The following is a 72,089-nucleotide window of genomic DNA, read 5'->3' as shown; positions in this document are numbered from 1 at the left end:
GGACTTAGTCAGTGGCCTCCTCAGCGTTATAAGAAACATGAAAGCATCTTACATACTGACTGCTAAGCTGATACAAGAGTATCTAGGAATTTATTTTCCTAGGGATGGCGGCATTGGTACGTTACATAACAACTCCATAACGTTCAAAGAAAATGAAAAAAGAAGAGAAACAGGATGTTCATTACAACACTCATCAGAAAGGAGAACGCTCTCACTTTGAGCTTGCTATAGTGGCTGCAGAGGGAATTCATCCAGCTGCCTCTACTTCTGCTGACATTTGAGGAAAGCCAGAACACAGTGTTGCGGGTAAAATGCTTTGCCTTTCTTAGGAAACATTCAAGCAGCACCGATCTGAAACGCTCTGACAAAACAGCCTGCTTCGCAGGGCGCGGCAGTTCACACTCAGCATAACTGAGTGTTCTGTATTCCATGTATATATACAGACAGATCCATTATTGTACGCTTACACAATTGCAGAACAGTCACTGAAAGAAGTTATCTCCATAAAATATATAGGAGTATGTGTACGGAATGATTTAAAGTAGAGCTAGGACATAAAAAGAATAGCAGGAAAGGCAGATTCCACACTGAGACTCATGGGAAGAATCCTCAGGAAATGTAGTCTGACAACAAAGTAAATAGATTACAAAAAGGTTACGCGATCGTTTTTTCGGAAACAGCCCAGTAACATACATAAAATCATAAGTCGATCAAGTTAATTCATCGACACAGTGAAAATTTTCAGGTAGCTGCTGCCGACGTGTGCTTTGTATTGCTTCTTCAGCCGTAATTGAAAATTCCGCCAAGTCTGAAATCTGATCTGTGATTCGTTTTCTAAATGAAGGGAAAGTTTTACGGACAAAATGCTTTGAGTGATTCAATGGTTAGAAGGATGGGTCAGACTGCGCAACGAGGGATGTGATCAAGTACACGATGCAGAACGAATGGACGTCCGTCTGTGGTTGCTGACGAACTGGTTCACACAATTGAAGAGAAGATGAAGCACAATAGTAAGTTTCCACTTAGTGCTCTTGGTATGAAACTTCCACAAATATCACGATCACTACTTCACGTAATTATTACTGAAAAACTGAAATTTCGAAAACTTTTCTCACGTTAGGTACCTAAAATTCTTACTGAACAACACAAAAAACGACGGATGGGCACTGCACTTCAACTTTTGACACGCTGCAATGAAGAAGGCAATGGTTTTCTTTCTCGGATAGTTCAAAAATGGCTCCGAGCACTATGGTACTTAACTTCTTAGGTCATCAGTCCCCTAGAACTTAAAACTACTTAAACCTAACTAACCTAAGGACATCACACACATCCATACCCGAGGCAGGATTCGAACCTGCGACCGTAGCGGTCACGCGGTTCCAGAGTGAAGCGCCTAGAACCGCTCGGCCACACCGGCCGGCTTTCAGTGCTAAACTATAGGGTGTGCGTAAATAGTTAATCGCCTAAAGAATAGCCCAGCAAAGGGAAAAAAGAGTTTTCTAAGGGACATTTTCACCAATAGGTACTCGGAAGATACGTAGCCCAGACAATGCGAACTCAGTAAGGAGAGAAAACGCGCAAATGCGAATTTTCCTTGAAGCGAACAATTGGTACAGTGTTACTTCTTAGTAGAGATCTTCATTGCTTCATCTTGGTATTGGGGAGCCGGGCTACGACACCACCAGAGCAGATTTATTGAGGGCCTTAAGTGAGGTACAGGACAGATTTCAGGCCGACACGCATTTAGCCCTACTGAACAGTTGTTGGTGTGACGTCAGTGTCTGATTCTCCAGCCACTTCAGCTTCACCTATAATTTATTATGCCGAGATTCAGCCACAAGACAGTGCGTTGGGACATTAAAGCCATTTTATAGAATTTCATAACTTTAAACTTCATTCTGATGACGTGCATTCAGATTCAGTGAGCAACTTGCTTTCAACACCGACCACAAGTTAGATGCATTCTCTTCTGCTAATGTCATGATGATTACGGTACCACTTTGCGATTGAAATTATTTCATTGAGATGATTATTAGAATCTCGCACCGAAATGTGTCAATGTTTTACTAGAATAATAGTATCATTGCATGACAAAGGTTTTCTTTAAATGATTAAACTGAATCAACTGTGAGTCTTGTTTCATTTAATAGTCATTTCACTCGTAATAATTATTTTGACTGGTGAACAATTAATGTATATCAGGTACAGGGCCCAGATTCCACACCTTCAACTTGAATCATCTGACTGTAGCCCAGCAGAAACTATTGGCTCAAATGGTTCAAATGGCTCTGAGCACTATGCGACTTAACTTCGGAGGTCATCAGTGGGCTAGAACATAGAACTAACTAAAACTAAGTAACCTAAGGACATCACACACATCCATGCCCGAGGCAGGATTCGAACGTGCGACCGTAGCGGTCGCTTGCCTCCAGACTGTAGCGCCCAGAGCCGCACGGCCACTCCGGCCGGCAGAAACTATTGTTCCACCAATACTTGTATTTCATCAGCATGTGATCCACATCAGGCAAGATTCATAAACGAATGGAGACGATCCAAAGAAGAGCAGTAAATTTCGTTAAGGTATGTTTAGTGAACACTTGCCACGTCACGGAGATGAGCAACCAACTGCAGTCACAGACACTGCTACTGACGCGTTCTGCATCGCGGTACGGTTTACTTTTAAAGTTCCAAGAGCGTACATTCGTAGAAAAGTTAACGAATATATTGCTCCCCCTACGAGTATTCCACGAAAAGACCATGGAGATAACACTAGAAAGACGCAGACTTAGCGGGAACCCTTATCCTGCAAACTATTCACCACTGGGACATCAAATGGGGAGAGTGACAAGGTAACTTACGCCACACCCTGCGAGGTGGCTCGCAGATGTTAATGTAGATGTTGTGCAAGTCATCACTGTCTTAGATTTCATTCCATAATTTTATTAGAAATGACATGGATACTAGCCTTAACTTTATTGCTATATAGCCATAACTTTATTCTTACTAATCGTTTCCTAAAGACCTCATTTTATTTGTCTATTACTAATTTTTCCGATTTCACATTAGATTCAGAATTTTGGATAAACGTTGAAACATAATATCCAGTGTTTTGTGGGCCATGTATATGTAATGAGTTCATCGCAACTATGTCTCCTCTTACTTGCTTCACCGGAATTCAGTTTTCACGAGAGGAATAGCAATGACAGTCTAAATCACAACAATAGCCGTACATGAAACAAATACCAAAAGCAACTGCAGCTAGCGACAATCTGCCACTACCGATTAGAAGTACTGACCAGGTGCACTTTGGTAACGGCATCAGAGTAGACTACGGTAGCCATTATTGGTTCGTGTACTGAGCTATAAACAATCTCACCTATTTCCATTTCATGATGCTCAAAATGAAGTATAAATGAAGTATCTGTCTGTGGATTATTGTTTACTCTTGTAGCTCAAGTGTTCAAATGGCTCTAAGCACTATGGGACTTAACATCTGAGGTCATCAGTCCCCTAGACTTAGAACTACGTAAACCTAACTAACCTAAGGACATCACACACATCCATGCCCGACGAAGGATTCGAAACTGCGAGCATAGCAGCAGCGCGGTTCCGGACTGAAGCGCCTAGAACCGCTCGACCACAGTGGCCGGCACTCTTGTAGCAAAAGTACATTAGCTTCATTAACTGCGTAAGCTGTCACGTGACTGAAATCTGTGTCCTCAGGGACACAAATATAAAGCTTCAGTTGTAACAAAAAGACAAATTTTAGAGATATATTTGGCTATCAACAACTTGGTACTTCTGCCTTCATATCTTGAAAAGAACAGATACACACAGACACACAATTCCGTAGATGATTCTTTCATACTTTAAGACAAAAGGTTCTCTGTCAAAAAAGTACTACAGCTTTCATAACAAACAGACATATTTTTGTAAATGATTGTTTCATGTTTTCCGACAAACACTTTTATGTCGAATACTGTACTTCATATTTTGGCCTTTCTCTGAATTTCGTGACACACTTCCAAGCGCGCATGCGCATGCGGGCTCTCGCACACACACACACACACACACACACACACACACACACACACACACACACACACACAGACACAGACACAGACACACAGAGAGAGAGAGAGAGAGAGAGAGAGAGAGAGAGAGAGAGAGAGAGATTTAAGAGGAGGCGATATGGCAAAAAATGAAATGAATATTTCCCAAAATCTATATGACTCACACACCAATTGAAAATCGAATTTTCTGTTTTCTTTACAAGGTTCTTCGAACTTTATAATGCAGAATATTCATACAGGAGAAGTGAGAGGTACAGCGGAAAAAATATGGCACTTCCACATTTACTTACTGAAAATCACATTAAAATATTCGAAAAAAATCATATGTCATTTACGTATTTACCTACATTAAAGCGCCGGCCGCTGTGGCCGAGCGCTTCTAGGCGCTTCAGTCCGGCACCGCGCGACTGCTACGGTCGCAGGTTCGAATCCTGCGTCGGGCATGGATGTGTGTGATGTCCTTAGGTTAGTTAGGTTTAAGTAGTTGTAAGTGTAGGGGACTGGACCTCAGATGCTAAGTCCCATAGTGCTTAGAGCAATTTGAACCACTTGAGCTACAAGAGTAAACAATAATCCATAAACTGATACTTCATTTATACTTCATTTAGAGCATCATGAAATGGAAATAGGTTCTAGGGGACTGATGACCTCAGATGCTAAGTCCCATAGTGCTCAGACCCATTAGAACCATTTTTACATTAAAGCATTCTGTTTTGTCATCTGTTTTCTAACTGCATGCCACTTAGTTTGCCTGTTGCAGTGTCATTGACATTCTTGATCAGATTATTTATTATTACCTTGTGCGATTAAAAACAGATATTTTTCAGAGAGGTTCTTCAAAATATTATGGGCTTTGCAATTATCTCTTAAGTAATCCTCACTACTCTCCAGCTTCAGACTACACATTTTGTGTAAAAAAGAAGAGGATGTAAATCCAGTATACCTTTCAATATGAACCAAGCAAGATCAGTCACGATAAAAGCATTCCAAGTGAGACCTGGCAACTTCGCATTGTCGTACTCTCCAGTGAAATCATTTGGGATAGATAATACAACTTCCTTATCACAAGGCACCCAAAGTGAAAATCTCAAATTTTTATAAGAAAAGGTTTATTCTTAACAGCATAACAAGTTATGCACAGTATCACAGGCAGAAAATATTTTCGTTTCTTTGATCTTAATACTTCAAAATTTTCCCTTAACACCACAGAATGTTTCTTAGCACTAACACATTTGTCATTTGTACCGGAATGAGGAAGCAGAGTGCTATGGGGTATTTTTTTGTTGAACGAATTAAGCACCTCCATACAATTTATATACACTCCTGGAAATGGAAAAAAGAACACATTGACACCGGTGTGTCAGACCCACCATACTTGCTCCGGACACTGCGAGAGGGCTGTACAAGCAATGATCACACGCACGGCACAGCGGACACACCAGGAACCGCGGTGTTGGCCGTCGAATGGCGCTAGCTGCGCAGCATTTGTGCACCGCCGCCGTCAGTGTCAGCCAGTTTGCCGTGGCATACGGAGCTCCATCGCAGTCTTTAACACTGGTAGCATGCCGCGACAGCGTGGACGTGAACCGTATGTGCAGTTGACGGACTTTGAGCGAGGGCGTATAGTGGGCATGCGGGAGGCCGGGTGGACGTACCGCCGAATTGCTCAACACGTGGGGCGTGAGGTCTCCACAGTACATCGATGTTGTCGCCAGTGGTCGGCGGAAGGTGCACGTGCCCGTCGACCTGGGACCGGACCGCAGCGACGCACGGATGCACGCCAAGACCGTAGGATCCTACGCAGTGCTGTAGTGGACCGCACCGCCACTTCCCAGCAAATTAGGGACACTGTTGCTCCTGGGGTATCGGCGAGGACCATTCGCAACCGTCTCCATGAAGCTGGGCTACGGTCCCGCACACCATTAGGCTGTCTTCCGCTCACGCCCCAACATCGTGCAGCCTGGCTCCAGTGGTGTCGCGACAGGCGTGAATGGAGGGACGAATGGAGACGTGTCGTCTTCAGCGATGAGAGTCGCTTCTGCCTTGGTGCCAATGATGGTCGTATGCGTGTTTGGCGCCGTGCAGGTGAGCGCCACAATCAGGACTGCATACGACCGAGGCACACAGGGCCAACACCCGGCATCATGGTGTGGGGAGCGATCTCCTACACTGGCCGTACACCACTGGTGATCGTCGAGGGGCACTGAATAGTGCACTGTACATCCAAACCGTCATCGAACCCATCGTTCTACCATTCCTAGACCGGCAAGGGAACTTGCTGTTCCAACAGGACAATGCACGTCCGCATGTATCCCGTGCCACCCAACGTGCTCTAGAAGGTGTAAGTCAACTACCCTGGCCAGCAAGATCTCCGGATCTGTCCCCCATTGAGCATGTTTGGGACTGGATGAAGCGTCGTCTCACGCGGTCTGCACGTCCAGCACGAACGCTGGTCCAACTGAGGCGCCAGGTGGAAATGGCATGGCAAGCCGTTCCACAGGACTACATCCAGCATCTCTACGATCGTCTCCATGGGAGAATAGCAGCCTGCATTGCTGCGAAAGGTGGATATACACTGTACTAGTGCCGACATTGTGCATGCTCTGTTGCCTGTGTCTATGTGCCTGTGGTTCTGTCAGTGTGATCATGTGATGTATCTGACCCCAGGAATGTGTCAATAAAGTTTCCCCTTCCTGGGACAATGAATTCACGGTGTTCTTATTTCAATTTCCAGGAGTGTAGATTTCTTTTCACTCTTGAGTATTTGGACGTACATACGAGTCCTTTGCCCTTCGCTCGGCTTGCTAAATCAACTTTCCACGGCGTGCTTGTTTAGCCGAGCGGTCTTAGGCGCTGCAGTCATGGACTGTGCGGCTGGTTCCGGCGGAGGTTCGAGTCCGCCCTCGGGCATTGGTGTGTGTGTTTGTCCTTAGGATAATTTAGATTAAGTAGTGTGTAAGCTTAGGGACTGATGACCTTAGCAGCTAAGTCCCATAAGATTTCACACACATCTGAACATTTTGAACAATTTTCCACTTCATCATTTTTAAACTTATGCGACAATATGCAACCTGTTTTGTAGTGTCCATACGGAATCAAGTTTGAAAAATACATCAAGGGCTTTGATAAGTGACAGAATAGTCTGAGGGGTTTACGAATGGGGACTAGGGACACTCAGATTTCAGTTTTCCAACCATAATGACTGAGACATGGTATTTACCGGTATTAAGGAAAACGTGGAAGGGAGGACCCACCAATGTAACTTTCCTTTCACACAATCTGTTTACTTACCAATATAATCATCAATTTGTTTTCTTTACAAATTAACAAATTTGTGAAATGAATAAGCTTTTACAAGAGAAATCAAAACAAGAACAACATGACAATAATTACAAGGGCCAGGACTTTCATCCCGACCGTTATCGGGTGAGGCAGTCGTGTATACTGCCGTGCTGGACACAGTTTCTCTTATTAAATGCCCTTCTGCAACACATGAAAGCATATAAGTAATATTGATGACAACTACAGATACAACTACCACAAGATATTTGGATTTTGAAAAGACACTGGATAGCATGAAAACTGGAGCATTCTCATACACATCACTATTGGCAGCGTTATGGGCACCATATGTTTTGTCTCCTTTGAAGATAAAACTACGCTCAATGTTAATCCATCCAGAAGCACAGTTACAGATGACGTAATTTTTTTTAATTTTAAAACTGTGTGTCGAAAGGTTCGGGATGAAAATGTGGTCCTATGCTTAAAGGTTAAACAAATTAGGAAACAGTTAGGACAATGATAAGACTTGCGTCAAAGCGAGCAACCTTTTCATTTCGATCAGCAACCATAGTGCGACTGGATCCCAAGACATCCCTTTTCACAATCTTATTCTGACTGCAGCGCTGGTGACAGTTAGCTCTTATTATGTCAAAAGTTAAACTGCTTGTCAGTTATGAAGGCCGCTCTGAAGGAACATTTTAAAACATTATGTGTGAGCACTTATTACGAGAGAACATACTCGGTAGAACCACAAGACCCAATTAAAAATACAACAATAATGAACAGGACTTTCAAAGGCAGGAACACACATATTAGTGCAACAGGTAGTTTAGATTATGTCAAATGCAATTACAATCAAGGAATTGAACCGGTTAACATCTAAATCTAACCACAAGACCCCTGCTTATTCAACGGCAACCTGTGCCGTGGTAGAATTGTTCCAACTGTATTTCCGACCAGGAGCTGATTCATTAAAACATCAATGATTGGCTTAAACTAGAAAGGAAGGACAATATAATATCAGAACAAATTTTCAGACGACAACTAGTGTCTTAGTAAAATACTACGGCCCACATTTACGAACAAAGAGCCGACCGAGTGAAGTTCTGAGGATCGAATACGAACTAGAAAATAATTCGGTCGGGTAGACAGTAACACCAATCACCATGAGGGTTACAGAATGTTACTCCCCTTTATCAGCAAGCAGCTCCGTGGATCCACGGTGCGTCGCGGCGGTTACTGAGTGGTGCCGATGACAGCCAGGTAGAAGGGTGCAGCCAGGCAACGAGCGAACGTCCGACATGAATGTTGACAACCAACCGACGGGTTGTCAGCCTGCTGCTTGTAGTCTTCCTCATAGATATTGGAAACGGGGCCGCAAGAGGGATAGTCGATACCACCCTTGAGCTAGTGGCGCCAGACAGAGCAGTCTACAAACTCAATCGCGCCACGACTTAATGACTTTATCTTAAACTCGTGTAATTGTAAGGAACTATTTACCAAAACAGATTATCTGTCCACATGCTTAAATCTTTCGCCTTCGTATGCACCTTACAATTACAGAATGCCACTAGTTACAAATGATTTATATGAATGATGCTGTAAGCTCTCGCCCTGAAAGGTGTGCGCTTCCAGAAGCTAACACCTTTAAAGCAGCAATCATTAGAAACCTTGAGCGCTAGATTATTTTGATTCTGGATATTGGAAAGAAACAGAGCCTCGATTGACAGAAAACGATTGTATTTTACTGATGAGCTTACCGTGGAGCAGTTAAACTGCTAACAGATACAACTACCGCAAGATATTTGGATTTTGAAAAGACACTGGATAGCATGAAAACTGGAGCATTCTCATACACATCACTATTGGCAGCGTTATGGGTACCATATGTTTTGTCTCCTTTGAAGATCAAACTACGCTCAATGTTAATCCATCCAGAAGAACAGTTACTAGCATTTCATGATCTTAAAAAATTTACTTTTTGATCTTGAGGTACTCTATACGACCATATGCATTTAAAACATTTTAATCAAACTTCACTGTCAGGTTTCTAGCATTGCATGAATGTGGGAATTAACGACAGTCACTATTATCCACAGCATATACGTTGTTCATGATCTACCTAAAGTGGAGTTTCCAATAACAATATATCCCCAATTTACATATGACTGATGTCATTTTTTATTGAAGAGTGGTTTTGTTCCATGATCGGTTGCAGCTGTGAACATCTGACATATCCACTATGTGTTGAATCACAAAATTATTGTTTAAGGTGCCTTCGTTAGCCACTATTTACTTAACGTATTAAATTAGACTATTTTAGGCCTGCTTGCCTTGTGCTGACATAGATCCGAGGGGCACTTAGTGGTGGACAATTCTGCACTTTTTTGAAGAAAGAGACGCACTCAGATCGGTAATGACAGTTACTGTTCCAGTAATGTTGGACATTTCATCACTACCATCAATATCACAAAGCACCATTTTTATTCACTCTCAATACATCATCACTGTTTACTGTTTATACCAATACCGCTCGAAGGTTATATGTCTATATCTCCCAACCTTTCTGCTCTTCTCACTGCCTATAACGTTCTGAGATTTACCACTCCTTTTTCAAGATTTTCACTTTCTGCATCACAAAACCTTCTGCATAAGGGTACAGCTCTAGTCACGTATTGTTACAAATTTGGTTTCAGTTTTGGATAACTCCTTACAAATGTCTGTCTGTGAGTGAACTACACAAACTGTTCCGATTCTAGTATGCGCTTGTCATAAAAATGCTTTATGCGCACCCCCCAGGCTATGAGAATTTTTCTCAGCCACTTTTTCATTTGTTTTTCATCGTTGCGATTTGTAATTACTTTAAATCTCACCCACTACAACACCTCGGCTTTTTTAATGTGTGTAAACGAAAGTTCAGTATATTTATCACAATGTAAATCTACAGAAAAAAATGGTTCAAATGGCTCTGAGCACTATGGAACTTAACATCTGTGGTCATCAGTCCCCTAGAACTTAGAACTACTTAAACCTAACTAACCTAAGGACATCACACACAACCACACCCGAGGCAGGATTCGAACCTGCGACCGTAGCGATCACGCGGTTCCAGACTGAAGCGCCTAGAACCGCGCGGCCACACCGGCCGGCTAAATCTACAGAGTTACTTTATCTATTTGTGTATATTAATACAATAACATGTGACATAACCTTGCAGCATAGTTTTAGAGAGCCATTGAAATACTCACTGATATTCATCTTTAAGCAGTTGCAATAATTCATTATACAGGATGTTTGTAAAATGAATATAAAAAAATGAAAGGGCTGGGAAAGTGGATCACAACAAGTAACTTTCAGATAGCAGCTATTGCTCGCATCCCTGGGCGTTCGGCGCTGGGCGTCAGTTAATAGTTTCTCGCGCCACTGGCAATGTTGGCATACAACGCACCACGGGAGTTGACATAGTGAGAGGTCTGCGTGGGGCCACTTTGATTTATTTGTGCCATCAAGGCAAAGTGTGGTAGGATTGACAATTCATATTCTTGATTTGCAAACCGTTACAAATCTTCTCGAAATTACACACTCCTGATTGAATCCAAGTAGTGCAGCTGCCACTGAGCTATTGCCGCACCCATTCAAACACTCCTGCCGGTCCACCCCGTCATACACAGTTCTTATCAAATGTCTCATCCAAAAGACTTCGCGTCACATGAGCGAAGTGTGCAGGTGCACCATCATGTTGGTACTACACTCCGGTCACACCCTGAGGAATACGAGTTTCAACTACTCTGGCATTGTTTCCCGTAAGAAGATTAAGTATCTGTTAAGTCGACGGGGGTCATGTATGGATCAATCAGTTTACTGTCTACCAAACCAGCCCAAACGTTGACGACGAAGCGCTCTAACTGACCACTAACAAAGGCAGAGTGCGGATTGTGGTTGATGAACATACCTTCCCTTGTATAGGATGCCTCACCCGTAGAACGTACAAAGTATGGGATGCATACTTTGCGGTGAATGGCACACTTCTGCAAAAACCACAGGCAGAATTCAATGAGAGGCGAAAAATCCTCTGGGTTAAGATTCCGAACTTTCTGAAGGTCATAAGGGCGTAAATAGTCTCCATTCCACAAACGCCTGACCTTGGAATGGCTTACTTCAATTTCTCGAGCAACACTCCACGAACTTGTTGAGGGGGCGTTTTGCAGCAGCGTTAACGTTTCCCCATCAAACCCGCATAGTGTACTGACAGCTGCGTCCGTCCAGCCGTCACACCCTTATCACAAAATGAATGAATCGGGTTTCGATGTAGTCCTTAAACGCACATGGGCCCTTGAATACCTTGTCATTGGAAAACTCACCCCAAGTGTACCTGTCTCTCTTAGGACCTTTGGATGGTTGCGAACTTTTGTGAATCTGGCACCTGACGATTCGAAGACCGCTGAACATTCGACCTCTGAGCAAGGAGATTATTTCCATCCATCTCCCCTAAGAACAGTGCATGTCTGCCCTTTCCTCCCAAGAAAAGCCTTCCATTTCGCTTCCTCTCAAAACATTACAAACAGAGGAGGGTCCTCATTCGCTTTAGCGCTGACGCAGGATGGACCAGACGGTGCAGCGTGGACAAGTGAAGCCGTCCCTGCGACATTGAATCCAAGAAGCATCTCCATTGGCAAACGCAACGCGTTCATATTCCAGCAAATGGCGGAAGATAATCTGTGGTACTGTCCCACCCTATGTGCCTGCTGCAAGTTCATGATCTTCACTTTGGTAGCTGAAGGTAACAAAAATAAATAAAGCGTCAATCAGTGCGAAAGTTTTGAATCAAGTACACAAATGAACTAGTCGAATCTCGCGCAACAGACCAGTGAACAGATCTATTCACTGCCATCTATTTTGCTTACGTCACAATAATATGGGTCCCATTACAAAGGCCAGTGTATTCAGATGGCAGTGTGAGTATCCCTAGTGAAAACACAGCTGGTAGCCTTGACTGAGTGAGTTCCACGCGGGTATCGTGGGGAAAGAAGAACAAGAAGCGAGTACTCTATCGAAACGCTGGTGCAGGCAGTGTCGGGAATCCTTGCAATGGGACAGAGATTCAGAGACTAGACGAACACGTATCGGACAAGCGCCTTACCCCCAGTTGAGCTGCCTTTTAAAGATCGACAGACCCAGGTCTGCTATATGCCCCCGTCCGTTTACAGGAGAGAGGAAGAAGACTCAGCCTTAACCTTTATTCTGCTGTAGACAACGTAGTCTGACAATAAAAGTGAAGCAGTCTTGAGGTGAGGAGGAAACGAAATGCAACTTGACGGGTTGTGAGAGTATGTTTTGTTATTTCAATGATTATAATGTAGTACAACATTTACAAATAACTTCGCAGTAAGAACCCGCTTGTCATCCCCTTTCGCCAGGCTTCAAGCACGGGTTCGGCTGGGAAGGGTGTAATAAAGTTCTCGTATCCTCTCCTGGGACAATCTGGCTCACAACTGCCCTCAGCGATCCTTCATACACTGTGTGATCAAAAGTATCCGGACACCCCAAAAACATACGTTTCTCATATCAGGTGCATTGTGCTGATACTTACTGACCGGTACTCCATATCAGCGACGTCAATAGTCATTAGACACCGTGAGAGAGCAGAATGGGGCGCTCTGCAGAACTCAAGGACTTCGAACGTGGTCAGGTGATTGGGTGTCACTTGTGTCATACGTCTGTACGCGAGATTTCCACACTCCTAAACATCCCTACGTCCACTGTTTCCGATGTGATAGTGAATTGGAAACGTGAAGGGACACGTACAGCACAAAAGCGTACAAGCCGACCTCGTCTGTGGACTAACAGAGACCACCGACAGTTGAAGAGCGTCGTAATGTGTAAGAGGCACACATCTATCCAGACCATCACACAGGAAATCCAAACTGCATCACACTGCGTCACGATCCACTGAAAGTACTATTACAGTTAAGCGGGAGGTGAGAAGACATGGATTTCATGGTCGAGCGGCTTTTCATCAGCCACACATCTCGCCGGCAAATGCCAAACGACGCCTCGCTTGGTGTGAGGAGCGTAAACAATGGACAATTGAACATGTGAAAAATGTTGTGTGTGATGACGAATCAGGGTACACAATGTGGCGATCCGATGGCAGGGTATAGGTAAGGCGAATGTCCGGTGAACGTAATCTGCTAGTGTGTGTAGTGACAACAGTAAAATTCGGAGGCGATGGTGTTCTGGTGTGGTCATTATTTTTCATGGAGGCGGCTTGCACCCCTTGTTGTTTTGCGAGGCGTTATCACAGCACAGGCCTACATTGATGTTTTAATCACCTTCCTGCTTTCCACTGTTGAATAGCAATTTGGGGATGGCGATTGCATCTTTCAACACGATCGAGCACCAGATTGTAATGCACGGCATGTGGCGGAGCGGTAATACGACAATAACCACCCTGTAATGGACTAGCCTGCACATAGTCCTGACCTGTATTCTATAGCACACCCCTGAGATTTTTGGAACGCCGACTTCGTGCCAGGCTTCACCGACCGACGTCGATACCTCTCCTCACTGCAGCACTCCGTGAATAATAGGCTGTCATTCCTCAATAAACTTTCCAGTACCTGACTGAACGTATGCCTGCGAGAGTGGAAGCTGTCATCAAGGCTAAGGGTGGGCCAACACCATACTGATTTCCAGCATTACCCATGGAGGGCACCACTATCTTGTAAGTGATTTTCAGCCAGGTGTCCGAATAATTTTGATCACATAGTGTATCTCTGATGCTGGCACTGGCATATAGTTGATGTCCGAGTCAGTAACATACATCAGGAACATATGTAGGGACCTTGCTGGCTGCAGGAGTTCCAATGATTTTGAGAGGACAGCAGTTTACTGCTGTGGTCACGGTGTGGCGAGTCATCGGACATGACCTCAGGTCATGGATCGTAGTGAACAAGGGAATTCCGAACGCACGAACGAACGACATGGACATCCTGAAGCGTAGGCTCTCCTGAGACATTATCATGGTGCCATTTTCCAACAGGACAATGCTCGTATACACATACAGTCATGTGCAATGTGTGTACAAGAATTCTCCTTGTGGAAAATGGCACCATGATAATGTCACAGGAGAGCCTACATGTGAGGATCTCCATGGCGTTCCTTCGTGCGGTCAGAGTTCCCTAATTGACTGTCATTCGCTTCCCGAGGTCATTCCCGATGACTCGCCACACCATGACCCGCGGAGTAAACAGCTGAGCCTCTCAAAAACAATGGCAGAATGAGACGTTGTCCTGGCCACCGTCATGGTAGCTGATATTGGTCATCCAAGGCAGTGCAGAAACTCGATCAATTGCTAACATAAAGCGCCTCCACTCGTCATCTGTCCACGCTTTAGGGCACGACAGCGGCGGGAGCGCTGGTATGTATGTTGCTGCCGACGTGTGACAAGGTAGTTCCACACTCCGGCTGCTTCTAGTCTCCGACCAAAATGAGGGATGTCACAGAATGTTGCAGGGAGTCCATTACTTACAGTCAGGTGGCAGGTGCAAATGTGAAGGGGTTACAGTGTGTTTGGTGCAAAGTGGTCGACATTAGTGTGCAGTCTAAAATCTGGCAACTGTCACATCCGCGTATCTCACAAATCTTGATATTGCATGATTCGACCAGACGGCCAAATTGAGACGCACAGCGAGAGCCCTTTCAGACTGTCAAGTGCTGTCTCACACGAGTATGCAGCATCTCCGCGTTCTTCACACAGGTTGCACAATACATGACGCTGACTAATGCTATTTGGTGGTTGTCCTATGTGTTACAGAGAACTGCAGCTCTAATCATTTTCACACACGTCGACTTTGTGTATGTGTATTAAGTTACAGTGACGTGCGACCATTATACCGAGCAATGCACCTTTTTTGTGAAGCTGTGTACGAGAGTCATCCAGAAAGCAGTGCACCACCTTTTTCTCTTTTTTTGATTCTAGATTGCTGCGTATGTGAAGCGATAGATATGTCTTCTTTGATGTTTCCTCCGACAGGTAGCGTAGCTGAGGAGGGTTTTTCAAAATGGCGTCTATAATTGATGTACGTCACAAGTAGCGTCATCATTATTGAATTTGTCACTAGACGAAATATTCACAAATGTTTGTGAAACATGGAACTTAGGGAAGGCAGGATTTGGTGTGGACAGGGCCATACTCAGCTACTGTTGGTTGCTCAGTTTACTTTTAAAAAAAATCACGTACACTTTATTTCAAACCAATTACAAATGAGGTTGACAGTAAGAAACAATTCTTAAATTTGACTATTAAGACACAATGTCTAATAAAGAATTCTTAAACGAGTTTCACTCATGGCTGATGCCTTATTGACCAGAATTTCAAATTATTTGGCGGCTGAAGGCCTGGATAACAATTCTTAAGAACAGTTAAACTTCTCCAAGACACACTAAAATATTAAAAAAAAGACACAGTCGTCACAGTGTGATCAAACCAAGAGAGAAGTGGGCCTCAGACAGTGCTTCAAGGATCGGCCTGGGAAAAGTCGCGCAACTTCATAACGAACGAGACAGGCAGCCAAGAGTTGTATTCACTTAACCTGATGGCACCTGAAACTAGTGACAGTTTAAACGCAGACCAACACTCTTGCAAAATCTACCTAACGCAGGCAGGGTGGAACTGGCGGACAGCACTGTGTCTTCAGAATCCAGTGTTTAGAACATCCAGAAGCAGAAGGAACGACCAAGGGGGTCCAAAAGAACAAAGTATCCGAACCATAATCAAGGAGGCTGTCGAACTACACTCCTTACTGGACAGCAGCGGCAAGGCGAGGAAAAGTTAACTGCCGCGAAAATACGCTAACCTCCATGGCAGGTAACTCGAGCGTTAGCGGGAACTAGGCAGAAAAATACCGTTGGTTGAAGTTTATGAATAAACACAAGGAATTCAATGATTAATAATAAGAAGTGGATGACAGCTAATTAATTTCGCCAACTCCAAACACTCCACTCGTTGCTCTTCGCCTCAGCGACCCTGCGAGCAGCAACGCATGAACAAACATTGTGATCTCAAAATAGTGGAGGTTTCACTACTGGTTAATGTTCACTCAACTCAAACGTCCTGGGTCCGCTGGACAGCAAGGTTGTGGCCCTCGCAACTACAGCCCTTCGATCTGGTAATGTCTGCATGCCGCCAGCGGTCCCGGCATATCCACGTGCTGTCGGACCTCCCTACAGCTCCGTCCCAACCAAACTACCTACACACCTGACCTGCAAAAAACTTTACGTCCATCCAAAAATAGTACCACGGTACTAGATATCAGTCAATAACTGAAATTACTGTGTCAGTCACTCATCCTAAAATGTTCCATGCGGTCTACACTTACTTCCAAAGTTTCAGTGGAGGTACTTGCAATCGTTAATACTTCATTGCCTGATATAACATATTTTCACAAAAAATTCTGTAAAGTATTCCCAAACCAACAAATTAATTGAACCATTTAGCATAAACTAACTCATACGAATAAAGTGTCCCAAAAATGAAAACCACAATGTGCATATGAGACTCAACTTTTGGTGCCTAATGAGTGTAAAACTATATTTGACGCCAAAAGCCAGTAACTAGATACTTTAAGTTCTTTTCTTATATATGCTAGTGAATATTGTGCTGCTGGGGATTTTGTCCATTGCTATAACCATAGTCACATGTTTGTTTCTATCAGCGATATGCCCACCATGCACTTTTCAATGAGACTGAAGTTTTGTCTGCAGCTTAAATTATTGTTTCATTATTTTAAGATGTATCTTAGGACAGAGTCTCGCTGTGTCATTGGAACGGATTCAATTACTCTACAGCACTTTTATGAGTATCAGTATTCCGAAAAATTATCAGAGACTACCACACTCTCTGTGTTTCGCAATCTATGAATAAGGCTGAGAACAACTCGCTCCCATTGACTTGAGAGATATTCCATAAAGAATATCGATAAAGAAATTCTCTTCAGCATATTGTAAAAGCTTATCCTTAATGTCAGATGAGAACGGAAACTGTATGTAAATTTATTTGTGAGCGTATTAAAATTATGAAGTCGATTGGAAGTATAGTCCCTGCACCCTGGGAAAGAGTTAAATAAAGAACTGCCATCAACGCGTTTCTGGCGAACAATCAGAAATAGAAGATCAAAATTTCTGATGCGCTACCTAAAACAAAGCCAGAAGGGACGTAATGAGGAGAGCAAGAGCACAGGTGAGGGGCTCTTCGGATGAGCTAAGCACTGGCTGACCAATGTGGGTGAGCTCTTGGCTAACTTCATTTTCAAGGGCGCTACCGCTGGCTACCAATGGATAATGGGATCCCCGTACGTGAAACGAGAGTTCTAGCACTTTGGGAAGAGAACATTTAACCGTTCCTGTTACTTACCCTACATGTCTGAGGTCTCCTGGAGCGGCCTCTGGTGCTTGGCGAGTACGCAGCTACAATTTCTTTTCTGTGCTCTCCTTGGAACCTTCTTCATGCCATGCCAATACCCTTTGAGACTTTTCGCGTAGTGGTACACGGTGTCACCACCTACTTGTTTTGGACAAGTTATACAAGTTTATTGCACTGTACATTTAAATACTTTTTTGTGTGACTTCAGCAAATTCCGCTCATTTCTCATAGCCTTCCACGGAGATGTAGTACTTACAACGGGGTAGCATATGTGAAATAAAGCATATTAAACTAGTAATGTTGATTTTCCTCGTCAACTGAGGTCTGCAAAATTGATGTTATTTGAGCGTTTGTAATTCACGTCTACATACTTCATGAACCACTGTACTTTGGTTGGCGGAAATGAATTTTCACTATTGCTAATCACTCCTAAATGGACCTGGAGCGACTACTGTTCACATCAGTTAACTTCCTGTAATATTCATCCAACTAAATAATTCGAAAAAAATATTTGCTTGGGAAACGGATTGTTTCCAAAGAAGAGACTTTTTCAGTCGTAGATGGAGAGAGACATTCAAGAAGCACGCTATACGGAGAGATCGTGCGCACCAGAGAAACTTTGTCCAAACTCCAATGACCTAAAGCAATTGAACATCTAAAATTAAATTACAGGGAATGTATTTGAAGTTGTGAATATGAACCACATGAGAATGATTGATGGTTTCACGCCAGTGGCCTCCTTACTCGCTTCCACTATCTGTGCGTGAATCACCGCCAGACCCCAACATTCATATATCGTCGTCCTGAACTTTTACGTTACGAACATTCCCGCCCAGGGAGGACATACTTGTTGAAAGTCGAGGGCAAATAAATATGAATTAACAGTGGCTGTGTTATTAAGAAGTACGATGCGATGCATGCATGCATGTCCGAAGGAACATTGCAACGTACGTGTTAATAGCACAGGCACGGCTATTTCGTAAAATTAAGTTACTTTTTCACCTAATGAACACAGTATCACAGGTCGAAAAATTTTAATCTTGCTCTCGTAATACTGAATGACCGACTGGTGTGAAGGTACGTGGGAATGTAGCACTGCAGTGTTCGAGTACATGTGTTTGTGTCTATACAGAGGGTGAACGCCTCCCCTGGTGGTTGGCAGAGCGCCCAGGTGGTCTCTGGGGAAATCTGCCGCTGGGCACACACACACAAACACATACGCACAGCGCTAGGTGACGCGTGCATCACTACAGGTGCTGTGTACCTGACACGCTTCTGCGGCTTTGGGTCCCACAGACTGAAGCAAGCTCGTCACAATCTGCAGGATGGACGAGAAATTACCTCATCTGTCATGGCAATGAGACTATGTTTCCTTGGTCTCACATCCTCATTAATTTTGCTGCAGATGAGAGGTGTAGCACCGACCGCTTTCCCATACTCTATTTCGTGACGCAAATTTCAGGTAAATTATACTGCAATACACGATAATTGTTTATAGTCTATAGTGCTGTTTCGAGTCCTACCTCAGATAAGGTTTTATTCAGGGCAATGCTAGACTTCCTTATGAGAATCATGGACATACGCTACGTAAATGGAAACTCGACAACAGAAAGTTCATTTTTTTAACAATATTAACGTAGTAAGAAGATTTACACTCTATGGAAATATAAAGCACCTATAGAACGAAATGTTATGAGTAACTGGAAAATAAGGCATGCCATATACCATAGTTAAAGACCCTGCAACAGCAGACGAAAATAACAAACAGCCAAACAAATGCATGACTCCAATTAAAGCCTTGTAACTTTTGTTCCAAGAAGAAACAATATCTTTGCGAAGTCAAGAAATAAAAATATACAGTTCTCCACTTTTACAGTTGAAACTGTATACTGAGCAGGCAATGAAGGAAGTGGAAGAATGGTTCAGAAGTGGGATCAGAACTGAGGGTGGAAAGATGTCAGTGATAAGACTGGCTGATGAAAGTGAGAAAGCATAACAATCCCGTTGATACTAGCTGCTCATAATATGGACTGAGAGTAAAGCAAAGGCAGAAATATTGTGAAATAGGAGGAATGTGATAAGTGACAATCTCAGAAGAAAATTTTGGAACCACGTAATTGGCGGCATGATGGAGACTATTGGCACCTGGAAGTAAAATAATTCATAACGAAAGAAAGCAGGATCTAAGAGGAAGACTAGCCCAAGCAAAGAGATATTTTGTCACCAGGTGAGGTTTACTAACATCTAGCAAATACCGTAACGAGAAAGAAATTTCTGGGTAATAGTCTTGAGCACAGCGTTGCAGGGAGCTTATCACAAGGTTTGCCAGCTGATTAGTACTTCGAGAAAGTCTTACCAGCCCTCGAAAAAAAATCTTTCACAGCAATATTCCAAAATTTCAGTAATTTCACCAATAGGAATGCTATCCGTTCAGAGATTTGCTGAAAGAAACTCACCAATGAAGCCTGACACTATAGTGCTCTTCGGAATGTGCTCTCTCTCCATAATTAAGAAAGAAATCGTTAGGAAGATACTTGGGTATCATTAATTTATGACCTGCTGCAGAAAACAGTTATCTCTGCTATCAGAGAATAGTCCATTCCCAGAAAACTGCTGAAGTATGAAGAGGAATATTACTCGACCTAACAACTCAGAAGATTTGCCATTAAAGGAGGCTGACTTGTAAAAGATTGTCTAAGCTGGTTTACTTAGCATGCTTTCATCCCTTGGTGCCGCAAGGGTTACATTATGGCATAACAGAGAAGAAGAAATGAAAAATTTAGTTGACAGGTGTTCCACGCTTCTCACATTTGTGTTAATTTACGAAAATAGTTTACATGGCTAGTCAATAACCTGAAGTTTCTAACGCATATATATCACAGTACATACGCTCTCTCATGAGATTTATTGTTGATAATCCCTACTTATTTGAAAATTGAACCTGCAACTTTTCAGCGAACACAAGGCAGAGATGGGAAATGTTTGCGTGTTCCTTCCGAAAGAACTGTAGGCTGTTAATGGTATACCTCTTACTTTTTCGTCTATGTTGAATATTTTCACCCGGCAAACTCTTTCTCTTTAAGGAAAAACGTAAAGGCTATGTAAAGAAGACACACGTCCTCCTTAAAGCTGGGTGCACGGATCTGTTCCGGCTTGTTATTTCCATTATGGCCAGTGTTGCAAGCCCCACACAGTTATGCTACTATATCGGAAAAAAGGATAACAAGGATGTTACATGACTCTTGAAAATTTGCGTCTGCCACTAGAAATTGGTCTGAATGCAAAACTTACCGTGAGAGCAATAAATGTATGCAAATGAGGTGATCTGAACTGTGGTTGTTTCCTTCACTGGTTGAGTTTCCACGTCAACAATCGTTTCACCACTCAGCCCTGTCATTAAAAGGAACGAAATTTGGAGTAAGTACGTTTCTTATAATAATAATTCTACCTCAATTTCTTCAACCACCCTCATTTAGATTTTCTAGCTTTCTAAGCTACTCCAGGCAAGGGTGTATGTTCGTATTACGACGTACTTGTGGTGGTGGTGGTGGTGGTGGTGGTTAGTGTTTAACGTCCCGTCGACAACGAGGTCATTAGAGACGGAGCGCAAGCTCGGGTTAGGGAAGGATTGGGAAGGAAATCGGCCGTGCCCTTTCAAAGGAACCATCCCGGCATTTGCCTGAAACGATTTAGGGAAATCACGGAAACCTAAATCAGGATGGCCGGAGACGGGATTGAACCGTCGTCCTCCCGAATGCGAGTCCAGTGTGCTATTTAGTACTTGTGTGTTACCCCTATTACTAGTAGCAATAAATTACCATGTCATACACTAATATTTTTCTTTATTTTTATTATGTAAAATATTCGAGTACTACGCATTTAATATAATGATACGTTGGAGAGTCTGCTAATAATACGAGTTAGTGTAATCTTACGGAATTTAAAAAATGGTTCAAATGGCTCTGAGCACTATGGGACTCAACTGCTGAGGTCATTAGTCCCCTAGAACTTAGAACTAATTAAACCTAACTAACCTAAGGACATCACAAACATCCATGCCCGAGGCAGGATTCGAACCTGCGACCGTAGCGGTCTTGCGGTTCCAGACTGCAGCGCCTTTAACCGCACGGCCACTTCGGCCGGCACGGAATTTAAAGTAAAATATACTTTAACATGAACGTAAGCAGTCTCGACCACAGGAAACATTTACTTTTGTGGTTACCAGTTGCGACCAATTACTATCTTCAGACTATATACCACCTTCATAGGCGGTGGCGGTGAACGGATTAGGCGGTACGAACTCGACGAACGTCAACTTCTGTAGGAGTTGACGTTCGTGGAGTTCGTTTATGTTCATTTTAAAGCGCCAACAAAAATCGTTGTCCTCCATGATCAATGTTTTTAAAAATCACTTAAATATACTTGATGGTGTCACACTCCTTAGATGAGAATCAGGCAGTGGGTGGTTTAAAATTAAGCAAAGTAATAAAAAAGACATATCTCACTACATGGTACTGTTTCATGAAACCAAACTGGATCATATTATTGAAGAGACCTAATGATGTCGAAAGATAAAAAAAGTGAAAGTATTAAAAAACAGTGAAATACATTTGTCGCATTTCATGAATTTCATAAATTGCGAGAATTGTAGAAAATTCTGGTCCTACTTAATATTGCTAAGCGGGTCGAATGCTTCTGTTTAATTATTCGTAGATTAGTTTTCTGTGGCAATAGAAGACAGTGAAAGGGAAACTATAGTTATTAAATTTCGCTTTTAAAAAATTAATTCACGCACGACATTCGGACAGACATACCAAACTCCCCGATAGATCACGGAGAAATAGGCATCCCTGGCGTTGAAAGGTAGCTCAAAGACTAGAAAACAAATAACTGACCAAGTCGAGATGAAATTACAATTCGATTTTACATTACTCTTAGGCGTTAGTCGCAAACATAGGTTGCATTTATATCGAACCTCTCGTCGAGCGAAGAGTATGAAGCGAATCGAAAAAAGCGGAAGTAAATCTCGTATGCAAGAAGGTTAAAAGAACGGATCCCCACATTACAGACCAGTGTCATTAACATCAGTTTGCTGTAGCATTATTTATCACATTCTAAGACCAAATACAAAAATTTACAACAACTTTTTTCTCTATCCACGTATCAACACGTTTTGGAAGACAATACGCAGGCAAAACTTACGTTGTCGTTTGATCGCATGATAACTTGCGAACCATGGATGAAGGACAACTCGCAGATTTCATATTTCTAGATACACTGCAGATTGATAAGAAATATCCGAGCGCACGGAGAAGATTCCCTGTTATGTAAGTGGCTCGAAGACCTTTTGCGTAATAAAAACCCAATACTTGATCTCGAGGGCGAGGTGACGTCGGAGACAATAGTATTATAAGCAGTTCCCTATGAAAGTGTGATAGGACTGCTGTTGTTCTCTATACACATGAAGAGATTGACGTATTGGGTCACCGGTAATATGGATTTGTTGCATATGGCAAATTGTCACTCTTAAGCAATTGCATATAGACGCAGGATGACTTTAACAGAGTTCCTTTTTGGTATGGTGAACTACTGCTTTCCCGCCCTGATAGCAGTTGGTGCTAAAGCGCCGCTTCTGATAACAGGAGGTGCGTGGGCCCCAACCGTATCCACCCGGCCAGTTAACGACGAGGGTCGGTGTGCCGGCCAACTTCGATGAGGTTTCTACGGTGCTTCCCACATCCCACCAGATAAATACGGACCCGGTAGCCAAATATCGCCCCGGTTACACGATTTGCAACCATTAAGAGAAACTTTTGCTCAGCGGCCACCCCTTATATTAGCCGTGTCAAATCCATTAATACCTTGTCAACACTGCGCCACTGCCAGAGAAATTCATAGTAAAAAGCAAAAGGGATTAATGGCAGCTTGCTATGAATGCAGATAAACGTAAATTAACACAGCTGAATACAAGAAACAAGCTTATAATTTTTCAATATAGAGTTATTGTTCTCCTGTGTGATATTGGCACATCGATTAAATATCTACGTCTGACGATGGTGAGCGACATGAAAGGGCGATCACTTAAGGGCGGTTGTGCGGAAGGCCAATGATCAACTTCGATCTGCTGGGAGATATATGGAAAAGTATAGCTCCTCTATAATCGTATGTTACACTGCTTACGGAATACATTTGTGATCCATTCGTGAATACTGCTTGGTGTTTGATATCTTCGCCAGGGCAAATTAAAGGGAGTAATTCAGAGGCGTGCTCATACATTCGCTGTCGATACGTTCAATCAACTCTCAAGGCTACGTGAATTCGAAGATTTTGTCGCGAAAGTCTGAGAGGGCCGAAATAACTTCTCAATAATAAGGTTTAAATAATTCCTTTTATAACACAGGGATTTATAGAAACGGCTGAATGTCTTACTCAAGTAAAATTACAATATCTTCTCGGCTAAAGGCCCGAATAATATTTCAGATCAAGAAAGGGAATTCTTTAAAAGGCAAGCACTTACCAATTTCGGCTAAAAGCCATATTAAGGAAAATTTGAATTAAATCCTCGGCTGAAAGCCCAATAATATTTCAACATAGTAAAGGCAACCTTTAAAGTCAAGCATTTACGCAGTACAACAGAAAACTATCTTAAGAAAACTTGAAATATCTTAATGGCTGAAGGCCGAAACAATTATTCAAAATACTTAGAGACAAACCTTAAGATAAGTATTTACACAGTACGGCTGAAGGCCATTTTAAGAATTCAAGATAATTAAAGAGAAACCTTACAGAGACAAATTTGCACATTATGGCCGGAAGCCTGAAATTTTAAAAAAACGAGACTGAAGGCCTAAAAACAGAGCAAACAAGAATTTTAAATAAAACACGGGAGAAGGTCTAATCTTAAAACACTTCAAATAATGTTCGGCTGAAGGCCATATACTGAACATAGGACAGACAAAATTGATACACGGCTGAAGGCCTGGCACAGTACTTGCGACAAAATAAAATCATAATCACAAACAACAGAACAGTCGTGCTCAGAAGTGTTCCAAGGGTCGACCTGTGGGGCATCCCTAACAAAAGTTTAGGTGAGACAGGCAGCCAAGCGTAACACTAGATAATCGGGAGTCAGCACGACCTATGAACGGCTGAAGAACCAACCAACAACCTAATCAATTCCCGTCGCATCCAACCAACTGCACTCCAGTACGCGGCCAGCGTTCATCTGCTCAGTGGAAATCACAGAAGCTAGACACAGTTCCACGTAAACACTTGCAACAAGAACTCCGACAATCCGTCCCCGACTGCCTCGTCTTCCCGACTGAACTCCCGACAGACGACGACTCGGAAATACTAACGGTCGCTCCAGAGATAGTAAGACAGTGCACTTATCGACAAGCGCTGCTGCTGCCACTCACGGGGAAGCAAACCTGGAACCTAGTGACGCCAGGAAATCGAATTAAAAGAAAACGAGGCGACAGAACCATAAAAACAAGATGTCGAGCAACAAACGGCATGACCGCTAGCCGCGCGCGGCTCAGGTACATTTTAAATGTGTCTAACAAACCTGCGTGGATGGCACTTGTAGTGGGACGCGAAATTGAAGCGTCACCCATCCACCAGTGTCAGCCCAGTTTGCAGGTGAATATGAGTTTAATTTAGTATTTTGTTTATGTATTTTTGTAATATTTGCAATGGTTGTGAATTGTCTAAAGTTTTGTATTTATTTTTTATGTTTCATGTACGGAGATGGCGGTGCAACGAACGGAGACAGCATCTTCACTGCCGGGACCAGAGAGAAAATTGCTGGCCACTATACGTCGCGGGTCGACAGCCAAAGAGCAACAGAAACTGAAAAAATAAGAATTTGTAAGGTTTCTACAACAATGACGTCATAGAAAGTTTAATCATGTTGTAAATCTTCAGTTATATCTTGTCAAGGCTCAGGTTCACGTCTATATGTATGAAGATAATAAACTAGTGATTGCTACTAAAGTTTAAATGTGTGTTCCGAGAATTTATTTATGAAGAATTATGTTAATGAATTACTAATTTATTTGACAAGATTATTAATTTTGACAACGTTCATCGCGAGTTAGAGTCTTGAAAGTTTATTCAATGTGGTTCTAATATTTATTAAAGCAGATAACTTGCATTAATATAATTTCTGAGAAGAAACAAACGACATCTAAATTGAAAAAGTTTGCGCAAACCAATTGGACTGAGTGACGTAATTCTGCGCATACGACTCAAATGATGATGTTTTAATTACAGTTTCGTTCAAGAACCATTCAGAGACAATTTTAAAAAGAATTTAAATAATTCTGAAGTGTTTTGTAAGTGACGTAGGTGACGAAGTCTGCACATGGTCATATGTCAAAAGAAAGTCATTTATACAAAACTTACGTCGTTACCCTACACACTGTGGTTGCCAAACTGGGGGAGTTAGGCGGATCCTGCCGTTTTATTCAGGCATGTTGCAGTGTCACACCCTACTGCGATCACGTCACAGGAGGGCGCAAAACAGGAGCGTTGAAAAACCGTGAATCCTGATTGTGGCTTTCGCTCGCTTAAGGATTTATCGAATGGTTTTGAACAGTCCCTTGTGGGCACACACTGTGCACCACTGCACTCTGTAACATCATAAATTAAGGGTCGACTTGCGACAGCAATCGCACAACTTGCGTACGGGCCGCTAGACGCCGCCGCGAGCGTTAAGAGTGCATTGCGATCGCAGGCGCGCGTGTTGCGTACGGGCTGCGAGGCGCCGCCACGAGCGCAACCGTATGTAAGTGCGGACGGAGCTCGGCCATCTCTCATTTTGTTGGCATTTCATTTTTGCCTATTCTGTTATTTGCTTAGCTGCTTAGCTCTTATTCGTTTATGTCTCATGTTATTGTGCTCTCTTTCAGCCATTCTGATTGTTTTGATTTACTCCCAATTGAGAAGTGCTCATTTTGGCATTTCACTTTTGCATATTTCTCATTTTGATAATAATATGCTCCGTAGATTTTTACATTTGAATTGATTGACATAGTCTCTTGAACTGTTTGTTCATTTCAGCCTGTTCATATTTTGATGTTCTTTAAATACTGTAATAATTATCGGAAGCATTTCTTCCCTTAAACTTGTGTATTCTCCATGTAGAATTTGTTCTTACATCAGACGACAATTTTGTGATATGAGGGAGAAATTTGAGGGGAGAACCCACGGAAATAGTCTTAAGTGATCCCCTTTAAAAATAAAAGTGATTCCAGTGCTGGGAATTGATGTTCTGACCTCCATCACAGAGGTGTCAGAAGAAGGGGTGGAAACAGGTAAGATGGGTGCCACGAGCTTCTCATCAGTTGTTACTTTCGCCTCTGCTCAGGATTAGGATAGCATTTTTACCGCTGATTAATCTCAGTGCAGTTACTTTATTAAGCTGAAATGAGATAACTGCAGCGTCTCTTTGCATTGTGTCTTATTTAATTGTGTTGCTTCTTTTAATAAGGCTGCAATCAAATGGATGCTTTACATTATGCGCATCTTCAGTGGATTTAAACTGATGTAATAGTGCTGTTTTTTATATGTGGTGCTTCTGAATTAGGAAACAGTTCATATAACTGTTGTTACATGAATAGTCTATTACTTTCAGTTACTCGTTTTTCTGGATGATATCTCTGTCTCCTATCTGGCCATAGGTTAAAAGTCGCAACTGTCACTTCAGCTACAAAAGACTGAAACATTTTCACAACACATATTCATTTTCCTGTCATTTTGTTGCGTAGCTCTTACATTTAGTAATTTAAATGTTGTGTATCGCCACAACTGGTCTTTTTTGTATGCGTGCACACCTTTTTTTTGAGGTGTTCACAATCTTTAGACATTTTGGAGGCTGGGATTGTGGTTAGTCAGTGATGCACTTGTAAGCTGAATCTACTCGTTGATCTAATAGTTGTCAGTGTGTAAAACATTCAATGCTTCGTATGCGTTTGGATGTCTGGATTTTGTGTAAGGGTTGTTTTGAGCGGATCGGGAAAGACTGAAGAAAAGCGGTTGTGTAGTATTATACTGACGATCATCTTTTGTTTTACTTTACTGTTTTTCTTTTACAGTATGTAGTGAATAGTCTGTCATTTATGCTTGGTCATTCAAAACAGTTTTCCTTCTAGTTTTGATTTTGTGTATCGTAAACTTCTTGCAAGATTAGAAGGTGTCTTACATTGTCTATTCTGATTATTTTATGTCATTTTCTAAAAGATGTCTTGGAATTATGTTCTGTGGTACTGGGCTAAAGTGTAGTGATTTGTTCCATACTCTTAGTCTCTCACTTGTTGGCTCTACTGGACATTGAATGTTCCTCGTGTTTGCCCCCTGTACCTACCTTCATCAATATTACATTGCAGTGAGTTTATACCTGGTATAAGTCTATGTCCCTTGCCAAATTTGGAATGTAGTTTTGAGTACAATTATTTGTTGTGCATGCTATGTTTCTGCTTTGTCTTTTGAAATAGTTTGTGTTTTTGTGTGTGTTTGTATACCATTTTGTACCCACTTGTGTCTTCTGTTATCTCTTCCTGATTACTTTGTTATCATAGTTCGGCACATATGTGTTTGTGTAAGTTTTTGTTGTGTTATGTTGTTGTCCCCACCACCCCCCATGAACCATGGACCTTGCCGTTGGTAGGGAGGCTTGCGTGCCTCAGCGATACAGATAGCCGTACCGTAGGTGCAACCACAACGGAGGGGTATCTGTTGAGAGGCCAGACAAACGCGTGGTACCTGAAGAGGGGCAGCAGCCTTTTCAGTAGTTGCAGGGGCAACAGTCTGGATGATTGACTGATCTGGCCTTGTAACACTAACCAAAACAGCCTTGCTGTGCTGGTACTGCGAAGAGTTGAAAGCAAGGGGAAGCTACAGCCGTAATTTTTCCCGAGGGCATGCAGCTTTACTGTATGGTTAATGATGGCGTCCTCTTGGGTAAAATATTCCTAAGGTAAAATAGTCCCCAATTCGGATCTCCGGGCGAGAACTACTCAAGAGGACGTCATTATCAGGAGAAAGAAAACTGGCGTTCTACGGATCGGAGGGTGGAATGTCAGATCACTTAATCGGGCAGGTGGGTTAGAAAATTTAAAAAGGGAAATCGATAGGTTAAAGTTCGATATAGTAGGAATTAGTGAAGTTTGGTGGCAGGAGGAATGCAGGAGTAGGTTTGATAATGAATAAAAAATTGGAATGCGGGTAAGCTACTACAAATAGCATAGTGAACGCTTTATTGTGGTCAAGATAGACACGAAGCCCACGCCTTTTACAGTAGTACAAGTTTATATGACAACTAGCTCTGCAGATGACGAAGAAATTGAAGAAATGTATGACGAAATAAAAGAAATTATTCAGATAGTGAAGGGAGACGAAAATTTAATAGTCATGGGTGACTGGAGTTCGGTAATAGGAAAAGGGAGAGAAGGAAACATAGTAGGTGAATATGGATTGGGGCTAAGAAATGAAAGAGGAAGCCGCCTTGTACAATTTTGCACAGAGCATAACTTAATCATAGCTAATACTTGGTTCAAGAATCATAAAAGGAGGTTGTATACATGGAAGAATCCTGGAGGTACTAAAAGGTATCAGATAGATTATATAATGGTAAGACAGAGATTTAGGAACCAGGTTTTAAATTGTAGGACATTTCCAGGGGTAGATGTCGACTCTGACCACAATCTATTGGTTATGAACTGTAGATTAAAGCTGAAGAAACTGCAAAAAGGTGGGAATTTAAGGAGATGGAACCTGGATAAACTGACTAAACCAGAGGTTGTACAGAGTTTCAGGGAGAGCGTAAGGGAACAAATGGCAAGAATGGGAGAAAGAAATTCAGTAGAAGAAGAATGGGTAGCTTTGAGCGATGAAGTAGTGAAGGCAGCAGAGGATCAAGTAGGTAAAAAGACGAGGGCTAGTAGAAATCCTTGGGTAACGAAAGAGATATTGACTTTAATTGATGAAAGGAGAAAATATAAAAATGCAGTAAATAAAGCAGGCAAAAAGGAATACAAACGTCTCAAAAATGAAATCGACAGGAAGTGCAAAATGGCTAAGCAGGGATGGCTAGAGGATACATGTAAGGATGTAGAGGCTTATCTCACTAGGGGTAAGATAGATACTGCCTACAGGAAAATTAAAGAGACCTTCGGAGAAAAGGGAACCACTTGTATGATTATTAAGAGCTCAGCTGGAAACCCAGTTCTACCAAAGAAGGGAAAGCAGAAAGGTGGAAGGAGTATATAGAGGGTCTATACAAGGGCGATGTACTTGAGGACAATATTATGGAAATGGAAGAGGATGTAGATGAAGATGAAATGGGAGATAAGATACTGCGTGAAGAGTTCGACAGAGCATTGAAAGGCTTGAGTCGAAACACGGCCCCGTGAGTAGACAACATTCCATTAGAACTACTGACGGCCTTGGGAGAGCCAGTCCTCACAAAACTCTACCATCTGGTGAAAATTACCGAAATATCAGTTTAATAACTCACGGCTGCAAAATACTAACGCGAATTATTTACAAACGAATGGAAAAACTAGTAGAAGCCAACCTAGGGGGAGATCAGTTAGGATTCCGTAGAAATATTGGAAAACGTGAGGCAATACTGACACTACGGCTTATCTTAGAAGCTAGATTAAGGAAAGGCAAACCTACGTTTCTAGCATTTGTAGACTTAGAGAAAGCTTTTGACAGTATTGACTGCAATACTCTCTTTCAAATTCTGAAGGTGGCAGAGGTAAAAACATAGGGAACGAAAGGCTATTTACAATTTGTATAGAAACCATATGGCAGTTATAAGAGTTGAGGGGCACGAAAGGGAAGCAGTGGTTGGGAAGGGAGTGAGACAGGGTTGTAGCCTCTCCCCAATGTTATTCACTCTGTATATTGAGCAAGCAGTAAAGGAAACAAAAGAAAAATTCGGAGTAGGTATTAACATCCATGGAGAAGAAATAAAAACTTTGAGGTTCGCCGATGACATTGTAATTCTGTCAGAGACAGCAAAGGACTTGGAAGAGCAGTTGAATGGAATGGATAGTGTCTTGAAGGGAGGATATAAGATGAACATCAACAAAAGCAAAACGAGGATAATGGAATGTAGTCGAACGCTGAGGGAATTAGATTAAGAAATGAGACACTTAAAGTAGTAAAGGAGTTTTGCTATTTGGGGAGCAAAATAACTGATGATGGTTGAAGTAGAGAGGATATAAAATGTAGACTGGCAATGGCAAGGAAATCGTTTCTGAAGAAGATAAATTTGTTGACATCGAGTATAGATTTAAGTGTCAGGAAGTCGTTTCTGAAAGTATTTGTATGGAGTGTAGCCATGTATGGAAGTGAAACATGGACGACAAATAGTTTAGACAAGAAGAGAATAGAAGCTTTCGAAATGTGGTGCTACAGAAGAGTGTTGAAGAGTAGATGGGTAGATGGGTAGTTCACATAACTAATGAGGAGGTGTTGGATAGGATTGGGGGAGAAGAGAAGTTTGTGGCACAACTTAACTAGAAGAAGAGATCGGTTGGTAGGACATGTTCTGAGGCATCAAGGGATCACCAATTTGGTACTGAAGGGCAGCGTGGAGGGTAAAAATCGTAGAGGGAGACCAAGAGATGAATACACTAAGCAGATTCAGAAGGATGTAGGTTGCTGTAGGTACTGGGAGATGAAGAGGCTTGCACAGGATAGAGTATAATGGAGAGCTGCATCAAACCAGGCTCAGGGCTGAAGACCACAACAACAACAACATGTGGTTGTCTGTGGATTTGCATGTACTATTATGGTTTTCCTTTTAATTTTGTTGTTCAGCTTTGAGAGCGTTGATATTTGTAATTTCGTGGGTTTTCTCTTATTTTATCTTGATTATTCAGATTGTTTTGTAGTTAGATGTGTGTGTGTTTGTGTTGATTTTTTGTTTTATGTTGTTGTTTGTGACTGTGTTGAGTGTTATAACATTCATTTTAATTTTGTTGTTTAACTTTGTGACTGTTATCATGATCCACAGTATTTGTTACTATCTGATTTGTGGTGTCTAGTTCTTTTTTGGTAGTTTTCTATGTTGAATGACACCTTGCTGAGTCTACAGAGCATGGGCTGCAATGGTCTTTGTGTTTGTGAGTTTGTGTGGTTTGAGTTTTCCTGGATGATTGTACCTGTTGTTGTGTTTCTAGAAAATTTTTGTTATTTAGTTGTTGTTTAGTCTTTTGATTGTAAGATCTAAGAAGAAAATTTGATTATCATTTTCTTCCAACCATTACTTTTATCTTGGCGTGTACTATGTTAACGTTTATGCTTAGTTCATCAGATTTAGCATTCCATCCTATTATAAATAAAATTCATTGTTGAACCGGAAGTAGTTTTGGTCTGCTTTAATAGTACTGGTGTGAGTAGCATATTTCATTTATCTGTTTACCATGGAGTTGTCTGTTTGTTTTAAGATGTTTTTTCTGTAAGGCCCCGCTGTCACTGATACACGCTTTCTTTAGTGACTGAACGAAGTATTGCTGTGTCTGGAATTCGTTTATTATGAGTTGAATAAACTCTATAGAGTTTTTAATTGTTTTGTCTTCTTGTATTTTGAAGTATTCAGACAGTAATTTTAATATGTGTCCCACATGCTTGCGTTTCAGGAATGTTTTAAAGTTAACATTTGTCTGACTAGTATGTTTGGCTTTTAGATTTTTGGTTCACATCGGAGGGTGGATAATGTGGGATTATTCCGTGTCAGTTTTCTTTTTTCTGACATCCAGTATGTTGTCTATATCTGCTACAGGTCTTTTACGTTTGTTTGGAAACTGTTTTTTGGGTCAGATTTTAATTTTGTAATGTTTTCTGTAGAAGTCCATAAGCATTAGTATGTTACCCTTGTCTGATTTTGAAAAGATGACATTCTCATTTTGAAGATATTATTAAATTTTCTGTGTTTTGTAGATTCTGTGTTTGTATTATGTTTATGCTGTTTTCATCGAGCTTCTTATTGTACTATGGATAGTTATTTCACTAATTGTGCCGTTTGCTTTTCTATTTCCATTCGTCAAAACACTCTTTTTATTCAAAAATTAGAATTTCAGTGTAATCCTCACCTATCCTTTGTTATTACATTGTACTTTAATCCTATTTAAAACAGCTACCTTTTCTGAATGCTTATTTGATTGCTTTTAATTTTTATAAAAATAGCAATATAAGCAAGAGGTATTTCTTAAATTATAGGCAGATTGATTTCAATTAATATTTTCAATTTAATTGCAAGTTGACTTTTCTTAATTCGGAAATTATAAATCGTAAAGTGATAACCCATGATTCCTCTGCTGTTAATAACGTTTTCCATTGTTATAATAAATAGCAATAAAATTCATGTTGACTCTTCTACTTCCCGTCACTCCAGAGTCAAACCATTGTTCGACCAAAGCGAGATCTGCTAAGACAATACCTTTACCTGTTAAAGGAAAGCGCTAAACTTATCAGAACAAAAAGAACGAAATGTAATGTACATGTCATCAGCTTAGGAAAACTGTAGGAAAAACAATGCGGTTGAGAACTTTCACAACCTCACAATGTCATGCAGAAGACTTTGGAAGCGTGTTGTGACAGCACTTAAAATAACTTTGAAGAATGATGCTATTCTTATAAATATTACTAAATAAAAAAAACCATCCCCCATCAGTTTAAATATTACTAAATAAAAAACCCATCCCCCATCACGTTTTCGTTTATGAAGAATAATCGCTGGTAGTACTGTAGGGATTTTGATATAGTTTTCTCTGACAGACAGATTCATGACTAAGTTTGATTAGTGTACTTTATTATCACTACAACAGAAAGTCATTCGGCTGTAGTTATTTGGTGCTACTCGGGAGAAGCTGCAGCTGATGACTAGTAATGCGTAAATTTGAACCTAAGTGAATATGGATTTACTCCAGAACTTTCCTATTAACTTTAGTAGCGTAAGCAGCTTACTTGATTTGATAAATTCTTAATTAGTGTGAAGAAAGGAAGAAAATGTGTTTTCCACATTGGTAAATGAATGATGACAAACGTGTGATTAATAATGTGTCCACATAGTTGTTGATGTTTGTGTAATGCAATTTGTGATCTGTAAAAACGCCCTCTGTTGTGGATACTCCATTAAATAGCAATTAATATTACATCAAGCACAAATGGGACATTCAAATAACTGATGGTGGCAGACTGCGGAAAAATGTGGTAAATGGGTAAAATGTACAGAGGAATGTCGAAAATAGTTGTATGTTAAGGTTTAGCCACGCGTAACTCTATAGGAGCATACATAGGTAACGTTTATTTTCAAAAGGATGTGAAGCAGGTAAAGAAATCAGCAGTCACTCACTGCAATAAACTACAGCTGTCAAATACATTGACCTATAAGAACTGATTTAAGGTACGCCTAACGAACATTTACTGAAATAACCCCAAGGAAATGACGAAGAATCTGAGGTCAGAAGTAACAGTTGTCGACTGTAGTAGCATTTCGTACTGACCAGGAAACTTCGTTCATAGGATTTTCCAAGTGTGGCAGTGGGCTTCAGTTCTATGCCGTAAGAGAGTGAGTCGTCTGAATGAAAGAGGAGAATTCGTTTCTTCAGTGGAAATAAAAATAAGTATTTGCAAATCTTTTTCTCCTGTGATTCAGGTAAAGACTTTATCTAACTTATGTCCGTGGCGATCAGAAAGTTTCCGTTAGTGGTCGTTGCTGCTATATGTATGCAACCCAGAACGATTTCTATGCTGGTACATAAGCACTGACATGTTGGCAAGGGATTAGTGTGCCCTTCGAACGGACATTTTTTGGTCGCACCTTATGTATGAAGGCATATGTTTTGTAGTCTTATTTTGGTCGTGATGGCGTCAGTTGTGACAATGTCCTCGCTCACCCTCAGTGAACAAGAACACCTTTTGTGTCCCTTTCGACACAGTGTAGCTTTCTTAAATAACATCTACGAGATATATTAGTTAAAGTAGTCTAAATCAGTATCTTTGACAGTGCACCGAGGAGAGGTAAGCGTGGAACAGAGTTGGGGCAAATGTCACAGGAAACTATGAGAGCTACTGCTGTGGAAGTTTTAAATTCCAGAAAATCACTGAGTGTTGTGGCGAGAGAATCTGGCATATATCATGTGTTACAGCATAAATTTTTCCAGAAGTTGAGGAACAACAAGATTCCAAAAGTAGCCTACACTCCATGTAACAACGTATTCAACGCTGAGTGCGAGAAGAAACTTGCAAACTACATCGAACTTTCTGGCAATCTGTATTATGCGTTGGTTGTCGACAACTGATGTTAAAAAGACAGCCTATTAGCGTGCTGTACCCTGTGTGCTTAAGTGTCCCAAGACGTGGCGTGAAAAGTAAACGGCTGGAATATATTTCCTTTCTGAAACGAAGTAGGTCCTTATCATTTTGTCATTTAGAAGCAACTAGTCTTGCCCAAGATGCGGATTTCGATATCATTCTTTCTGAAGTACTCAGGACTGTTAGATGATCGCATCTTTCAGCTCCGGACCGCGTAAAATGTAGATTAGACTAGTGTCAATACATGCAGGCTCCAACAAAAATATTTGAAGAGAATAGAAAGAAACAAGGTGGGTCAGTTACTTACATAGACAGTGGAAATTCGTGAAAGCAGAATAACAATATATAATATTTCAGAATTTTTTGTTATTGCGTTGCCTCAAGCTGCATAATCAAGAAAAATTCTGCCAATGTTCCCTGCAACTGACATTTTTCCATTTAAAGATAACAATTTTCGAGAGTCGGATTTCACAACATTCCAAGTTACAGACAGAACAAACCCAGAAACAGAACATCAATGGCCATAACTTTAGACTAAGGAGTTGAGGAGCACTGCAATGTCGCTGAAGGTACCAGCTTTTGCACGTAAGGTGGTGGGCCCATTTCATTAAGTCAGTTTGAAACTTGCTTGCACAAAGCCCATTTATTACTATCACTCTCAAAAAAACTTACATTTAAAGAAATGACAATTAAAAGTAAATGACAAATAAACGTACAAAAAAATGATAACAGAGGTAAACTACCACTTCAAAGGATTAAATTTCTAGACTACAAAACTAAGAGCGATAAGGAAAATTTTCAATGACTTTGTATTTTCTCCATGGACAATTACAAGAATTGCAGATCGGGAGATGTATGGGGACAGCGCTTAAAAATTTCAGAGTAGCATGGTGTTAGAAACACTAAGCCTTAAAAATGTTACGAATGCTCTAACTGTTAGTTGCAATTTACGTTTATTATTTTCTTTTCTTATAAATAGTGGAATATTATGTTTATACCTTATGTCTAGAATATTTGCACAGTTATTTTTAGATTTACGAATACGTGTTATATTCCAGTTCAAAATTACCTATTTTTTATAATGCTTCAAAAATTACAAAAGATTATAAGTAACGAATAGAATGGTTGTTATATAGAAACTCTGTCATGATGTATTTGATGAAACATTAGCTATAACTGACCGCCATGTTTGTTAAAACTGAGCCATATCTGGCGACAAATGTACGCACACAAAAGTTTTAAGTATAAATTTAAATATGTTAAACATCGCTGAAGTATTAATACTGAAGATGGGCCTACATATTCATAATTGCAAAGAAGCAAAGAATTCATTCAGTAAATTGTATAATATCTCTACCATTCGAGGATTAATAAATACAAAGAAAACAGAAATTATTTACTATTGATCCAGGGTTCCGCTAATTCATCCCCAAAGCACTCACTTATGGATTCTTCACTGAATGGAGATAAGGGGGAAATACTGAAATTATAGATATCCCATCTTCTTTCACCAACGATGGCATCAAAATAAGTGAACATAAATGTCCCGTCGAAATTCAGTACGTGCAAACCACGTGCCTCTGGATTCACCAATTCGCAAACAAACTGTCACCTTTCAATCTACCTTGACCAGTTTTAGCCCTGAAGATCAACTTGTCACCACAAATTACATTTAAAAAATTACAGAAGCAAAATAAATTTTGTCAGTGCTCCGTTCTCTCTCTGTTCGCGCGCATATGACGTCAGACACCATAACATAATTACATAATTATTTCACGGTCCAAAGTATACAATTCCACTGGCGCGACACATGTCACTTTCAGAATCACGATTCACCCATTATTCATCGGTTCGGGTAGTTACCGAGAGGCATTAGGCGAGAGTTGCATATTTTGTTGCGCGTCCCAATTTATACCGCTACTATAAAAGCCGTACCACTTGTACTATCCGAAATTTAGTGCGGTAAGCGTAAATTACATGCTTTTTGGAGACATATTGTTAGCCTTGAGTTCTGTCTGGTGAGGAACAGATCGTGTTAACACAGCTTTCAGGTGTTTGGAGGTTTCATGTGTGATTTTGTGCACATGGCGAGGAGAATTACTGTTACAAGGAAAGTAGTACAAAAACATGCAAACACCACAAAAACAACACAGTACCATGCCTAAAACGGTGCAGCAAAACCGTTGGCATTCGAAACAGCTCCCAGTCTCTCTGAATGGATAAATACAAACCTGTATGGTTTTCGAAGGAATCAATAGCCTTCTTCCTACAAAATAGTGTATTGGGGATGAATAGTGATAACGTGTTCTTTCCAGAGGTTCAGTAATGTTGAAGTCTGGTGACGGCGGTGGCTATGGAAGATGGGACAGTTCGTTCTCGTGATCATAAAACCGGTCCTGAATAATGCGATCTGTGTGAACAGCGGCCCCGCCGTCTTGAAACATAGCATGACTACTGGGCTCTGGGGAACCACCATTGTACTGTGGGAGGAGCCTGCTCAGCCAAAACGGCCACATAATGCTTGGAAGTAGTGCAACCTTCCAAAGTAGTCAATTGGCCCAACAAATACCACGATACAGTTTTCCAAATCATCACCAAACCCACGCAACGTTTCAGACTCTGGAAGAGAAAGCGGCCAGAAGCTGCAGACATCCATCCAAATGTCTGTCTTGCACTGCACACAGTCCAGGTTTCGTGGATTCACCACGATGTATACTTATCACAGGCCGTTACATCAGTGATGTTTGATTCCGGAATTACAAATCGACCTACAGTCCTCAGCTGATGGAGCTCCCTTCGTGTGGTCTCGGGGGCAACAGGATTCGCCAGTGCATCATTCAGTTCTGCAGCGACTTTTGCAGCTGGTGCTCTCTTATTTTCGTCACAGTCCTCTGCAATGGGCGCCCGTCACAATCACGCAATACACACAGTGGATAATGTTTTTTGCTTTCTCTGCGTGTGGCATGAATCTTCAATATGGTGCCTCTAGAAACACGAAAAACTTCGGCTACACTTCGGCTACTTACGTTACCCACCAATGAGCACAAAAAATTTGCCCAGGTGCGAATTCACTTAGCTCTGACGTAATGCACTCATAACTATACTGATCAATGTTGAGAGCACCACTAATATTAGCAACTTACTGAGGACACTGCACATTTGCCGTTCCAAGTTAAATACAATAGCGCCACCTGCAAACTTGACTAGCATCTGCATTTATGTTCAAGCATACAATTCTCGCGGTGTTTCCATATATTTGTACAACATCTGTACACGAATATATAAGATATAGTGTTAGTTTTCAGAGAGTCGTGAATCTGTATTCGTAGTCGTTCGTTTGTAAAAGGTAATGACAACCTTGCCAATAATGTGAGACATGAGTTTTTCTCCTGGCGTATACAATTTTCAAACAACTTAAGGGAATTCAGTCCGCTAGTATTTACAGCGGCCGCCGATATTTCGGCGTGGGTACCCCCCCTCCCCCCCCCCCCCCAACCATTTTCAAGGTACAAATGGCATCGACATGCAACGTAGAGGTAAATTTAAATCTCGGTTCTTAGATAATTCAGGAAAGATAACACACTCACACACTGAACACTAGTGCCACCAAAGATGACCAAAGACGGAGATATCGATAGTGAGACTACGTCCTAGCAGGCGAGGTAACATTGGCTCTGTCCCTCTGGTTTTTGACAAGGGAGAGAGCAGGGTTCCAAGCAGAGTTTAAACAAAAACTTCCATCGCTGTTTACAGGGTTGCTCGCTAATTTAACCTCAACTGCCTCCTTAATAACACTGTCCCAATAGCCGGACGCGCATCCCAATATTTCGGTAGCAGATCTACTTGGCTGCTGTAATCGTGTGTGCCGTTTATTCTCAGTGCATCGGTCCTCCACGGTCCTGATACTCTCACCAATATATGCCGTGCCACAGCTACAAGAAATGCGATATACACCCGCTTTACGCAAACCAAGATCATTCTTCTTAACAGAACGCAAAGGCACTCTAATTTTAGATGGAATTCGGAAAACACATTTCACATCGTATTTCCTTAAAATACGGCTGATCTTGTTGGAAGTGCTTCCTACGTAAGCCAAAAAGGCAGTAGACTTAGGTGTCGACTCGGTACTATCATCAGTCACCCTATGCACAGTTGGTGGATATCGCAACGCACGTTCAATCTGTCTTTCACTATAACCATTTTGACGAAACGTAGCTTCAAGATGGGACAGCTCAGCTGGCGAAGTCTCGGTGTCGGAAATGGCATGTGCCTGTGTACCAAGGTACGAAGTACCCCTTTACTTTGAGCCAGGTGGTGACAACTACCAGCCTGTAAATACAAGGCGGTGTGAGTACGTTTCATGTGAACTGCATGTCCCAATGATACATCGTCCTTCCTCCTAACCAAAACGTTAAGAAAGGGAAAGCAATCATCTTCTTCCATCTTCATCGTAAAACGAATGTTCGGATGGATCGCGTTCAGATCTTCTAAAAAGGTATTCAAGTTCTCCCTACCATGAAGCCAAACAACAAAAGTATCATCAACATATCTGAAGAAAGAGGCGGGTATCAAAGGCACCTACTCCAATGCACGTTTCTCGAAGTCTTCCATAAACAAATTTGCGATCACAGGAGACAACGGACTACCAATCGCACCTCCATCTGTCTGCACGTAATTCGGGTCATTGAATAAAAAGTAAGTGGATGTCAACACATGCTGAAAGAGGTTAGTTAAATCAACACCAAACCTAACCTCAATTAACCGCAAAGAATCAAACAGAGGAACACGAGTGAAGAGAGAGAGACCACATCAAAACTTACTAAATATCAGAGTCATTCAACTGCAGTCCCTCCAAACGACGTAATAAATCAGCTGAGTTCCTGATATGATGTTCACACCGACCAACTTGTGGACTCAACAGAGAAAAGATGCTTGGCTGCACGATATGTCACAGCGGCTATATTACTCACTGTAGGTTACATGGACTTCCGAAGGTACACAAGAACTGAATAAATGATCAGTGATCAGATGCACGAGTTGCATTATGTGGATCATGTGACGTGTGCAGGAATGAGGAGTGGAAACGTTATTTGCAGTGTCTGAAAATAGTGATTTAAAGATTAAAATATGATTCATTTCCTTAACATAGACAGGTACATGTCCAAGCTGAAGAACATAGTTAATAACGGTTGTACAGTCTCTGCATCCAATGGTAAAATTACGAAACCAGTTTCCTGATTTGTACCACTTGCAGGTGTTTAGGAAATTAAGTGTAGCGAATTAGTTTTCTGATAATTTCCGTTCTTTAAGTGAGATACCAAGAACAACGTCCAGCAGTTGAGAATGGCCTTGTTTAAATAACTTTGTAATTTACTATTTACGGTTTGATATGTAAAATCTCAAAAATGTTACAGTTTAGCCATCTGTTTCTTAAGGAAGATGGTTCAAATGGCTCTGAGCACTATGGGACTCAACTGCTGAGGTCATTAGTCCCCTAGAACTTAGAACTAGTTAAACCTAACTAACCTAAGGACATCACACACATCCATGCCCGAGGCAGGATTCGAACCTGCGACCGTAGCGGTCTCGCGGTTCCAGACTGCAGCGCCAGAACCGCACGGCCACTTCGGCCGGCTCTTAAGGAAGAGATAGAAAAGATACTCCGCCATGTATTGGCGTTATCAGTCCAGCACAGTGTCAGAAACGTCAGCGAAGAGCATCAAGTCTTAGAAATCTGTCAAGTACGAAGCGCTTTCCGTTTGAATTTCCGTGAGGTTAAGCTGCAAATATTGTTGTGACTGGTTTGATGTAATTCTCCACGCTAGTTTGTTCTGTGGAATTCTCATTTCTTTATAAATGCGACAGCTGGCATCTGTTTGAACCTGCTCACAATTCCATGTCTCTCCCCCCCTCCCCCTCCTCACACCAACACAGATACACACACACACACACACACACACACACACACACACACACACACACACACACACACACACGCATGCACGCACGCATCTATTCTCGATAATACCCATGTCTTTATAATCAGAGCTATTTGTGTTTATCCGGAGTGGTTGCAATGATTTCACTGTTAGAAAAGGGTTCTGTTTCTGATATTAAAGTGTGTGCTTCTAAACCATTTTATTACGGGAAATCCAAATATGTAAACAAAATATCGTTGTCATGAGTACTGTTTATGGTTCAAATGGCCCTGAGCACTATGGGACTTAACTTCTAAGGTCATCAGTCGCCTAGAACTTAGAACTACTTAAACCTAACTAACCTAAGGACATCACACACATCCATGCCCGAGTCAGGATTCGAACCTGCGACTGTAGCGGTCGTGCGGTTCCAGACTGTAGCGCCTAGAACCGCTCGGCCACTCTGGCCGGCTACTGTTTATGTAATATGTATACACACGTCTATGTATATCCACAATTCATGGCAAGCACAGGGACGGTATACAGAAATACGGGTATGTTGCCGCATCCAGTAGTGATGGAACGTAATAATTTCTTGTCTAGCAGCAGGTGGGAAGAATCACACATCATTGGGTTATCCTTCGCCACACCTACGTAATTAAGACCACCTGCAATATCTCATTAACTCGACCGGCGACAGCCGGTCGTTGCCACGGCAGTAAATCTTCACGCTTCCCAGAGGCAGGTGCATCGAGTTTACAACAGTGGTGTTAGCTGACAAGTCTGTCATATTTCTCTCAGTCACATTTCCGAGCATAGTTGAACTAACAAGTTTCTGTGTTTAAACTGATTTAGCCTGGTGCTGAAGGTAAATTGACTGCTCGTTTCTACATATCAGCGTTTCTCTAGTAATAATATAGTACAGGTGTATTTCTGAAGAGGTATTTTTAAATTTTCAGAAATGCCACGTTGTTGTGGATGTCGATATACGCCACACAACGTCTGCTATATCTGTGGGAAGTTCACGTTTGTCAGAAAGTGGAAGAAAATTTCATTAGTCATAATAAAGCCATATAAACATTATTTTGGAGTAGAGGTAGGAGAGCAAGATAAAGAATGGGCACCAAATTTCTGTAGTGCTACATGCTACTGCAAAGTAATTCAGAGGTGGAAAGGTAAAGAATATGTGGCGTTGTTCGCTGTGGCCATGGTGTGGAGAGAGCTCAAGGACCACGTTACCGACTGTTGTTTCTGTCTAACAAAAATTCAGTGTTTTACATAACAAAAAATCGACGAGGCACAATGTTTATCCAGATCTGCCTTCAATGAGAATGCTAGTGCAGCATCCTGACAGACTTCCAATACGTTCAGGAGCTCCAGGTCGAATTCGGAATGACAGTGAAGTTAGTAGTATTGAAGAAATCACAGATAATTAACCTTTATATCACTCCACAAGTGAGCCATCGCCACATTTGTTAACAAAAGAAGATTTAAATGATTTATTACGTGATCTAAGACTAAGTAAACAAAAGGCGCAGCTGCTTGGTTCAAGATTACTCCACCAACACCAAAGTACTAAAAACATTATGTTCAGGCACAGAGCACATGCCTTTACTTCCTATTTTTCAACTGTCGGAGAACTGGCATTTCCCAATGACGTTGCTGGCCTAATGAAATTGCTGAACTTCATCTATATTTCACAGTAGTTGAGACTTTTCACAGGTGCGTCGAAAACAAATCTCAAGAGTGTTTTGCTCCATAACGGAAATAAAATACCTTCTGTTCCAGTAGCTTACGCCAGTTTCAAAAAAGAAAGTTACGAATTCGTACAAAGGATTCTACATTCATTACAATACAATAAATACAAATGGGAAATATGTGCAGATTTCAAAGTAATTGCTATGGTACCGGGAATGCACCAAGGCTACACAAAGTATGCCTGTCTTCTTTGCGAGTGGGATAGTCTAAACACAGATTCTCATAACGTAAAAACTAAATGGTCTAGATGGAGATTGAAAGTGGGCGAAAAGAGTGTACAACGTGAAAGTCTGGTATCTCCTGAAGATATACTACTTCCACCATTTCACATCAAAGTTGGCCTAATGAAACAATACGTAAAGGCCATGGATCCAACAGGCAATTGGTTTGCGTATCTAGCTACCAGATTCCCCGTCTTTCAACTGCAAAAATAGAGGAAGGTGTATTTGTTGGCCCACAAATGAAGGAGCTGCAGAAAGATGCAAATTTTGTAGCATGCTTAACTGATAAAGAAAAGAGAGCATGGGACTGTTTCAAGAGGGTTTCAAAAAGCTTCCTCGGAAGAAGAAGAGCAACTAAATACAAAGCAATGGCGAATGACATGATCATCAAGATCTGGGGTGCAATATGTCTCTGAAGATACATATGATGGTCTCCCATCTGGACTACTTCACAGAGAGTCGTAGTGACGTATCGGATGAACATGACGAAATATTCCATAAAGATATTTCTACCATAGAAAGGCGTGTTAAGGGAATAGGGTACCTTCGATGTTAGCAGATTATTGCTGGAATATCATTCGAGAGAAGAAAGATTCACAAGAAAAGAGCGAAAAGTGATATGCATTACAATACAGTGGGTCATTTTTTTGTCAATTTTCTGTAATTTCTCATGTAAAATAAATGCTACAAAGGGTATATACAAAGATCACCGTGTTAATTAATGAGATGAACTTATAACATCACAAAAACCGGAATTTCCTTATCGAATTTCACGTCATGTTAGCTGCACTATATCAGAAACAGAAAAGAGAAATGGAACTGCGATTACTCATAAACTATACTGGACAAGAAGAAAAATAAAAACGGTTTGTAATTCAGCACTCGAAGTACAACTGGGATCACAATATATTTTTTCAGAAATAGAAAAAATATTTTTTTTGGAGAACAGTGTTATTCTTCAAGGGTACTATCTGCGCTAGGACTGGGAAGGAAGGGCCGACGGAGGGATGAATATGAAGCGACTAGAGAGACTCAAAAGGAGAAAATTCGTTCTCCTCCCCACAAACATTAAACGTGTGCTTGTGTAGCTGAAAATGTTAGTGAACGGAAGGAGAGAAGAACCTAAATTCAAAAGCGAGTAGCATCAATAAGGGAGCTGGGGGTGTAGAGGTTGAAAAAACACGCGGAAGGAGACAGTGAGAGACAGTGAGAGGGAAGTGTAGAGGTACGATGCAAGAAGGGAGGGATAGGTCCCCTGTGCAAAGGTGAGCACCGAGGAGGCAGAACAAAACACAGGGGAAGTCGGCGAACAGGGTCAGAAGAAAGGCGGCTAGAGTTGAGCAGCGGACAGGCGCGAGGGAGTTTATCTCAACACGGCATAAATCAAGCTTTTGTTGTCTCGCGGCGGAGAAGTTTATCTAGCAGATATTAAATTTTAGGTGCCCAGGCGAGAGCTACGGCGGGAGAGGAGGAGGAAAAAATGTATATATATTCGCGGGCTGCATAGAGTGAACACAACAGTGCGATATAAATCCCGGCGCTGACGTTATCGGCGATATATTAGGGCGCGGTGCGTGGCCACACGACGCGCGCTAACGATTCGCGGGGTGGCGGAGCTGGTCCGGCGCGCGAATAACTCACCGTAATTGCCGGGGCTGCGCCGCGCCGGCCCGCTCTGTGTCCTATCTGCGAGCAGCACGCTCCTCCTCTACGCGCTGCCGACTGCCTGCCTCTAGGCGCTGCAAGCAGACAACGGGCGCGCACTCGCCACGGGGCTCCTCCGACACCACCACCCAGGTCACAGAAAGTGTCTGAAGAACGGTGTGTCTATCACCGTACTGTTGCTGGCTGTGGCATCCATCGCCACTCTACAATAACTAAAAACAGAATACATTAGCAGCTGCATCAAAGAAATCAGGCAAAACTAGTCTTTGGAAACTTCCCACATCGTTTGCAATAAGCTATACTCTACTGCATGGTCAAAAGTAATTACGCCAATTACAAACAACGATCGCATCAGTGCCGATGTACACCACACATGGACTCTTACCGAAATCGGTGAACTGCCGCTATTAATGAGTATAATGGGCAAGGGGCACTACACCAGTTGTGGATAGGTGGAGAATTTTTGTCTGGCAGAAGTGCTACTAGGATAATTCGAGTACTTGCGATGACCGCTGTGTCCGGATGGTGCAGTGGTCAGTGCATCCGACAAGTAAGCAGGAGACCCAGGTACGAATCCTGGGACAGCAAAGTATTTCAACTTTCCTCATTGATTTAATCAAGGCCCACTGACAGCTAGTGTCATTAATTCCTTTGTGTTTTGAATAGCAAAAATGGGAGCGGAATGCGCAGTCTTAAGAATGACTGAGTGCAAATAAATGTATAAGGGGCGATCAGAAACGTTCCGTTTGGCGGCCTTGCTGCAGTGTATATACAACGCAGCGCAACTGCGGTGCGGGTATCTAACACCTACATGTAGGGAAGGCACTAGTGCGACATTCGTGTCTTTCCGTCGTAATTGAGGTAAATACGGAAAAGTGAACTATGGCGACGTTATTACAAACTGCGTCCAAACGAAAAACGCCGGTATGATACATCATATAATGAAGAATGTTTATGGGGCAGCAAGTCTGTCTAAAAGTACCGTTGTGGATAGTTGCGCCAAGTTCCATATTGTTCTCGATTTGACATAAGATACCAGTCTCCAGCCTCAACTGTGAGATTCAAATATGAACTATCGAGTTTGGCGTGGTCATGGCTAATAGTGACTGACGCAACTCTGTCGCCACAACGGCACGTCAGCGACATTCTGGGTCGCAGTGCGACACTGTCATGCAACAGTGTTGTGGTGTTATTTTTTTGAACATCAAAATAATCGTGCACATATGAAAAGTGCCTCTATGAATTTTGTGCTTGATGTTCAGCTACTCCCACAGAAAGATCCCCAGATATCTTCCAGACAGCAAATTTGTGCGACCTGATCGGACATCAGCTCTGTGCCAGTGCCAGTATGAAGACATAAAGGATACGTTACAGAGGTTGTGGACCAACCTGACTAAAGAGAGGATGCAACGGCCTTACGACGCCCATCCCAGTCGAATCAGTGGATACATCGAGGCCAGATAGAGGGCAACGTCAGGCTCTTTGTCAGTTTCACACTATTTTGAAATCACATACTGTTGTGTCCGGCCTACTCATCGAATATAGGGTGCCTACGAAACCTGCTTTCTCGGGTCGTTAGACACCAATTCAAGCAAATCGTATTAATGAATTTTTATTACAGTAAGATGAATGACAACACTTAACATCGAGAATTTACGATGGTGTGTCGCAAGCAATAGGTGACAGACCATATAAGAAAATTCCTTCAGTATACGCAACTCATAATACAAGTGAAACAATACTGTTCCTAAGTTGCTCTTGTAGAGCTCGCAGAACGGCTGATCTTCAACTGGGCCGCAGCCAGGCGGCGCTCTCTTCGCCTAGAGGCCGCTGCTGTCTCGGTGTCGTCCCAGAGAGGGGCAGTCGCATACTATTAGCTGACGTCTTCTTCACAGCCCTCTCTGCTCTACCGTTCCTGACCGTCGCACCGCCGCTTGACTTTCATGCCGGAACACAGAGCCTCTCATTCAGTGAAATCTCACTTCACTTCTCCCTCTCCTTCAGGGTACCTCACTAGTTTTGTAGAACATTATAGTTTTTGAAACTTCCTGGCAGATTAAAACTGTGTGCCCGACCGAGATTCGAACTCGGGGCCTTTGCCTTTTTGCGGGCAAGTGCTCTACCATCTGAGCTACCGAAGCGCGACTCACGCCCGGTACTCACAGCTTTACTTCTGCCAGAATCTCGTCTCCTACCTTCCAAACTTTACAGAAGCTCTCCTGCGAAGCTTGCAGAACTAGCACTCCTGAAAGAAAGGATATTGCGGAGACATAGCTTAGCCACAGCCTGGGGGATCTTTCCAGAATGAGATTTTCACTCTGCAGCGGCGTGTGCGCTGATATGAAACCTCCTGGCAGATTAAAACTGTGTTCCCGACCGAGACTCGAACTCGGGACTTTTGCCTTTCGCGGGCAAGTGCTCTACCATCTGAGCTACCGAAGCGCGACTCACGCCCGGTACTCACAGCTTTACTTCTGCCAGTATCTCGTCTCCTATCTTCCAAACTTTACAGAAGCTCTCCTGCGAAGCTTGCAGAACTAGCACTCCTGAAAGAAAGGATATTGCGGGGACATAGCTTAGCCACAGCCTGGGGGATCTTTCCAGAATGAGATTTTCACTCTGCAGCGGCGTGTGCGCTGATATGAAACCTCCTGGCAGATTAAAACTGTGTTCCCGACCGAGACTCGAACTCGGGACTTTTGCCTTTCGCGGGCAAGTGCTCTACCATCTGAGCTACCGAAGCGCGACTCACGCCCGGTACTCACAGCTTTACTTCTGCCAGTATCTCGTCTCCTACCTTCCAAACTTTACAGAAGCTCTCCTGCGAAGCTTGCAGAACTAGCACTCCTGAAAGAAAGGATATTGCGGAGACATGGCTTAGCCACAGCCTGGGGGATGTTTCCAGAATGAGATTTTCACTCTGCAGCGGAGTGTGCGCTGATATGAAACTTCCTGGCAGATTAAAACTGTGTGCCCGACCGAGACTCGAACTCGGGACCTTTGCCTTTATGCGCAAGTGCTCTACCATCTGAGCACCGAAGGTAGGAGACGAGATACTGGCAGAAGTAAAGCTGTGAGTACCGGGCGTGACTCGTGCTTCGGTAGCTCAGATGGTAGAGCACTTGCCCGCGAAAGGCAAAGGTCCCGAGTTCGAGTATCGGTCGGGCACACAGTTTTAATCTGCCAGGAAGTTTCATATCAGCGCACACTCCGCTGCAGAGTGAAAATCTCATTCTGGATTATAGTTCTTGTATTGGTACCACCAGTCTCTGCAAGCTGAAACATCTTTTTGATGAAGCGTCATTACGTCCATGGAGAAAATTTTGAGATACGAAATTGTTTAATTCGATCTAGACACAGTCACAGAAATATTATACTCTGTTTTGACCTCACGATCTCCATCACGACAAAGACTAAAGATTAAGCAGGAAATTCTGGAGACCGGCAGTGTATGCTCACAACTGACAACGATTAAAATCGCGTTTTAGTAATTGTGTCTGAGAAAATGACAAGAATTTTTGAATCTAGTGACCGCCAGCAAAGGCAACATACGGTTCCCAGTAGGAACACTATTTAATACCTGAAGACGATGTTGATTACAGCAGTCGAATGCTACAGATTTTCACTCAAATGGTGTGTCCTAACCGCCGAGAGCCGTCATTCATCAGCTACACGGATACACTAAAGGTAGTAATTATATTTTATCATTTGGATAGCAAAATAACTGACGATGGTCGAAGCAGTTAGGATGTAAAATGCATACTACAGATAACAAGAATTGCTTTTATGAAAAACCGAGCCTTGTTGTCTAATACAGAATAAGTATTAGCAAGTGTTTTCTGAAAATAATTATCTAGAGCGTAGCCTTGTATGAATGAGAAGCAAGACAGTTCGCATAAGAAGATATTCAAAGCTTTTTAAATGTGGTAGTCTGAAGAATGTTGAAGGTTAGAGGGCTAGATAAGATTACTGATGAAGAGCTAAGGCATCGAAATGAGGAGAAAAAAAATGTATGGTAACACTTGATTAAAGGAAATGTCGGTTAATACTGAGACATAAAGTATTAGTCAGTAATGTAACGGGCGGAAGCGAGGTAAAAATTACAGAAGCGAGATAATAATTACAGGGGGAAATCAGAGCTCGATTATATTCACGTGAACGTAGCCATAGTTATGAAGGAGAAAGAGACTCGCACAGGCCAGTTAAACATCCATAGCTTCGGACCACAGCAATAGTAACAACTCGGTTGAATGTGGACGTTGAGGTAATGGCAGTAGTACCCAAATTCTGCAGGAGGAAGAGGGTATGAGATTTTTATTATGCGTCAGTCCATCACCACAAACTTCACAGTGGAGCAGATGTTATGAAGACTTGACGCCAGCGGGCAAACAGCTCCTGGACATTTGCTGAGGGGTCGTCCATCTATCATCTAAGGGGATTGCGCGCGAGGGGAAGTTCCCCTGCTTTACCGAACGCAGGAATTACGGAGGCGGCTCCCTGCGAGATGGAAAACGATAACACAAACTGGAAAAACTCGTCTGGTGATTACGCCGCACCGCTGGAGCTTGTTTAGAGGGGAGCTTTGTTTTCCAGCGTATCAGAAGCTCCGTATTTCGCCTGAGGCGCTGTTATTCTGCTCAAGTCCCGGGGATATTATCCGAGCCAGATTCACTTACGTTTTCCCGGGATCACGGAGGGAAGCAGGCGTGCTCAGAGTTTGCTATAATGGTTTCCAGGAGGGGAAGAGATAGATAATACGCAAAATGGAGTACGTGTACTTCAGAGTTATCAGAAACGATAACGTAACTTAATTACTTTAAATGGTTCCATTATATGAAGCAAGCAGTTTTGGCAGAGGGTAACTTCCTCCATGTTTCTTAATATAAATATTATCCCGGAATTCAACAACTAAGAAGCGGCAAGTAAAATATAAATAAAACAATTAGCACAAAATATATTAAGGTCTTCGATTTCAGAAAATAAGCACAGATTCCAGGCTAATAATTGGAATCTGAAAAGAACTTTCATTTGCATCAGAATCTCAGAGAAAAAAACTGTGATTTCGTATGCAGAATCAGACACTGATTGGTTCAAATGACTCTGAGCACTATGGGACTGCCGGCCGGAGTGGCCGAGCGGTTTTAGGCGCTACAGTCTGAATCCGCGCGACCGCTACGGTCGCAGGTTCGAATCCTGCCTCGGGCATGGGTATGTGTGACGTCCTTAGGTTAGTTGGGTTTAAGTAGTTCTGAGTTCTAGGGGACTGTTGACCTTAGAAGTTAAGTCCCATAGTGCTCAGAGCCATTTGAACCATTTTGAACTATGGGACTTAACTGCTGAGGTCATCAGTCCCCTAGAACTTAGACTACTTTAACCTAACTAACTCAAGGACATCACGCTCATCCATGCCCGAGGCAGGATTGCAACCTGCGACCGTAGCGGTCTCACTGTTATAGACTGTAGCGCCTAGAAACGCTTGGCCACTTCGGCCGGCTCAGAAACTGAGACTGCGATTATTCTCCTGTCATTTAACATAGTACGAGTAAGAATAATTACGAGGGCTATTCGAAAAGTAACGAATGATAGACTGTGAAATGGAAAACTCAGGGAAAATCGAAACTGTTTCATTTGCAACAGTGAGCAAAACCTTGCAGCTACTTTTCTACATAGTCGCCTCTCCGACTTCGACATTTGTCGCAGCGTTGTACCAAGATCTCATCATGCTTTCCGACAATTTTATATGCTGGACTGCAGCTCGTTGTGAGGGCCAGCGGCTCATTTGAGCAGATGTGAAAATCAGAGGAAGCCAAGTCTGAGCTGTATGATAAGTGATGCATAGAGACGGGATTATATGCATTTGCATGTTGCATATGCATTTGCATGTCTTGCTCCTTTTCACCGTTTATTGCATATTTTAACTAAAAACTAGTGACGATGCAACATTTTAAAAATTTACACTCACTAGCTCGATCTAGTTTCGATGTCTTACTAATTGACCGTGACCTAGAACTGCGTGCCATCGCTAGCCGAGAGGCCACTGCCTAGCGAAATCATTACAGTAGAGGAACAGGAACAGACAGATAGAGCCAATACTCCTGCGCCCACGCCTTCGATTAATCCCCTCCGCTGTCATACCGTACGCGTCGGTAACAATTAAATTAAACCACGAAATCCTTTAGTCGCACGCCCATTGCTTCCGTTTAGCTTTCTACGAGGATTGGAGCTTAAATAAAAAAAATGGCTCTGAGCACTATGGGACTCAACTGCGGAGGTCATAAGTCCCCTAGAACTTAGAACTACTTCAACCTAACTAACCTAAGGACAACACACACATCCATGCCCGAGGCAGGATTCGAACCTGCGACCGTACCGGTCGCGCGGTTCCAGACTGTAGCGCCAGAACCGCTCGACCACCAGCGGCCGGCAGCTTAAATAGAGGTAACTATTTATTCACAACCTATACAAAAGGGTTACATATTTAAACCTGTTACTGCCCTTCAAAGTAGTCACCAGTGCTGTGTAGAACCCGTTACCACCGATGTGGAAGGCACAGTATACCGTTAGCAGAGCCTGTTCTGTTTCTGGTGCGAATGGTGCGATCTGCTGCCTGTTGAATCTCTGGAACATATCTGAAGCGAATGCCACGAAGTGGTTCCTTCATCTTCGGGATACATTCAAAGTCACAAGGACTTAAGTCCGGGAGTATGGTGGATGGTACAGTACTTCTTAGTCCCATCGACCGAAAAGAGCAGCCACAGCTTGCGCTATATGCGCCCGCGCATTTGTCGTGGGCGGGTTGCGCAGTAAGTGTCACCGCTTCTTTCGCAAAGCTGGTCGCAGATGATGCTCCTAAATCGAACAGTAATACTGTGCATTGGCGGTCTGCCGTGGGGGAACGTAATGCGTTAGGATAACACCATCACAGTCGTGCACGAGAATCATCATAATTTTAGACCACTCCATTCGCACCATCATCAGAACAAGCTCTGCTAACGGTATACTACGCCTTCCACGTCGCTGGCAACGGGTTCTACACAACGCTGGTGACTGCTTTGAAGGACAGTAAAAGGGGCAGGCATGTAAACCTTTTGTATCGGTCGTGAATAAATAGTTGCCACTACTTAAGTTGCCAACCTCGTATTTACTTTTGCACAGTGGAACGTGTTTACGACGTGTAGTGCGTAACGCGTTGTGCGTCATGCCGCCCGAAAAGAGAAAAGTCGTTTCGTGGATTTCTGACCATACTGGAGCACTTACATGTGACGGAATTGTTTTGTACTTTCGAGTTTGCAACAAGAACGTTTCGTGCAAAAAAAGTTTCAAATAGACCAGCATGTCAAGACAAATCTTCATATCGCAGGAATGCAGGACGACTAGAACAACTTCTGACAACAGCAAGTTCCAGTAGCAGGGATTTGTCCAAAGGTACGCATACAAGTCAGGTTAACATGGATCTATGTGAATCAGTCATTTCAGCCAGTATTTCTCTTCACAAACTTACAACCCTATCCTCAGAGGCTTCCTCAGCAAATATTGCTCAGATAAAAATATACCAGATGAATTAACACTGCGTAAAAATTACATACCGACAGTTGATGTAAATGTTCTGGAAGAAATACGCAATGAACTCAAGGGCAGCATTATCTGGATTTCAGTTGTCGAAACTACAGATACTTGAGCCCGTTACATTGCAAATTTAATTGTTGGTGATTTAAAAGAAGAGCTTTCTTTTCCCCATGTAGCGGTCTGCAAATATTTTGAAAAGGCAAATCATTCGACGATAGCTAGATTTGTGAATGATGGTACCAGAATCTTCTGCAGATGAAAGGGTGTTTGTGTTTATTTCAGATACTGCTCCATATATGACCAAAGCAGCAAAAGCCTCCCAACCGTTATATCGCAATTTGATTCATGTGATGCGCTTTGCTGATGAAGTATATCGCCTTGCTGAAGAAGTACGTTCCACGTTTCGAATGTAAATAAGGTGATTTCATGTACATAGAAAGTGTTTCTAAAGGCTTCTGCTCGCATCAAGACCTACAAAGAAAAACTACCAAACATGCCTTTACCTCCCGTACCAGTGGTAACTCTTTGGAGTACGTGGGTCGAAGCCGTGTTGTTTTACAATGAACATTTCAAGGCCATTAGCGGGGTAGTAAACGACTTCGATTAAGCAGAGTCTTTCGCATTTTACCAGCGCAAGGAAGATTTTAATGGTTCCGGTATTAAAAAAATTGCTGTGAGTAGCACTCATTTTTTCCCATATACCTGCAAGTATTAAAAAGCTTGAAACTGAATGTTTCACGTTGAATGAATCTATTCAGTTAATGAATATAATCATTCTAATGAACTCCTCGTTGCCGGAGGTTTTCCCAAGGAAATGTATAGAAAAGTTTGAAAACATTTTAAACAATAACCCAGCCTTTGAACCCTTGTGACAAATTGATAGTTTTATTAATGGGGCGGGTGAACTTTACCAGAAACAATAAGTGCCAACACAGCACCTAAATTTAAATACTGCCCACTTACCTCAGTTGATATACAACGGTCCTTTTCTCCTTACAAAAGTTTTGAGTGATCGAAGACACGATCTTACTACCGAACATTAGGAACAGTACTTGTCGTTTATGTTTACAATAGTAGAAAAATGTACCATAAAATAAATTGTGAATGGTGCTTTGGTCCAATAGTATTATTAAAAGTTAATGCTGTTCAAAAAATTCGTGATTGTATGTTGATTTTTAAAAAAAAATATTACGGAGTTTTTCAGCCTGCCCTTATGCGTGCGATATAACTCGAAATTGGTCCTGTACATATCGACTGTTTCCCTGCGACGCACTCGCATCCCATCCGCTTCTTACGGATTACAATAGCAAAGAAGAAATAAATTTTGACGCACGATACGCAAATGTTTAGAAAATAATCCCAGAAAGGCCCCCTTCCTAACCGCTACCAGAATGTATTCAGAAAATGATACCAGCGTTCTAAATGTACCGATTTTTCGAGTGGTCGGCGCTCTTCCTCGTAATTGTTATGCACAGGTTCGACTTTGAGATATAATGCACGCAGTAACTGCCATATTTTTTAATTATTTGATCTTGCATATTTCGACACTTTTCACGCGTTCTTAAGCATCATTAGTGCATATTTTCATGCATATTTTAAGGCTTTTATGATGCATATAAGCCGGTCTCTAGTGATGCATGACAGTTACGCTGTGTGGGGTTGCATGAACTCAGGCGAACTCTCTCGGCAGCCACCCGTACTTAGCAGGAGATTTTGTTTTCTAGTCCGCCTGTTTAGCTTGGTGGTAAAGTGCTCGCCTCCCATGCAAGCGGGCCCGGGTTCGACTCCCTTCTGGTTTGGAGATTTTCTCCGCTCGAGGACTGGGTGTTGTATTGTCCTCATCACCATTTCATCCTCATCATCGGCACGTTATGTCGCCCAATGTGGCGTCGACTGAAATAAAACTTGCACTTGGCTGCAAAACTTCCCTGGATAGGGTCTCCCGGCCAACGATGCCATACGCTCATTTCTTTTAATTGTTTTCTAGACATCTTCATGTGCTCATTGCGCACTCATGACTGAGAAGAGCGACGTGACGCTGCCTTCTGGCAGAGACGCAGCCCTACTCATTTGAGCAAAGCTTCATCGCACTCTCTATGTGGTTTCCGTTCCTTACTTTTCGAACAGCCTTCGTATATTGCATAAGATGACGTGTCACCGATGATGCAGTCGGCAGCGCTTGTTGGTTGTTACTGCAGTGGACTTGCGTTCTTGTAATGGATGAGTCTGACTTTCTAGATCAACTAGTGTATTGTGACGAACCGCAAACAGCATTTAACTTGGCGCACCATTCCACAACAGTGGTTTTCGACAGATAGGCTGTCCCATACACATTCTTCATTCTCAGATGGGTGTATAACAATAGTTGCCCTTCGCCAACCTGGAACTGAATAACAGCGCACTGGTGCTGATTGGACGCATTTGGTAATAACTTCGCCATAGTTCACGATTCCGCATTTACCGCATGCATGCTGGAACGCACGAAGGCCACACAATTATGGGTGCTTATGAACTAGCATCGTGGTCGAGCAACTTTGCATACATGCTGCTTCAGTGTCCTCAAACGGAAACTTTCTGATCGCCCGTTATACAATACCAAATGAGTCTGCACATAAGCACTCCATTAGCAATGAACGATAAAACTCAGATACAACATATTGTTCAATGATGGTATTCAAGCAATACCATACCGTAGTCTCCTAGTAAAAGTGCATCTACGCTGGCACAGCTGCAACACTTATGACGATGGTTGTTCAATAAGTAATGCAACACATTTCTTTTCTCGGCCAACTTTACTTGAAAAAATGTGGAATTTATTGTGGAGGTGAGAATTTAAACAGGTTTTGGGAACACCTGAATTCAATCCACCCGAATATTTAGTTCCTATGGAGGTGGAAAAGAATAGATGGCTTCCCTTCCCTGATGTGTTGGTCAGAAGGAAGACTGATGGTACATTGGGACATTCCGTCTGTAGGATGCCTACTCATACTGACTTGTATCTGCGAGCTGATAGTTGTCACCATCCAGCTCAGCGTGAAAGAGTACTTCGTACCTTGGTTCACAGGGTCCACGTTATCTCAGACCCTGAAAGTTTGGCAGCTGAGCTATCACATCTCGAAGTCACCTTTCGTCAGAATAGTTATAGTGAGAGGCAGATCAAACGTGCGTTGAGCCATCATCCTTCTATGCATCGGGTGAGTGACGATATCAACGAAGTGGCACCTAAGCCTACCGCCTTTTTGCCTTACGCAGGAAGCATTTCTAACAGGATTGTCCGTATTTTGCGGAAATATGATGTGAAATGTATTTTTCGACCACCTTCTAAGATTAAGGCCCTGTTGCCGTCCGTAAAAGATGATCTAGGTTTGCGTAAGGCTGGTGTCTATCGTATTCCTTGCAGTTGTGGCATGTCATATATTGGACAGACAATCAGGACTGTGAAAGACCGGTGTATTGAACATAAGTGTCACACACGCTTACAACAGCCGAGCAAATCCGCTATTGCAGAACATTGCCTTGACAGCGGTCATCCTATGGAATACAACAACACGGAGATTCTGGCTTGCGAGTCCGGCTGTTGGGATAGTGTTACTAAGGAAGCTGTTGAAACCAAACTATCAAGCTACCTTATAAACACAGATGGTGGATTTTGTTTAAATGCTGTGTAAAGGAATTATATAAATTTTTTTGTGAATATATAGACATTAGTTCAACTACCAGAGCTTAATGTATAAAGCATTTGCTGAACAAAAGAAGCTTTACGTTCTTCGTTTATTAGTTTTAGAATAAACTACCTTTCGTTGTTATCCTGTCCTATTTGTTAAGAAGTTGTAGTGCATTTTCTTACTGATAGCATTGGGTTAAATAATGAAAGTGATTTTGAAGCAGAGCGATTTCGTCTTTTGTGATACCATGAGTCCCAGCTCCTGAAATTCAGGAAAATTATTACTATTATTTTAACTTAATGCAGAGAATTTAGATGGAGTCGACGATCTTCACGGTGACACTGCTCAACAATTAAGGTACGTGAACGTGTTCATCTTTTTCCTTTCGTGGCCGCTACCTTCAATTTCAATATATTTGCCGCGACATTCAGAACCTGCAGTGTTTCTTTTCATTTAATTTCGAAGTCCACGCATTTACGTTCTAAGATGAATAAATGCATTTAAATGTATTTCTTTTTATCCAGGCCACGGGGGATGATTACACTCAAAATGTACGTGCCTCTATCCCGTTCGTTATGTTCGCATACATTTGAATGTGTACAAGCGTAACTATATTTCCTACACAGTATTAACGCTTTTTTTTCCCTTGACCACTCATTCGCGAATGTACGTGCCCTCTTATTTGATGTAGTCAGTCGGCCGTATTCTTTAAAAACATTATTTGTAATATTCAGTGGCTTAGTTTCCACAATTGATCTTTGCCTGTTTCGCAACAGCGCTTCACGCGAAATATTTATTACGCGACATCCACAATACCTTTTATTTCAAAATTTCGACGACCGACTGAATAAAGATTTTTCTAACAACAACAACAGCAAAACATAATAATATAAGAGGACGCGTTACAAATGGCGACCGAGTGCCATGACGTTTGTTAATTTTCAGAAAAATTCAGTACAAATTTTAAGTAGAAATATTTAAGTAATTTTTCCCATCCATTATTGCGGCTATAACCAGTTGTTTCTGTTACATGTTACGCTAACTACGTATAAGATCACCAAATTTACAAATGAAATCAGCCCATAAAATTCACATATATCCATAAAATAAAAATTTTGAAAAAAGGAGGAAATTCTGGTACATGTAATTTTTAACCGACTACTAAGAAAATGACCGGCAAAATAAAATACCTAAGGTAAGAGCAACAGCACTACTACCCTTTTAGCTGACCGTAAATGTCAGACTGAATAGCGTTTTCCCGACCCCTACAGCGTAGCACGTATTTTTTTCAAAATTCCAATTTTTTTTACATGATTTGTAGATTGTTGTTAGTAAAACATACGTGAATGCGTCACAAGATGGCGGATCATTGTCATTGATTGCGAGCGTAAAAGTCATTTATCAGTCTACTGTTTTACCAGAGACTTATATTTGACTACATTGAATTACGCGAAAGAGCGCGATGTCATCTGTGATTTGTTTACGTGTAGTACGAGCCGCAATAGTAGTGGAGTTCGGCTGCACACTGGTTTACGATTACATACAGCTATGGTGAAATTAAGATCACAAACTAAAGCGATGGATAATTCGTCAGATGAGGAATCAGTTGCTCAACCTACACCTGACACAGAGATAGAAAACATTGCATATACAGATACCGCACTCGCAGCGACTAGTGGTACTCAGTCGCAAGCGACAGACGAAAATATATCAACTCTAAAAACTGTTCCGGATTCCGCACATGTACCAGGTCCAGCAGAGCTAGGCATTATGCAGATGTTAAGAATAATAACAACACAGACAGGGAATGTAACAGCAAAAAGAACGCACAGGCCGAAAATGTCACAACGCAGATAGAATATGTCGCAGCACAGATAGGGAATGTAACAGCCCAAATGAATGCACAGGCCGAAAATGTCACAACGCAGATAGAAAATGTCACAGCACAGATAGGGAATCTAAAAGACCAAATGAACAAGCTAGACACTGATGTAAAAACCCGTACTGAAATGCACAATAACCTGACGACACAACTGACACAACTAAAAAGAGAGGTAGCGCATCAGCTAATAGAAGTGGTGCGTGAAGATCTAAACTGTATGAATCGGGATATTGATAATTTGAAACAGTTAAGGATGTGGCAAATCAGATAAATAAGTTAACTAAAAATTTCAATGACATGAGCGTACAGCAAACCGAGCTCAATACAAAAATGCAGGAAGCTGTAAATCAAGTTGAGGACATGACAAAACAGCAAAAACAGCAATTCGAGGACTTTTTAGAAGTAAAAGACACACACATAAACCGTACCCTAGAAACAGAGCTACAAAAAGCAATAAGTAACACAAATGAGCAAGTATACACTACACAAAACACATATGTAGTTAAACTGCAAACTGACATAGGCCAGATACAGAAAACTTTGACACAGGATTTAGCAGGTTGGCAGAATCAAATAGTCGAGCAGCTAAACAGGAAACTTGGTACAATGAAAGAACAAAACCAACATGCAGCGGAAGAACTTGACAACATACCCACAGGTAAGAGCGATAGTGCGGTCAGTGGATATCCTACCTCGAATGTACATGTGTATTCACCAAACTGTGAGGTGTACGGTAACCAACGACACCGTGACGAAAGAAGGGAACAGCAGGTAGCTGAACCCACTTTGTCATCAGTTTTGTTAGAAGAAAGTCTTATAAAACACCGTCAATTCCCGTTTATCCCGGGAAAAAAATCCGTGCATCCGGTAATTTTTATCAAGTCATTCAAAAAAGTATTGCCTATAAAGTGGTCGGAACGGCATAAGATACAATATGTTACGGGTTATATCCAAGGCGATGGAGCGTTATGGACGATGGAAATGTCAGAAACTTGCCAGACATTAGAACAATTTGAAAACGCGTTTCTTTCGAACTATTGGTCACATGGCGTGCAAGAGAGATTAAGAAAAGCCTTATTCAACCCTGAACAATATAATCCAAAATTTGGATCACTCCGAAAGTACTTCGAGAAATATTTAAATAAAACAAGATTCTGGGATGAACCAGTGACACACACGGACGTCCTACGCATTCTGAAAGCTAAACTACCGCAAAATGTCGGGAATGGCGGGAAAAGCTAGTACAAGGACCCGAAAGCCATTTGGAGTATTTTCTATATGTCTTGGACTCTGCTGGCTTAATTAATGAAGACGCAACACAAAGTCACACCAATCAAACTAATCTCCATAGCAGCGGTGGCAACCAGCCTCCGCAGCGCCAGCTGCAGTACGGCGTCAACAATGTAGCGTGCGCGGCTGAGTCACGACCGGCTTTTGTCGATTCCGCCGCAGCAGCGCATATGCCAGGCCTGAATTCGGGAGGCAATTTCAATAACAACTATAATCAATATTTTAATCCAGGATTTAAAAGAAAAAGAAAAAATGGCTGTAGAAACTACTCTGGCTATTCCGGTAACCGGAAGCGAAACTGGAATAGGAACGATAACGAAAATCAGTGGGGTAACGCTCAAAGTAATTTTCAGCCTCAATTTAGCACAACGCGGCTAACCCACGAAATGTGCAGTGGCAGTACCCGATTAGCAATCAACACTATCAGTCCCAAGCTCAAAGTAAGACTACGCCTGTAAACTCAGAGCAAAATCATGATCGCAATGTGCAATGGAGTAACAACACGTCGGGGGTGAATGTTATAGAAGTGACTAACGAAACACCTACAAACAGTAACAATGGGCGTTAAACTAAACGTGGTCTCATTATACTCCCCAATGTTGACCATGGATAGCGATGGGGGCGATCCAAGGTAAGACAGGTATTGATCTCTATTACAGAACAAACTCAACGCCGTAAGAAACATTTTGACAAACAGCTACATGGTGTTACCAGATTTGTGGTTAGAGAGAAAGTATTACTTAATACCCATGTGAAATCTTCTCCGTCAGCCAAGAAAAACGCTAAGTGGCAAATAAAATATACTGGTCAGTATATTATTGTACATATTCCGCCTGACGGATGTTATTTACTTGCATCTCCTCACAATGGTAAAATCAAAGGACTCTATGCTCACAGAGACTTGAGGGAATTCCACCACGTTTAAGTATCATACATTATATCTATCTATGCACACGAGTGAAATAAGTAAACTTTGGTAAAAAGAAGAAATACGATTAGGTTAAAGTAGGTATATCTTCCTATGCAGCTACGTGAATCAGAGCATTTCCCTACTTCCGTTTACATTTGTCAGTAACTGTGGACTCAATACACAAGCAAGCTTGGACATACACGTCAATTGATGACTAGCAATCCTAACATAGGATGTACTTGGAAGGTTGACTGAATAGTTTCTGATCACAGTGGTATTTCAGTTTTCAGTTTATGTACAAAGGATTCTGGAGCGAACAATTAGCACAGACCTCGGAACAAAGTAGATTTTTTTTTTGCCACTTGTGTTTCAAGATTATAAGGTACAGGGTAATTTACAGAAAATATTGAGCTCCCTAAAGTACATAAGTATATGGTCACGCAAGTACATGCCATGTTGCAGAGAGAATATATATATATATATATATATAATCACATTTACAGAAAATATTGAGCTCCCTAAAGTACATAAGTATATGGTCACGCAAGTACATGCCATGTTGCAGAGAGAATATATATATATATATATATATATATATATATATATATATATATATATATATATATTTTGACGTGTCCACACCACTAGGCTTTATTTATGAATATATCGAGCAAAACGATATTAAATATTTTTGTATGCTCCGATGATGATATGATTTCGGCCTGTTAATGAAATTTTAGCGTGTTATACACCATACGCACGAAAACCTGATCTAAGTAAAGTGCATCCAAAGATGGAGTTTAGGAATAATAAAAAAATGTGATTTTACTGAAATAAAAATAATTTTTCAACTTTATACACACTTTCGAGTGCAAGTACACTGCTAAGGTACGATTTGTAAACATGATCTGAGGCATACTTAATACCGTCTCAACTAGAATAAAGTAAAAGAAATATGTACGAGGTAAGTTACAGGAAACTGACGGGCAGAGAAATTGGACAATGCCGAAACAACCTTAATTCTTTACAGGCGGCGTTCATCGAGATACTACGAGGCTTCAATCGGCAAAGAGAAGCAGCTATATTACTCTTACGTCAGAACGACTTCGATCTACGTTACAGAATATTACCAAGATCACTTAGAAGTACACTACTTGACACTCAGCAACACCAGAAATTTTTAACAATTGGTCTTATCTTCGGCATGAGAGTACGAAAAATCTTTGCTGACTTCAGAGCAATGTATGCACTGATTTTCTCGTATGTTTACAATATTTTGTCCAATCCGAGTTGGAAACGTTTTGTGGAGAATTTGAGTAAGAAAGGACTTAGGTCACGTTCGATATATACACTGCTGGCCACCGTAAATGCAACACCCTGAAGGAAGCATCCGAGTCAAGTGAAATTTACACCATGGGTTTGCAGCGATGAGATATGCAACTGATTAGAATTTCAGCGCAGACGCACATCACGCGCGCCTGTGGCGCCACCTCATAGCGCCATTTAAGGCTTGGCGATTTCGACGAGTGTACGTTCGGCACGTGTGTTTACCTTGTGGTTGTTTCACAAGACGATCAGTTATGCCTCGTAGACAACAGCGAACATCGTTTGATCAAGTATCCGAGTTCGACAGAGGAAGGACAGTGGCTTACCGAGATTGTGGATTATCATACAGAGAAATCGCTTGTCGCGTTGGACGAAACCAAACAACTGTAATGCGGATATGTGACCGTTGGATGCAGGAGGGTACGACGGACCGACGTGGTCGATCGCATTCACCTCGGTGCACCACTGCACGTGCTGATAGGCAAATTGTGCGCATGGCAGTGACGGATCGCTCAGTGACATCCCGAACCATAGCACAGCACATTGCGTCTGTAACGCATCATCCAGTGTCTGCGCGTACCATTCGACGCCGTTTACAGCAGAGTGGTCTGTCCGCAAGACGTCCATTGCTTCGTCTACCGTTGACACAGAACCACAGACGTCTCCGTCGCCAATGGTGTGATGACAGACGGATGTGGACGGCAGAATGGAACGACGTTGTCTTTACTGACGAGGCACGCTTCTGTCTGCAGCACCACGATGGTCGGATTCGGGTGTGGAGACACCGTGGAGAGAGGATGCTGGATAGCTGCATTATGCACCGCCACACTGGTCTTGCACCGGGTATTATGGTATGGGGCGGTATTGGATATTACTCTCGCACGCCTCTAGTACGCATTGCCGGTACTTTAAATAGCCGGCGTTACATATCCGAGGTGCTGGAGCCAGTTGTCCTTCCTTACCTTCAGGGCTCGGCCACTGCCATATTTCAACAGGATAATGCGCGACCACACGTGGCACGCATTGCCCAAAGGTTCTTCGTCAATAACCAGATTGAAGTGCTTCCCTGGCCGGCTCGCTCTCCGGATCTTTCGCCGATAGAAAATGTGGTGTCACAGCCAGACACCACACGTGCTAGGTGGTAGCTTAAATCGGCCGCGGTCCTGTAGTACATGTCGGACCCGCGTGTCGCCACTGTGTGATCGCAAACCTAGCGCCACCACAAGGCAGGTCTCGAGAGACTGACTCGAACTCACCCCAGTTGTACGGACGACAGAGCTAGCGACTAGACGTACGAAGCCTTTCTCTCTCATTAGCCGAGAGACAGAATAGCCTTCAGCTAAGTTAATGGCTACGAACTAGCAAGGCGCCATTAGCCTTACAGTGATTGTAATTAGAGTCTCACTTGTGTTCACCATAGAGATGTACAAGAAGACATTAAAGGTAAGTATATGAGAAGCTCCGTTCTTTTCTTCATAGCATTAATTACGTATCCTGTTCCAGTACTTCACGCCCGTCTGCGTTAGTCTCGCGTGCCCTTTAAGCCACCTCTATCTACAAGGTGTTGGCCCAGCTGCCGACACATCACATGGCGACGAGTCTACAAAGGATCTTGTGTTTTACTTTGCCCTAATTTCTTGTGTCATGGCTTCGCCACAATCTCCAGATGTACTGTCCGAATTTTATCGCTTGCAGAATCAGCAGACGCAGGCGTTATTGGATGCTCTTGGACAGCTCGTCCAGGGTCAACGTGCGCTGCACACCGATGCGGCCGCCGCCGCTTCATCGCTACCGCCGCCACAACATGCTGTTGCACCTCAATTCAGACCCTTTGACGCAACCCACGAGTCATGGCAGGAGTGGTCCCGCCAGTTCAGCTTTCATCTAGCCGCCTACAGAATTCAAGGTAATGAGCGGCAGCCGTTTTTGCTTTCTTGTGTCGGTGTGTCCACCTACCGAGTGATAGTGAATTTGTTTCCCCGGCGCGACGTAGCAACTCTGTCCTACGAAGAACTTTTGTCTGCTTTAGATGCCTATTTCAAGGAAACAGTAAATGTCGTTGCAAAAAGGTATACGTTCTTTCGTACAAAACGTACGGCCGGTCAGACTAATAGGGAGTGGGTTGCGACATTGCAAGGATTTACTAGGGAGTGTGCGTTTGACTGCGAATGTGGACTTCCTTATTCAGATACTATGGTGCGTGATGCAATAGCACAGAACGTTTCTGATGTTCGCATACGGGAACAGATTTTGAAACTAGTTAATCCCTCCCTTCAACAAGTGATAGACATATTGGACAGGCAAGACACACTTGACTTTGCTCAGGACTCGTTTGAAACTTCGCCAGCAGTGTGTCACATTCACCGGCCCGCCGGGCCCGCTGCACGGGACGCTAGGCGGCCCTCGCGCCCGTCAGCGCAGCGGCAGCCTAGCTCGCAAACACGTGCGCCGCGTAAGCAAGCTAATGCAGTGAAATCATGCCCGCGGTGTGCAACTAGACATTCGCGTGAACATTGCCCGTCACGCCAAGCTATTTGCTTTTCCTGCCATAAGAAAGGACATGTCCAAAGTGTTTGCCAGAAAAAGCTCAGATCAGACACTCACACCAATTCCAGGCCCTTTGCTTCGCGCCGGAATCGAACCAAGGAAACTCAGGCTCGTGCACCTTCGCCCATGGATATTCATGTAGTTCATTCCACCCCATCCGGTGACAGTGTTCATTCTACAAAATGTGTGCGTCGACGTCGACGGAAGTCCCGTCACGTCGCACGTGATTCTGTCCCAGTGTCTGTTCCAGTTGCACAACACAGTCGCTTTTGTCGTCAGCAGGACAATAAACTTTTTGTAGACTTAGACTTTGCAGGCAAAGTGATACCATTCCAGCTCGATACCGGAGCTGCAGTTTCATTGCTCAATCACGACACGTACAACCAACTGGGCAAACCTCCGTTGCGTGCCGCAAATGTTCAGCTCAATAGTTACTCAGGCCAGAAAATACCAGTGTTAGGACAGTGCAGCCTTCTCGCAACATACAAGGGACAAACAAAACTTGTGTCATTTTTCGTTCTTCGTTCTTCTACTGCAGTGAACTTGTTTGGTTTAGATTTATTTCAGTTGTTTAACATGTCTATCGTAAATCAGGTCCTATCAGTGAATCAGACTGTGCCTTCAGCCAGTGTTTCTAGTCTATGTGAAGAATTTGCAGACATTTTTGCACCGGGCCTTGGTTGCGCTACGAACTATGAAGCGCATTTGGAACTAAAAGCCAACGCGCAACCGAAGTTTTTCAGATCGCGCAATGTTCCCCGCGCATTGCGTGATGAGGTCGCCAGAACATTACACGATTTAGAATCTCAAGGTGTAATTGAACGTGTGCAGGCTTCTGTCTGGGCCTCACCCTTAGTAATTTTGCCAAAACTTTCCGGAAAATTGAGACTTTGTGTGGACTTCAAAGCAACTGTGAATCCACAACTAGTAACTGCTACTTTTCCTTTGCCCCGCCCGGAAGATCTTTTTGACAAACTGTGCCCAGGAACATATTTTTCAAAGTTGGACCTAGCAGATGCGTACTTGCAAATACCTGTGGACGAAGAATCCCAGCGCGTCTTGGTGGTAAACACGCATCTTGGTTTGTATCGCTTCAAAAGACTGCCATTCGGGTGTGCGTCCGCACCTGCATTGTTTCAGCAATATTTACAAACTGTTTGTGCGTCGGTCCCTACTGCTGCGAACTATCTGGACGATATTGTGATCTCCGGAAAGACAGAAGCCGAACATTTGCAAAATCTCCGAACATTATTTCAAGTCTTGCGACAAAATGGTCTTCGCTTGAGGAAGGACAAATGTGTGTTTTTTGCTCGGGATTTACCCTACCTGGGCCATGTAATAAATGCCCAGGGCATCCATCCAAGTCCAGAGCACCTCCGTGCCATACTGGATTTGCCTTCACCGCAGAACTTGAAGCAACTACAGAGTGTGCTGGGTAAAATCAATTATTATCATAAATTTGTGCGCAATGCTTCTTCCATTTCAGCTCCGCTTCATCGCTTACGCCGTAAAGGTGTTCCGTTCGTCTGGACGACGGAATGCGAACGCGCCTATTGCCAGTTGAAATCGGCGTTACTTTCAAATACTTGCCTTACGCCGTTCGATCCCCAGAAACCCCTTTTGTTGATGGTAGATGCATCGGATTTCGGGATCGGTGCTGTGCTTGCGCACAAAGATGGATCGCATGATCGCCCTATTGCCTTTGCGTCAAAATTGCTCTCCTCTGCGCAAAGAAATTATTCACAGATAGAGAAAGAGGCTTTAGCTCTCGTGTTTGGTGTTACTAAGTTTCACGATTTCTTGTATGGTCGTCACTTTACCATCATCACGGACCACAAACCTTTGACATCGCTTTTTCATCCGAACAAGCCGGTACCTCCGCGTACGGCGCAGAAATTCATTCGCTGGTCTCCTTTCCTCTCGCAGTACCGCTACGATATCTTGTATCGGTCCACTGCTAAGCACGGAAACGCTGATGCGTTGTCCCGTTTGCCTGTTGCTGAGGATAAAGCATTCGATTCTTCCGAACTTGCTTGCATGTTCATTGATGCGGAAACCGATGACGTGGTCAAATCGTTTCCGATTGATTTTCGTCGTGTCGCTACAGCCACAGCTGCTGACCCTGTCCTTGCTACTGTTTTGCGTTTTGTTGCTACGCAATGGCCCTTGTCCAAGTCACGGATCGAAGATCCGCTGGTTCGCCGATTTTTTGCTCACAAGGAGAGACTTTTTGTACGACGTGGTGTTTTGTTGTTGCGTTCTGATAATGATCAGTCTCGAGTCGTGGTCCCACGTTCGTTACAGTCCTCTGTCTTACGGTTTCTTCACCAAGGACATTGGGGTATAGTGCGAACGAAACAACTTGCTCGTCAGCACTGTACTTGGTTCGCAATCGATGCTGCGATTACGAATATGTGCTCCTCTTGCGTGGCGTGTGCCGAACAACAATCCGCACCGCCGCGGAAATTCTTTGCATGGCCGAAAGCCACTTCCCCTTGGCAACGCTTGCACATCGATTTTGCTGGTCCATTCTGGAATGCTCGTTGGTTGGTTGTGGTCGATGCTTTCAGTAATTTTCCTTTTGTTGTCCGGATGTCTTCCACGACGTCTTCTGCCACAATCCAAGCCTTGTCTGCTATCTTTTGCATTGAAGGTCTTCCGCAGACTATTGTTTCCGACAATGGCCCACAATTCATGTCCGCAGAATTTCAGTCCTTCTGCAAGGCCAGTGGTATTCAACATCTGACATCCGTGCCGTTTTCGCCTCAGTCAAACGGTGCCGCGGAACGGTTGGTCCGGGCTTTCAAGTCACAGATGTTGAAATTGAAAGAGTCGCATTCTCGGGAGGACGCATTATTGCTCTTTTTGTCCTCGTATCGCTCTCAGCCCAGCGATGGTCGCTCGCCGGCTGAGTTGCTCCATGGTCGTTCTCATCGAACCTTGATGTCTTTGCTGCATCCGCCACATCAGGTTCCTGTGCTGCGCCAGACTCCTGCTTTTGCTCCTGGCGACGTTGTCTTCTATCGCACCTATCGCGGTTCACGGCGTTGGCTCGCAGGGCGCATTCTTCGCTGCCTCGGCCGCGCGATGTATTTGGTTTTGGGGGCCTCTGGTGAGGTGCGTCGGCATCTCAATCAGCTGCGCCTCTGTCGTCGCCCGGGTTCTGCCACTCCCCGTCTGCTTTCAGCGACGGAGCCGTCAGGTCAGCACCCTGGGGACCCATCTACTGGCTCGCCTCATCCCCAGGTGTTACCGACGCTGCCTTCCATTTTGCCTCATGGCGTCGCGCCGCCGCCGCAGCCGTCGCAGCCGCCTCCGGCGCCGCCCGCAGTGGACGCTTCGCTGCAGCCGCCACGCGCCTCCCTGGGTCACGCGCCGCCGATCGCTTCCCGTGACCAGCTGTCCTCCGCCATGGAACTCTTGCCCGCTACGGACCAGATGTCGTCATCGCGCGTCGGATTCTCTGACCACATGGAGGTCGACCCTTCGACCCCTCCTGTTTCTTTACGGGCGCATACACCGCATGTTGACGTGCCCCCTGGACTAGGTTTTCAGGCGTTTCCTAGCTCCCCTCGGACCGAATGGCCGGGTGCGGGTGGAACAGCCTCGCCTGTTGTTAGGCTCCCCACCTCATCGCATACGTCAACATGGGGTCCTCCTCACGGCGGGCGGAAGCCTTATCTCACGACCGTTCGCCGATTTGCGGGGGAGGAATGTGGTGTCACAGCCAGACACCACACGTGCTAGGTGGTAGCTTAAATCGGCCGTGGTCCTGTAGTACATGTCGGACCCGCGTGTCGCCACTGTGTGATCGCAAACCTAGCGCCACCACAAGGCAGGTCTCGAGAGACTGACTCGAACTCACCCCAGTTGTACGGACGACAGAGCTAGCGACTAGACGTACGAAGCCTTTCTCTCTCATTAGCCGAGAGACAGAATAGCCTTCAGCTAAGTTAATGGCTACGAACTAGCAAGGCGCCATTAGCCTTACAGTGATTGTAATTAGAGTCTCACTTGTGTTCACCATAGTGATGTACAAGAAGACATTAAAGGTAAGTATATGAGAAGCTCCGTTCTTTTCTTCATAGCATTAATTACGTATCCTGTTCCAGTACTTCACGCCCGTCTGCGTTAGTCTCGCGTGCCCTTTAAGCCACGTCTATCTACAAGGTGTTGGCCCAGCTGCCGACACATCAGAAAACATGTGGTCCATGGTTGCTCAACGAGTGACCCAGATTACATCCCCAGCTGCCACACCAGATGATCTTTGGCAACGTGTAGAAGCTGCTTGGGCTGCTGTACCCCAGGAACACATCCAACGTCTCTTTGACTCAATGCCGAGACGTGTGGCAGCGGTGATCTCCAACAATGGCGGCTACTCTGGCTACTGATTCTGGCAGGAACCACATGTCACAGATGTCTGTAAACGTAATCATTTGATACTTGGTCAACATGTTATCTACAAAATAAATTTTGTTGTGCTACCTCTTGTCTTTCTTGGTGTTGCATTTACGGTGGCCAGCAGTAATACAATGATGCAAACAAATGAACATGAACAAACACAGACACAGACTCAGAAAGCAGTATAGCGGCCATGCTTCATTATCAATCTGCTGTTCGTACTGCCTAACATTTTAATTTTTCTGTTTATGTATGAATTTTAGTATAGTGATTTATTTATTTATATGTTTTTTTTATTTCTTTCTACTTGTTTTTTATGTGTACCATGCGTTGTTACAATCTTGGGTGACGTAAAGATGAAATTCTTCCCCCACAGTAACTCGCGGGTAGTAAATGAACAGATTTTGCCTCATTTGGAGACAATTTCTATAAGCACTTTTTGTGAATTCATTTTTTGCAGTGTCATGTCAATGTGTAAGTGCGTCTATAGCACGATCTAAGTTAGGGAGGTGCTGTTGTTCACTAAAACGTGTTCTCTTATTCCCTGTGAGATGTCAGACAGTATCGCGATTGTGAACACTAGTACTACAGGCACGTATGTTCTGTGAACACATTCACATACCAACTTCTATAATGAAATATTTTGAGCAATATCTACCCCGACAAAGTTTTGAAAGAGAATACAGGAGCAAATAACGAACGTGGGCATAAATCACTAAATACCAGCCAGTGTTCTCATGAGCTATAATTTTTTTTTTTTTGACAGAAAAAAAAACCAACGGGTCGGTGTATAGTTACACAACGACAGTGAGTTATACAGTGTCAGTGAAAAGTGAGATATACGCATAGGAACCAGTGAGAATACTATTATACCACAATCTTTCTCCTTCGAAATAAAGAACACTTGGTAAATCGAGAAAACCTCTTACGGCACGAGTGTTTATGCAAAGTATAGGACAGTGTGCCGTTGGCAAGCTATATAATAAAGCGCAGTACTTACCTTCGTGCAGTGACCGTAGGAAGTGCCCTGTGGTCCCTTCTCACAGCCAAGGTGTACGACGAGTGGAAGCAGATGCAGTAGTTTCGTAAACGCTACAAACGATGCACATAACACTTCACGGAAATGTATTGACCGGCGCGCGCAACATCGCTATCCGGCGGTGTTTGCACGACTACTGGACCCCAAACGGCACGTAGCGTGCCGCCAAACTCATCGTTGCGCGTGCGGTTGCTTATAACCGACACATTATTGACTGACAGCGTGAAGCTGGACGGCAATTTGAATAGGAAGCAAAAATCTACGTTCTAATGGACGCTCACCATAGCGCAAAGAGGCGTAGACACTCGATTTCCTGACCTACTAAATAAAGTCTTACCACTACAGCTCATGATCTACGTCCCACGTTACAAAACAAAGTATAAAAAACGGCACCCATGTTTGTGTATATATTAGTGTTAAGCTAGAATAAGTACTAAGCTCTGTGAATTTCATTTGTTACATGTTTGTCTTGCCCATGATGAGACAACTATGAAACCCAGAAAGACAGATTGTCAAATAGATCCTGGTATAGAAGAGGGAGGAAGTGGAGAGCATAAGCAACTATAAAGAAGGATTTCTCCCACTTACTACTCCAGATACCCTTGCAATCATACAGCCTGGATCGATACACTAAAATATACGACGTTCTTGTAAACCTTTATTGTTTTCAGCAAAAATGTAACAGCAGAATCATAGAAAAGACCTGTGGAGCGTAATGTTATTGTCAACGAGCGACTGAAGATGTTTTTCGTACGTAGGAAAAATGACACTGTGAATCGTAGTAAAGAACTGAACTATAAATTTGATCTAAAAGACGATGTAATGTCATGTCCATGTATTTGATGTAAACGACGATGTAACGCTATCCATGTATTTAATGTAATGGACGATATAGTAACTTCTGTATCTAGCATGTAAGTATTTTGTCTGCCCTAGTGTGTACGTATTGTTTCCCTTGCTAAGTACCAGTGCCAGCACCAGAACTATATAAACTAAGTGATGAAGAGAACTCCATTAAAGAAATGAAAAATGCCATTTAAGTACGTCTGTAGAGGAGTCAAGAACTACCAGTGTGTAAAGTGGTTGGGTCATTGCCCGGAATTTGACTTTTCTTCGGACAATTCGCCAAAGGGGGCAATGTAAAGGAGTTATATAAATTTTTTTGTGAATATACGAGAGGCACTAGTTCAACTACCAGAGATTAATGTATAAAGCATTTGCTGAACAAAAGAAGCTTTACGCTCTTCGCTGTTATCCTTTCCTAGAGTTAAGAAGTGTTGTGCCTTTTCATACTGATAGCATTGGGTTAAATAATGAAAGTGATTTTGAAGCAGAGCGATTTCGTCTTTTGTGATACTATGAGTCCCAGCTCCTGAAATTCAGGAAAATTATTACTATTATTTTAACTTAATGCAGAGAATTTAGATGGAGTCGACGATCTTCATGGCGACGCTGCTCAACAATAGAGGTACGTGAATGTGTTCATTTTTTTCCTTTCGTGACCGCTACCGTCAATTTCAATATATTTGCCGCGACATTCAGAACCTCCAGTGTTTCTTTTCATTTAATTTCGAAGTCCACGCATTCACGTTCTAAGATGAATAAATGCATTTAAATCTAATCCTTTTTATCCAGGCCACGGGGGATGATTACACTCAAAATATACGTGCCTCTATCCCGTTCGTTATGTTCGCATACATTTGAGTGTGTACAAGCGTAACTATATTTCCTACACAGTATTAACGCTTTTTTTCCTTCGACCACACATTCGCGAATGTACGTGCCCTCTTATTTGATGTAGTCAGTCGGCCGTATTCTTTAAAAACATTATTTATACGAGGGCTATCCACAAAGTACATTACGTTTTGGAATGAAAAATAAATAAAGTATTGGAATTTTTTTATTATATATAGATGAAAGCCACACTTAAATACTACTTTTCTACATAGTTGCCATTTAAATTAAGGCACTTGTAGCGATGGACGATCTTGGAAATTCCTTCGTCGTAAAATTCGGCCGCGTGCGCCTTCAACCACGTGGTTGAAGCTGTGCGTCGTCATCAAAACGCTGCATAGCCAACCACTTCTTCATTGCTGTAGAATAAGTGGAAGTCGCTCGGTACCAGGTCGGGACTGTACGGTGGATGAGTAAACAACTCCAAGAGATTCGAGAACTTCACGAGTGGCATTTGCCGTGTGGGCCCGGGCGTTGTGAATCAGCAAGATCTTTGAGCCCAACTTTCCCCTGCGCTTGTTTTGTATTGCTCTTCTGAGATTGTGCAGAGTTTGGCAATACCTTTGAGAGTTTATTGTAGTGCCTATTTCCAGGATATCCACAAAAATCACACCTTTTCTGTCCCAAAAGACAGTCGCCACGTGGTTGAAGGCGCAGGCGGCCGAATTTTACGACGAAGGAATTTCCAAGCTCATCCATCGCTTAGATAAGTGCCTTAATTCAAATGGCAACTATGTGTAAAAGTAGTATTTAAGTGTGGCTTTCATCTGTATATAACCAAAAAATTTCCCCATACTTTATTTATTTTTAATTCCAAAACGTAATGTACTTTGTGGATAGCCCTCGTAATATTCAGTGGCTTAGTTTCCACAATTGATCTTTGCCTGTGTCGCAACAGAGCTTCACGCGAAATATTTATTACGCGACATCCACAATACCTTTTATTTCAAAATTTCGACGACCGACTGAATAAAGATTTTTCTAACAACAGCAATAGCAAAACATAATAATATAATAGGACGCGTTACAGCTGCTTAGAATACGGCTCTGTCTCACAT

This window comes from Schistocerca nitens, chromosome 7 (genome assembly GCF_023898315.1).
Source record: "Schistocerca nitens isolate TAMUIC-IGC-003100 chromosome 7, iqSchNite1.1, whole genome shotgun sequence".
Classification (NCBI taxonomy): domain Eukaryota; kingdom Metazoa; phylum Arthropoda; class Insecta; order Orthoptera; family Acrididae; genus Schistocerca; species Schistocerca nitens.
Note: the sequence above shows the minus strand (reverse complement) of the source record.